Here is a 72,089-nt window from a genome sequence, read left to right on the forward strand (position 1 = left end):
TAATGTTAATGAACGCGTATGCACCTCTTTGCTGACCTGATTTTGTTGACTGGACCCCAACTTTGAGGGAAAAATATAGATTGACTTTAGACTTTAAACTACTGGTGGTTAAGATCAAAGCTTTTAAATTTAAAAGCGAGAGGTGTTTATTAGATATTTATGAACTTTTTTTTTTTTTTTTTTTTTTTTATCTATTCAATGTGTAAATTGTGATGCCAGATAAACTGGTCTGTACAGTGGCGGCTCCAGGATTTTTTTGTTGGGGGTGCAAAGGGGGAGCTTAACTGTTCAGAGAGGGGTGCTAAAAAAACTAATTAAATTGAGAGAAAGTAATGAACGCCTAAACTATAACTATCAGTTTTTTTTATATACAGCAGCTTCGAAAAAGGCATATTTTATTTTTATTTTTTCTGTGGTATTAAACTTCTCATATGCCACTGGTATTAGTAACATACTAATGTCAACTGCCAAATATGACACTTACAAAGTTATATAATTTATGAACGAATATAGAAAAGAGAGAAAGTTGGTATTTTTTCTATTTTCAATTCAATAAAAATGACAATTTTTTTTGTACAATCCATAAAACTATTTCCACACGGGCACACATTGCGGGTCATAACGTCCCCGTGCTGATTTGCATGGTATCATGTGTCGATGATTGCCAGAGATAAGCATAAAAAATTGCCAATAGGCTATTAATAGGATTTAGCATTTCCAATTAATGTAGGCTTGTTACTGTCACGAGTCCGGGCTCTGCAGTTCTTACTTTCTCCACCAGAGGTCACCATCTCCCGTCCTCCCAGACTGCATTTCCCTAACTCCACACACCTGCCGCATATCACACACACCTGTCACAAATTACACTCCCAGCTGTTCCCCACTGTCATGGACTATTTATACACCACACTCCCGCTGCTCTGTCTGGGTGAATTAATTGTAATTTATTGTATTAGTCGTAGTCACTGTTGAAACTCTGGGGATACATGCACTGTGTTGCCGTTGATGTATCCCGTTCCTAATCTGTTTTGTTTTGCCTTGTTGGCCTTTTTGTTTCGTTTCTTCTCGTGTTTTTCACTATACGAGCCACAAAATAAATATTAAGGGAATAATTTAAGACAGTTATATACCGTTATCAGCATATGTTAAAGTAGATTCGTCTCTCGTTGTCTCAGATAGAATATGCGTTGTTAATGCAGTGTCAGAGAGAGTTAAAAAACAGGAAAATTATTTGGAAATCCTTGGCAGGGGGGTGCTAAGTAAGTTTAATATTTCCACACAAACGGCATTTGGGAAAATAATTGCAGCAAGCGCGGAATAGAAGACAGTCTGAAATAAAACAAAAATGTGTCCGGTCAATCGGTGCATCAGTACTCCAGTGTATAAATTAGATTAATCATTGTTAAAGCTACAAAGTTACTTTGACAAAGGTATTTTGACATACTTTTTTGTATGTATTTGCCCGTTCAGGCGGCTCACGCGTGTCAGATACGCAGCTTTCTGTGCGCGCGCTGTTCACACATAACAGAACACAGCGAGTTGTCTTTCACGCAGAAATGCTTTTTAATTGCTCGAATTTTTTAATTAACAAGGCTTTAATTAACACATGAAAATTATACAATTTTGCGACGATGTATAAATATACAAATGTACGATATACAAGAAAAATGCTTTAAATCTTTATTGTCACTACTGAGACCTGTTGTACCGGACCTAAATTATTGTCTAGGGCTGATCTAATAACTCAACTCTACAGGGAGGTTATTTAATGGTGTACTTTGCTGGTCAGCATGAACTTTTCTCCAGTTCATATTCGCTCATTGTGCAGATTTTAGTGAGACACAAATCTACTGGATGACTGGCGACTGCCCCAGGTGCTTTATGGGATGCAGGTGGGATAATCAGGTTTCACGCCTACAAACACACACACACACACACACACACTTGGTGCTTCCCTACCTTCACACAAACACAATGTTTTTTCATAGTTACAAGTCAAAATATTCACAGAAATAAAAAAAATAAAAAATAAACATTTATAATGCTTTCGTTTATGTGTTTTATCTGTTTGAGTTTAATAGAAAAATCACAGAAACCAAGATTAATTTAACATTTATTTTAAATGTATTTATACGTTTATATACTATATAATATTAATAATAATAATAATAATATGAATCTACTAGTATAATAGTATTTTGTACATTTAGTACAAAATGGCAGGAACATGAAGTACATATTTTATGTAAACAGAATTTGTCACTAAACCTGTTGCTACAAGGACTACAATTTGCATTCAAGGAAGCCCTGAGGTCAGCATGTGGCCTGGCGGCAGGTGTTGCACATTCTCTAATGCATTGCATGCTGGCACTTATACAGGTCCTTCTCAAAAAATTAGCATATTGTGATAAAGTTCATTATTTTCTGTAATGTACTGATAAACATTAGACTTTCATATATTTTAGATTCATTACACACAACTGAAGTAGTTCAAGCCTTTTATTGTTTTAATATTGATGATTTTGGCATACAGCTCATGAAAACCCAAAAAATTAGCATATCATGAAAAGGTTCTCTAAACGAGCTATTAACCTAATCATCTGAATCAACTAATTAACTCTAAACACCTGCAAAAGATTCCTGAGGCTTTTAAAAACTCCCAGCCTGGTTCATTACTCAAAACCGCAATCATGGGTAAGACTGCCGACCTGACTGCTGTCCAGAAGGCCATCATTGACACCCTCAAGCAAGAGGGTAAGACACAGAAAGAAATTTCTGAACGAATAGGCTGTTCCCAGAGTGGACTGAGTCTGGAGTAGAAACATCCAGAGCCACCGTGTACAGGCGTGTGCAGGAAATGGGCTACAGGTGCCGCATTCCCCAGGTCAAGCCACTTTTGAACCAGAAACAGCGGCAGAAGCGCCTGACCTGGGCTACAGAGAAGCAGCACTGGACTGTTGCAGTGGTCCAAAGTACTTTTTTCGGATGAAAGCAAATTTTGCATGTCATTCGGAAATCAAGGTGCCAGAGTCTGGAGGAAGACTGGGGAGAGGGAATGCCAAAAAGTCCAGTGTCAAGTACCCACAGTCAGTGATGCTGGTGTTGGTCCACTGTGTTTTATCAAGGGCAGGGTCAATGCAGCTAGCTATCAGGAGATTTTGGAGCACTTCATGCTTCCATCTGCTGAAAAGCTTTATGGAGATGAAGATTTCATTTTTCAGCACGACCTGGCACCTGCTCACAGTGCCAAAACCACTGGTAAATGGTTTACTGACCATGGTATTACTGTGCTCAATTGGCCTGCCAACTCTCCTGACCTGAACCCCATAGAGCATCTGTGGGATATTGTGAAGAGAAAGTTGAGAGACGCAAGACCCAACACTCTGGATGAGCTTAAGGCCGCTATCGAAGCATCCTGGGCCTCCATAACACCTCAGCAGTGCCACAGGCTGATTGCCTCCATGCCACGCCGCATTGAAGCAGTCATTTCTGCAAAAGGATTCTCGACCAAGTATTGAGTGCATAACTGAACATGGCCATTCTTTTATTGGTCGGATGAAATATGCTAATTTTTTGAGATAGGAATTTTGGGTTTTCATGAGCTGTATGCCAAAATCATCAATATTAAAACAATAAAAGGCTTGAACTACTTCAGTTGTGTTGTAATGAATCTAAAATATATGAAAGTCTAATGTTTATCAGTACATTACAGAAAATAATGAACTTTATCACAATATGCTAATTTTTTGAGAAGGACCTGTATGCGGGCAACTCAAGACCTGAGTCTGGTGGGGGTCATTTCCTAATTCCACAACCCCATCTTCACTCTATTGTTTGCTGTCACCTATATCAGACTGTAACTGTCGATTCAAAATGGCATAGTAAAATGTATATATGATGGGTCATTGGACAGCCACACTTTCCCAGCTTTTCTTTTCCATACACTGTTTCCTGGATGTGTCAGGAAAGTGGGATTATTTCCGGCCCGCTCAGAGGGGTGTCTGCATGAAACTCTTCCATCTTTGCCTTTCCCATGTCCTTTTACTCGCATACCTGAAAAAGCAGTTTTCCTCTCTTGTCTATTACATAGAAAACCGCATCACGTTTTTGACAGAAAATAAAAGTGATGGCTGTTTTTGTTGTTGCAAATTTTATTTAAAGTTAAGCCTCCTTTTAATGCCTTTTTTCCCTTCTTTCTTTTTTTTTTTGAAGATAATTAATGCTAGTTTTGATTAGTGCTAAAATGTTGTGCTGCTGGCTGTTTACTTATCTTTATTTTGAAATCACATTGACATTGTGCCTCATTCAAGAAACACAGAATGTATTTTAGTGTAAACTGCTTGTAAAATTACTCTTATGTAAAATATTAAAAACAAACAAAAAACTTGATTAATTTGTGTGAAGCCTAGCCGGTGACCCTAATTAATTAGACAGATTCCCTGGTTGGCATTTCGACAAATCAAGGGTAACAGTGTATACAATCAAATAGAAACCTACTCTATCTATCTATCTATCTATCTATCTATCTATCTATCTATCTATCTATCTATCTATCTATCTATCTATCTATCTATCTATTCTATCTGTCTGTCTGTCTGTCTGTCACGTTCTTAGTCAATGACAAATTGACAATATGTAATTTTTTTAAATATAGCCATTTTTAGCATTATCAATTATTATTAATATTTGAAAACCGTCCTTGTGTGAATCTGACAAGATAGCAGTTTCCAATATGATGCAACTGTGCAGACTGCACTTTAGCTCCATGTTTTTGGTCATATGACGGATGAATAAAGCCCTTTTAAGTAGATGATAATATATTTCTACCTGCTGTCCTGTCGGTCGGACAATGATTAGAGAATGGCTTTGTTTGCGCGCTCATAAAGAAAGAAAAAAAGGGGAGAGAGGGAGAGTTCTAAGAAGATGAGGTTAGAGTTCAAAGCTGCCGGGGGTCAGAGGCAGAAGTTTGCTTCTGTGACAAGATGAGCTGGATTGAGGAGATTTGACCTTCTGTGACCTCGCTGTCACACTGGACGTTTACTAGAGAGGGCGATGACTTTAATGTACTCCAACCTGAGCACATATGTATGTGTGTGTGTGTGTGTGTGTGTGTGTGTGTGTATCGCACTTTCTCCTTTCATGTTACAGCTAAGAGAGAGACACAACAGGGTGACTGTGAGAGTAAAAGTGGACCTGACAAGGCAGGATATTAACAAAAACACGTTTATGATTTCTGACATGTACATATAAAATTCGCACACATACATATGAAAACACACACACAAAGACACATCAAATATAAATCGATTTCATTCATCTGTCTGGTTTTTGGAAAGAGAGAGTGGTGTGTGTGTGTGTGTGTGTGTGTGTGCGTGTGTGTCAGCATTGCTGTTCTGGACTTTGCTGCCCTCTAGTGGAAAAACAGCGTCACACTGTCAGTCTTGATTTGTAACCTGGCCTATAGCTAGCTAGACAGACAGACGAACAGATATATTTTTATTACAATTAACCCATTTAATCTCACTGGTCACAATAGCGACTGTGAAAAAGGTTTTCATTTATAAAGCTCTAAAAACCTTACTGACTGATGTTTTAGTGCACTTCCTGCAAATATGAAAAATAAAATAATAATAATAATAAATGGTCTCAATTAAATATGTGCAGTTTCACATGATTTGTGCAAATTGTCACATGACCAAAGCAGTTTATTTCCTGTTTGCATTTTGAGAAGTTGATGGCTGCATCAACACTTCAAAACTAAAGGTAGTAAAGTATGTTAACATAAAGATATGACAAAGATTTTTGGTACACATTAACTTGTAGGTGTCTAGAATTGAATATGAATTTGTGTGGTCATAGAATGAGTAAACATCTTGATGGTCACAATAGTGACCGGTGGGACACAATATAAATCCAATTGCTAGTTGTTAGTGAAAACTACACTAAAATGTTGCAATAACAAAATATTGCTCTAAATTAAAAGTTCAAATGTTACAAATAAGTTGTAATACTGGTAGCACTAATATAAAAACAAATGATGATATATTTTACAAAAAAGTAACAATTTTGAAATACATTGATGGTTGTATTTTTTGTCTTTTATCTCAGTATTCCTGTCGATGTTGTATATAGGTTTTTTATGCATAATAGTAACCCTAGAATGTGATAAAACAGTTTAAAATAGCTGGGCTAAGATATATAACAATTTTTTTATGACTGCAGAAATATGATAATTCAGTATTCACATTATCCCACCGGTAACAATTCTGACTGACCATAAAACAATTTTTCACACACTTTTACAAAAAAATAAATAAAAAATTCTAAAAAATAATTATTGATTATTTCAAAGGATTACTAATGACATCATTTGGATAATTTCATGTCTGGGAAAAATTTGGGATTAAAGGAGTTAATGCATTTCTGTGCATTATGTCAATACATTTTTGGAGCACATTATTCATCATATATTCATGCTTACTGTACATAGCATATAAACTGATGGGCGTTAGTAAATGTGTGTATTTAGTGAACAGGAGTTTCTCACGCCAGACCTCATAGACATGTCTGTACTCACTAAGGGGTTCCGTTTCCTGCTATTGAAACAACAGCCCTCTTCATTTCTGCTACCTTTTAAAACAAACACTCACCACTGACGATTCACTCTATTAGATTCTTGCCTGTACATTTTCTTTCATACACAAACTAACTCACATAAACTACCATTCAAGAACATTCAAAACTGTTTGTTTTAATTAATTGCAATATTTACAAGCAATTTCTGAGTAAACAAATTGATTCGTTACTCTTTTTTTTAAGTGCAGTAAAAACAGTAATATGGTGAAATATTATTACTGTTTAAAGTAATGTTTTTTATTATTATCATTATTTTAATATATTTTAAAATGTAATTTATTCTGGTAATGGCAAAGCAAGATTACTCCAGTCTTCAGTGTCACATGATCCTTCAGAAATAATTCTAATATACTGATTTGGTACTCATCACTTCATCACTATCATTACTTCTTATTATGTTGAAAAGAGTTGTGCTGCTTAATATTTTTGTGGAAACATGATACTTTTTCATCACTTTTGATCAATGCAATGCATCCTTGTCTATTACATGCATCCTGAATAAAAATGTTTATTATAAAACTTTTGAACGCTAGTGTATTTATTGTATTCACTGCTTTTCAGAATACAAACACTCGACTCTTCAACACAAATCATAATAATGGGTTGCAATGGTGAAATTATAAAATAGTGTACAAATAAGCTCAAAAGGAACAGCTTTCAAACAAGATTTCAGTTTGAGATTTGTGTAAGCAGTTGGACTTCATGCCTTGGTACAATTACCTCATATAAATTCCCATGATTTTACCCTCTTATATGAATTATTAAGACTTGAGGCCTTTATTTTTTTTTATCCCATTCTTCTCTTCTCTATCCCCTCCTCCACTCAATCTCTCTTTCTCTTTGTCTGATCAAAGAGCCCCAGTTCTGTCAATATGAGGTGCTGTTTGGGATTAACACACCTCTGGTTCAGGGTTTAATCTAGACTCAGACATGGGAACCGAGCGCACTGGCCATATGTCCCGGCGGAGACACGGAAAGAGGTCTAACCACGCCACCGGGCCTCAGCCTTAGACCTAAACACCTTTCAAAATATTCATGACGAAAGGTGTTCTCTGAAACCTCTCTCTTCTTATTTGCTCAGGGCTTTGTTTCAAAAGTTGCTTGTTTATCAAAGGGTTTAAAGATCCTGTTCACCTGTCCTCACCGTTAAAAGGGAATGAAAAAGCCTTTGGTCCCTCTTCTCTTCCTCTGTCTCATTTAGCCGTTCGCTCTCTCTAAGATGAAGTGACAGAGCAAACATACATCACACAGCAGTGGAGTTTGAGTGTGACCGGGCCGGCTATTCACCCTGCGTGTTTCATAAACAGTGGATTAACCCCACTCACACACAGCACCTCGCTCACAGGGTGACGCCCCTGCGGCCGTAATACAATCTGACATTGTTTGTGAACTCCAGCACATTCCTGCCTCTAATTCTCTTTCTGTCTATCTGTCCCCCACCTCCTGCACACTGAAACATTAGCTCATGTCCACACTTTCATTCTTTGAAGAGGGAAGGTTTGCCAATATGATTGATACAGGTCTTTACAGGGATTTAGAAAAGGGGACAAAAGGATGAAATAAAATCTTCATTCAGAATGAATGAAATTAGGCAAGCATTATTGTCCATAAATCAGAGGGTTGAGAATAAATGATTACTTATTATTAATTATCAAAGAAAGAAACAAAAGAATTAGAAAGTATGTATGTATTTTAATATGCATAATATTAATTACACATTATTATTAACATCTGTAAAATGAGAGATCTGTAATCTGTAAAATATACATATATTAGTCCTGTTAAATCTGTCTTTTTGAAAATAAAATGAAGACCTGTGGGCTTATAAGCAGCCATTTCCCCCCCTAAAGCAAGGGCTGTCAGCCTTTTTGAAATAAAGTAGTATTTTATATTGGTTTATGTGCTATGCATAATCTGTGCCGCTTATTCATTGGACTGATCAATGCAATAGTACTGCACTATGTTTATAGTATCATATTACCTGCTTAGGCTGCTTTAAGCTCTAAAAAAGACCTTACTGCAATACTTGCATGAGTGAATCTGACAAAGCCTGTCTGGATCATATTTCACCCTGAAGTCGTATCATGAGGAGTCAAATTTTCCATATAGCCAGCTATCATGTAACTTTTCAAAACTCGGAAAGAAAATTCCACTAAGAAGAGCAATTCTTTGATGATCTGATCTTTTCGGTGTGATCTTAACAGTGTGCACGGTTCAGTTTATTGTGGATCGATTTATAAACCTGTAATATAAAAATAATAAAACAAAATAGTCATATTAAATCTAACCAACTAACAAAAAGTAGGCCTGCAAACCATGTACTAAATAGTGGCACGCGTGAGATTCTCATGTTGTGAGTGTTTGTCTCCATCTAGTGGCCGAATTCAAGTACGCTACACAGATGCGTTGTGTATTGTTTTTATTCATTTATTGGTTGTATGTTATGGGTGTATAAATACAGAAAAATCATAATAAAATGTTTTGTTTTCTCTATAAAATGAACTGTGCTCTGCACTCACTATTACATTTAACCTCCTCAGGTCGTTATTGTTTGATTGCAACCCTTTTAATTAAATTATTAATAAACTTATTTGACTTATAAGTTGCTATTAAATAATTACTTTATAATGCAATCATTTTTTTTCTGTTAAAATATACAGAATATTACCTTTATTAAATAGATAATTAAATAATGAACCTAATACTCACCAATAAAGTTTTATTTAGGTCTTCTTCTTCTAATCATCTAGCCCCTAGATATAATTTGGGCCCCTTATTTTAGTTTAGTGCAAAATTAAAAAGGCTAAGAGGGGTGAAAGGCTTCAAACCACATGCTATTATACTATTTCCTGTATGAACTGAGTCAAACGGGGTTATGGTGCACCAAATGTATATTTAACTATACACCCAGCTGAAACAGAAATAATTGCAAGTGAACTGGTTAGACATAAAAAGAAACATGATTACGTTTTAAATTTGCTGTAGTTTTAGGAGAACAATATAATGTGGGCAGTCATCACAGTAATGTGAATATTATGTCAATCATATAGAAATGACTTCCTTCAACCTTAATAGACATTAAAACCAAGTTAATGTTGTCCCCCAAACCTGGCCTAATTTAACCAATCTTCTCCAAAATAAGTGTCAATCTCATCATCATATCTATTTCTGTGGAGATGTCTCAGGCTGAAATGGTTCTGATCTCTTTTCATCTGTTCTTGTGAGCTCCCAGCAGCCATCTTGATTGAAACTGTTGTGACAGGCCTCAGGAAGTGAAGAGTGTGTAATAGCAGAAGCCCCATGTATGCACTAATGCTTGCACATCTTGAGAGACGTAGAGTTTGAGTGTCCCATGTGACTTGTACACTTCCTCCAAACGACACTTTCTTTCTGTTTTTGCTGAAACAGGTTTTGAGCAGTTTTTTTGGAATACGACCGAGAACCAGGTACGAGTGTCCACTTTATTCAATTTTTGTAGCAGCAGCAGCAGTGGGTAATGACAGAAAATATGAGATGATGCGACAAAATAAATGTTTTCTGGGTGGCAGCTGCTTACTGAAAGCTTATTGATGGTTGCTTACATTTTCGCTGCACTAAGTTAGATCTTTATTTCTTACATCTTTACTGCATATCAGGTAAAAAATAAGATATGTAGAGGGACACATGTGCTATTTTACATGCATATCTGTAGCAAATTTGTATGTATATGCATTTAAATGCATGCATATGCCATTATATTATATAATAGTATTACTGACCTTGATATATGACAATATATCAGGTCAGAAATTCAACATATTTTGTTTCTGAAATGTCTGATGAAAAGTATTGACTGTTATGTGAACTACATCGTTTCCCTGAGCTTCCCTGGCAAAATGTCAGAACTGATTATTTGAATGTTTAAAATATGAATATTTTCTTAAACTATAACTTTTATTGGAATTGAATTCCCTTATAGAGATTGCAGACTGTTGCCCACTGTTAAAACCATTGTTAAAAAAGCAACTCGTCATGCACGGCTGAAAGTGGCACTGTTTCCGTAGTGCTTTTTTTTTTTTTTTGAAGATTTATTTATTTCCTGTCATGCTAGCATGTGCTATCATAGAAATGGTGGATTTCATGGTTTACCATTTTAAATATAAATATACACATAATCAGAGTCTTTGTATTGCCGCAGATGGATAAATAATAGTAATCAAATAAAATAAAAAGAACAATATCAATATAATTAGGAAAAATAAGGATAATTAGTTATTAGAATATGCTTAATGTATTGTGATTTTTGCATCGTTCTGTAAATGGCATCTGATCTTGATATCTGTACACTGTGATCATGACATGTTTACTAATTATAGTTCATCTTAAAGAAAATGGAAAAAAAAAAGAAAGAAAGTACACTAGTGGTTGACATAATTGTCACTGTCTAAAACCTGCTAGAGTAATGACAAAAAATGGCTGTTAGTGTGAAATGCACTGTAGAGTTTTGCAAGAGTCGGCTGTTTATTTTGAAGTAAAACATTTGACAAGTGAAGGCAAATTATCAAAATAAGAAAAACTTTTATTCAAGTTTAAGTGTGTGTGTATATATATATATATATATATATGTGTGCATCAAGTTCAGATGCTGTAAAAAAACAAAAAAAGCATGACAGATGAGTTCCTCCACTCTCTACTTGATGGTGCAATAACACTGGTGTTGAAACTTTTGACACAAAAATCTGCTTACAGACAGCAAAACAAATAATGACACAATATTAAAATATGTCAAAGAAAACAACTGAATGTAGTCTATATATCACTATATGTAAACATTTTTTAAAAGCTGAAATTGTTATTGTAGCTTAGATGAAAATGATTCAGGAAGTGAATTTAGTCCATGTCTTGAAAAGACCAGTAGCGTTTTGATATATTGAAAAATTGTAATAATTTTATCAATGTGACTGAACTGCAATGGAATTGCCTGAAATTCAAATTAGATGTCTCCAGTAACAGAGTTTTGTGAACATGGTACATTTAAAATAATTTTACAGAGGCATATGCTACTACAAAACCAATGCTAGTTAAGACTAGCACAGGGAGGTTATCACCAAGCCTACTCATCCGCAAATGTAATATATGCACATTTCCATATATGAAAAAATCATATTGTCATGTGAAGTAAAAACATGCATGAAACATATAGAAATTAGAACTATTTCATGTATTATTCTATATATATATATATATATATATGAAGAGTTCATTTGCAAAAACAGATAACTCAGAAAAAATATAATTCTCAGAAATCATGTTTTTTTTCATTGTGCATTCCAATTCATCTCAATCCAACTGCAGTTGGGTTACTTTGACTAGGTTAAAAAAATACCTTTAAAAACAGCTAACTAACACAATAAAAACATGATAACATAATAAAAAAAAGCAATATTTTGAAAATTGTAAAAAATTGAGTTATGTTTTTGCAAATAAACTCTTCATATCTAGTCCATATAAATACGTAGCCTATATGTTTTTATATAAGGTATAAGGCATTCAATGTAAAACCCATTTCTATATGTTAATATGATATAAGTAAATATAAATGATAGACCAGTATTAATATAAAGAAATAAAAGCACGTTGAAAGTTGCTTTTAAATCCTAGTTCAAAATGATATTCTGTTCTCGACGATAAAATAAGCTGCTGTTTAAACAACTGAACATAAAATCACACTGGAATACATTCAGAAAGTCAAATATAGTCAAATATAATATTAAGGCAATTTTTAACAAGAGGTTGATGTGTGTTCTCAGAACAGGGATATTTTTCATAAATATTAGGTTGGAGCAAATTGTCACATGCTTTTATTTGTTAAATTAAATTTTATGCAATTAATTATTGGATGTAATTAAATGTAAATATTTCTGTGTGTCTGACTCATGTGTAGTTTATATTTTGAGCCATTAAGAATAACAAAGGACAGATTTTGTATTTGTATTTTGCAATTTTTTTTCCCCTCAGTATCAAAGCGATGCAGAAGCAGCCAGCAATGGTGCTTCCTGGAGCCGTTCAGATGAGGATCAAGAGCTCTCAAAGCAGCACTGGAGAGAGACTCAGCCAGACAAAGTCTATGGTCCTACCAGAACCTGACACACTACAGAAACCTGTGAGCATGAGCGCAATCACACAGTCCAGGACCAATTAAATGATTTTTTGCCCCTCTGTCCATTCAGGAAATACATGCTGCACGAGTGTGGGTAACTGTATTTCATGCAACACCTAATTTGCAGCTTCCTGTTGCAATGGCTGTTTTTAGAAACAGACACAGAACAGCAGAGGGCAGGCCAGCACTGCTGCACAGGACCGGCTGCTTTCACTGCTGTGGAAATGTAGCCATTTTCACCAACCGAAAAAAAAACTGCAACCCAAAACATGCACTGTCTCTGTGTTGTTACTCTTACAATAATTTTGTGTCATAGTCACAATATATTTTTATGATACCTAAGAATTACTAAAAAAAACTGCAATTTTAATCAGAATTATAATGGAATATGAAATATGCATGGAATTAAATTAAATATGGGATTACTTACAAATATGTAAAACTTGTAAACATGCATGTAAATTAAATTCTGTGCAGTGACTAACCTGATCAAATCAACCAACCTGAAAAGACATGATCTGTACTGTAGTTAACAGAATGTTGCATATCAATTTATCCAAAAACATCAATAAATAAATACATAAACTATTACATTATATATTACAGGATTTATATTACAAAAAAACAAAATGTGGTCACAACTTAGTCCATAGTTTCAGTATTATTTGGGTGAGAGATATTCATTTAGCAACACATGCTCTTTGTTCAGATCAACCGTCACCGGAGGAACCAGTCTCAGCATAACGTTGATGGTTCTGTTAGGCCACAGGTATGATCTGTCGTACCTCCTCCATTACCACAATTGGGTTTTTAAATGTGTCTGCGAGAAGAGCCTGCAGCGACTGATTTACGCTCACAAAGTTCATAATATAATAATTATTTTAAAGAACGGAAATGTGAGCTGTGTAAACAGAGTTTAGTATTTCATTAAACAATAAATTTAAATCCTGGTTTCAAAACTCTTTATTTTTAACCAGTAAATGAACCAGTAAAATAAATAAAGATGCAGCAGCCAACCAGACTATTTCCAAACCTTTTTTACTGTAGTTTTTAAATTCTGGAAGACTAAATAAGTGTTTGTGTTTGTGCACTGTTTACAGACTATTTTAAAAGGAGAATATTTGAACAAAGCCAAAATTGCTGAAGGAGGAAAGAAATTACGGTTTGTCTGTCTATCATTCAATCAATCAATTTATCTATCAGTTTTTCTCTGTCTGTCTGTTTGCCTACAAGACATTTAAAGATGATTTTCACAGGAAAAACTGGACTTCAACCTGGGTTGTTCTTTGCTCCAATCAACTATTGTTCTATAAAGAAAGCAAACAAGAAGCCGTGGCAAATTTGGTAAGACCACAACACATTTACACACATCAACAAAAAGAGCAACTGCACCTGTATTTAGATTTAAAAAAATGTCAAACAAATAAATCCTACCTTTATAACAAAAAATAAATGCGTAAAAACATGAAACAGAATTGTATGAATAGCTACAGATGTGCATTAAGCAGCATAACTGTTAGCGGCATGGGCGGGGAAGCATAATGATTTCCATATTTGTCTCACTTCTTAACTTTGACTTTGATTCCGACTATTTAAAACACTGCTGAAAAAAATAAAATAAATTACCCGTCATGCACGGGACTCTCCACCCATATTATTATTCTGCTGATTTGAGCAGTATGTCGTGATAGAGACAGGAGGTTCGGATGAGAAGAGGTTTGCTACCTTGTCATGCTTGTAAATGGTATGTCGAGGCCATCGATGGGGTCAACTCATATTAGTTTCAACATCACTCATGGTCAAGTGGCCATAAAGCCCCCGAGCTCTCTGCCATTTCTGTGGGCAATACACACAGAGGTCATCAGGATGAAGTTAAGTATTTTTGCCACCTCATTAAAACTGTAGGACTGCATGAAATGCCCCTTTACTGACGTGGAGCCTTTTTATTATTTCTGCCGCTCCCATACAAAGCATTTTAAATATAAATGTGAAAATCCCCTGACAAATGTGATCTATTATTATATAATATTAGGAGATCTGTCCTGTATCAAAACATTGTGCTCGTCAGTTGTTTATTATTTCACAGAGGCACGTAAGAGACACGAGAAACGTGGTGTTTCTATTTAGTATCTTGGCAAACGTGTTCAAATAATTGTCCTTTCTCCACAGAAACCAGGTGGTAAACCAGATGGTGTGGATCTGTGTGGGGCTGTAATCGGGTGGACAACAGAGAAATCCAGCCGAAAAAACGTGATTCAGGTAGGACAGTGGGACGCGATGAGCCAGTTCATCCTTTCATCTGTTTATCATCCATTAGAGCAAGCAAAAACTATGCAAATGCTAATAATTGCACTTGAATCTTAGTATATAGTGTTGATAGTGAAGATTTGACAGAAGTGCAAATAGCAACTCAGGCTTCCTGCTTCGTCTCTAATAATCTATCTCAAATCTCAAACTTTGTAAGATCACAGTTTAACCAAGTTGCTCAATACATTTATGAAGTCTCAAGGGATTGAAACGTCTACAGAGAAACCCAATTGCTTAGCGTCCAGGGCTTTCACCAGGCCAACGGCGCAAGAACTGTTGGAGCTGGTGTCATACCTCTCAAAAACCTTCAAGAGAAAATATATGCAGTCTTTTATCTGCACACAGTGACTGGATAGATCTTTCAGGGTTCGAAGTTCTTTAAGATCCAAAAGCATTTCCTGACATTTCTGTCCAGTCATTGTTGTCGTGAAGACTTTTCATTAGGATTTACGCAAAGCGAGATAATCTTTCATCTGGTGTTTTGGGTGCTCCAAATGCTTATCAATAAACTGATAGCAGAGTTAGCTCACATAATGAGGCAAAGCGAGGATAAAAAGCCGATTTCATCGCGAAATTATAGTATCTTATCGCTGCCACTGTACTTGCTGTCCAGTTTTTTGCCCAGAAATCTTTTCTTTTTTTTTCTCTCTCTCTCTGCAGGAGAGATTAAAAAGGCATTAAACGGTAATCTTAAATAATCCCAAACTCTCACACAGAAAAAGTGCTTGTAATGACGGTACCAAGCCATTTCGTAGTCTGCCACCGCTGTCAATCAACCTCAACCGGGATTAGAAATTAGTGTGGAGGCTCGTTAATTCAGCAGCGTGGAGAGTTAGATTTGTAATCTGTGAGGCATTCAGCCGAGGTCTCAAAGATCTGCTCGGCTTAGGGCAAGACAAAACACTTGTGTCAGATGAGGGATAGTTGTGATTAAGGAAGTTCACGTTCTTTCATTGGAGGTTTTGATCAGTGTCTTAAGCATCTGGAGTTGACTTTCATTCCTTTTTGTGCTTCTGTCACTGCCGATATTAACCTTAAATGCTGGTGCAGATCCTTATATCTCTACTAATACCAGGATTACAGCATTTATCAGTTGAAACTTAGCAGCCTTGAATCGCAATCACAACGCTGGAGGTGCTGTATTTAGCATTTTTGCAAATGAACATATTTTAAATGGCCATAAATTTGGAAATTGTGAACAAGTGTGCAAAGGGCTAGAATATAACTTTTGCTTAAGACATGAACTGCTGTTCAAAAGTTCTAGGTCTGTTATATTTATTTTCGCCAAGGCGTCATTCATTTGATCACAACTACAATTTAAGCAGCAATGTTGGGAAATATTATTGCAATTTAAAATAGCTGTTTAAATTTATTTTAAAATGTTATTTATTGATGATACATAGCTGAACTTTTTAGCAGTTTCAGCAATTACTCCAGTCTTTGGTGTCACATGATCCATCAGAAATCATTCTAATATGCTGATTTGCTGCTCACATTTCTTATTATCATTCATATTGAAAACAATGATACATTTATTCTCTGATAAATATTATAGTTTCGCCTTTTTTGTGAAACGGAGAATTTTTGAAGCATGTTTTCACTGTCACTTTTGATCAATGTAATATACATTGACTTTCATTTTTCTGTGATGTGTGGCAAAGCACATAGCATTTATGTCAAGTATTGAGTAAAATATGCACTTTTTCTCTTCTTGAACTAAGAATCTCCTTCACTAGAAATTCTCAGCACGCTGTTGTTCAGTGGTTTGACTCACACAGCCTTTCTGGTTCATTTAAAAGGGTTATGGACCCAGGGAGCTATATGCATTTATCACTTTCAAAGCTCCTACAAAACTAAATGTGTTTTCCTACACACAGATGAAACTCTAGAGCTGCTGAGAACACCACATTTCTTTAAAAGAGAGACCACTGAAACAACTGATTCTAGACTGTATGCACTTATACACATTTGTGCAAATCACTTAACACAGAACTAAAATCATGATCCTTGATCCTGCATTTCTAATTTGATCATTTGTATTGTCTTGAAGGAATAGTTCACCCAAAATTGTGAATTCTGCCATCATGTACTTACCTTCATTTCAAACAGTGTAATTTTAGCATTATACTATTGTAGTATATTTTATTTTTAAATTATTCTTTATTTGTATATTTTCAACTTTTATTTTTATTCCTTATGGTTATTTTTTAAATATGTTTCTGTTTAGCTTTAATTACATTTTTCTTTTGAGCATACATTTTTTCGTCTATTATTTATATTATGTTTTATTAAAATGACTGATTTTTTTAACTAAATCAACACTGGTTCCAAACCTGTTTGACTTTCTTTCTGCTATGGAAATCAAAAGAAGATATTTTGAAAAATATGGGTGTTTTTTTGTCCATACATTTAAAGATAATGTGGTTCAATGTTGTTTCCATACAATTAAAGTCTGTGTGGTTCAACATCGTTTTGGGCCCCTTTGACTCGCATTGTATGGACAAAAACAGTTGAAACATTGTTTTTTTTTTTTGCAGCTGAAAGAAAGTTATACATGTTTTGAACTACATAAGGGAGAGAGTAAATGATGACAGAAATCTTACCTGTGAGAAACAAATCAAATACAGATTATTTTTCTTGTACTAAACAACCCACGGAAAAGTATTATCTTCCAAAACATTCATCCTGAAAACCAAAGAACTATCCCGCACAGCCTATCAGTTTTCAATACAGCAGGAAACAAAAAAGTCAGACAATGGAAATCCAAGTCTCATCGTGTCCGCGTTTGCGTCACCTGCGTGAAAAAGACTATCAAATCCAGCAATCCTGTCACACAAAAGCGAGTGCACTAAGACTTTACAACTGTCTCGTATTATTGACAATAGGTGCCTGGCATGCGTGTTTGAGAATCAAGAGGAAACATCTGAGGCTGATTGAAATATCATATGCCGGCATGTGGCGTCAAGCTGGAGAGACAGCAGAGCTAAAACTTAAACTGTTGCATTGTCCTTTCACCTGTAGCTTTACATTTTCCCTTTGTGTATATCATAAACTGCAACAATAAACTATTAGTGGATAATATTATGGTTTTAAAGCATGCAGAGTTAAAGGAGGAATCCTTGACTAAAGTCAGACAGGGTTAAAAAATAAATGAACAAATTAATCCTTCCTCAAAAAGTGGACAGAGAATAAGCAGCAATTACGAACCAATTTGTACCATTTGGAATGAGGCCAGCAGAGGCTATTGTGATGTTTGATAAGCAGCATGTGGTTCATGTCCATACGCCATCTCCTAAACTGTCCATGGAAGTGAAGATCTTTGGCCAGACACTGTCAGCGGCACCTTTCGGGCATGTTTACTGCAGATTATGACAGACTGACAGGCCTACAGTGAGCAGGAGAGATCTGACACTTCGAATGGCTTGCCTAGAAGGACCACTAAGTATCGTGCTCTTGAGAGGACACTTTACAGAATTGAGCTAATGAAGTGATGTATTGTCTAATTACAGGATGTTGTTTAGATTGTCACTCATTGTGGTAGATTTAAACAGCCTTAACCTGACTGTCACAGCAGTGGGACACTCAACGCTGGACTTTGTTGTCATTTCTATCAAAATATATTTGATCCAAATGACATTGCAGGCTAAAGGCGTAGCACATTTAACGATTTGTGAGCAATGTTGGCAATGCACTTGGAAGGATCAGTCTTTAAAAATAACTTTAATGGTTGACATTGTTTCTTTGTCTCCAGATGTTTGAAATGTAAAGAGATATGAATGAATTTTTCAATTAATATTCGAGTCACATCCACTTGTTTAAAACACTTTTCACTTTTTTTTACTATTTATGTATGTATTTATTTCAAAACATTTCCACCACATCTCAAATGATAAAAAATAAAAAAATAAAAACACTTACTACTTAATACTAAATACTTAAGGTCATTGCACACTCAGTTCGGAATTTTCATATGAGTTTTTTTTCTGTATTTGTCATCATTTCCTATTAAAATGCTTGGAAATTTTAAAGACGCAGAAAATTGAACCTGATCTGATTTTTTTATTTTTATGACGGATGAAAGTTTTGGAGGCAGTGTGTTAACGTGATTGACACTACATGAGGTCATATTTAGTTTTTAACGCGCGAGAATTTCGGACTCAGTGTGCTTTACTTTACTAAGCGTAACTGCAGATAGCATTTTATGTACCCTAAATACATATAGTTAAATAATATTTTTGTGCTTTTTGCATAATTTTGACAAAATTACAGATTCATTGGAATTTTTTTTTTTTTATTATTGAAGTCAGTTCAAGATGTTTATTTCGAGTTATTTTAAATTTTTGAGTTATCGCATATTTTAATATTTAGTAATATATTTTTATATAATCTGAGACAATAGTAAAACAATAGACAAAAGACATAAATGACATTTTATTTATTAAAAATAAATGACGCTGAAAAATTTTCCAAGATACAAAATATATTACTGTAGATATGAAATATATTACTGTACCTCTAAGCTTGCGATCAAGCAATCTTTTTCTTAAGACCACTTTGCAAGAGAGTTGAGGGAAAGGTATTTGCTTGTCTTCAAAGCTGCTTACATTGTATTGAGCATTACTTTCAGTATTCATAACAAAACAATATACTTTATATTCGGTAATAATCATGGGGCGAACGGAAGGATTTGAGATTCAGCCAGCAGATTACAAAGGAGATTAGAGCCGCAAAATAACTCTCTCTTAGCAAGAGCATACGATTTACAGTGTCTCAGGACAAATAGTTCTTGCTCAGGAAAAATAAAGAACTCACTTTTTGTTTTTCAATTTAAGAAACGCTCTTTAAGCCAACCTACAAAACCACTGCTAGAGAGAACACATTAAAAGTCCTTGTGACATCTTCCCAGTGGGACAACTAGCCCTGCTTGCTTCTGTATTATGTATTGCTAACTTTAACTTTTAGTTCAGCTGTTCATTTGTGGAAGTTTTTTGTATTTGCATGTTACAACTCACAATTTTAATCAAATCCACTGATGGTTCAATCCTTTACGAGAATAGCTTGCTCATTTAAAATTGAAATCTGGTGAATGTAGGTTACGGAAACAGTTTTTCTCGCTCGTGAAACATTTTACAAAGATTTTGTTTCTGTCATTGTTATTATTAATATTTTTAATCTGGCCTATGCAGTCTGAAGCATTGAATTAAACATTGTGCACGAGAAAGTATCAGGGAAACGCAGTGCATCTTCCTCCATTTCCTCTGATTTTGCTTTTGTTTTCTCTGGGAAGCCGATAGCTCTCTTAGCCAGACCCATCTCAGGAGTTGTGGAAAATTGGAGATAATTAACCCTCCTATCTAAAGCGCTTCAAAGTTGAGTTATGTCTTTATGTAGCTTGCAAATTAATGTTTAATTTAACAGCAAAACACAAATGTTCAGTCACAAATAGCACTCTGGTCTTTGTACCGCTCTGCATAATTAAACATTAATGAAGAGTCAAAGTGAGAGCCCAGATATTCAAATTCCCCCTCATTAAACAGTGTTATTAAAAGCGTAGTGCTTTTATGTTATACGCTTTCTTATTTCCACTCGTGCAACACAAAACTTTCCACCAGTCCCTGCTTTCCAAACAGCTCCTCTGCCAATTTGCCATTTTCCTGACCAATAATATTCTTTCAAAACATTTTTTAAATATGTATTATTATTATTATTTTAACAACATTGATGAGAGATTGTGTAACAGACTATCCAGGCTATCTGCAATAAGAGACACTGAAGGTTAAAGTCACCAATGTTAAATACAGGACTGTAATAGTATGCTGTATATGTAACTTATTTTTAATGCAAAAAGTGTATTATTTCATATACGGAGTGATGCAGAAAGTGAATAGACATTGCATTTCTCTAAAAAAGAAAAACAAATACGTAGCTATTTAATATACAAAATAAATGACAGTTAGGAGATGTTAGAAGAAGATAGATGAAAATCAAAAATTCCATTACAACAGCAGTAAAAATTGCAAGGCTTGTTAAGTTGTTCATAACAGCTTTAACTGTCCATAGAAATATATGTGCATACTACTAACATTGCATTACATCTATGGGCCCTTCTTTTTCATGGACATCACCACATGCAGAGATGAAACATAGCATAAATTATGAGAGCTTGATTCTGGAGAGGTATTGGTGAATATAGCAGTGGGTAGTTGGAAAGATGATTATCGTTTTTTCAGAAGCAGAAAGGACAAAACTCATGACTCATCAGCCAACGCTTTCAGATAATCTTCATGAAATCAAAGACCAATGCAATGTTTTGGTTTTTGAAACCGCTTGATTTACAGGATGAGCTATTCTGAAAGACATAAAATGTGTTTCAGTTTAACTTAATCGAGCTTTGGTGTTGAATTTATTAAGGCTGGTTTGGCTTTGAAATACTATTTGAATTATTTGATACATTGCGTGCTGGGTTGTGAGACATTATCACCGCGCTTTCTTCTGAATCAAAGTGGAACGGCAATGTGTCATACGGTTCATTTTATGTTCAATGTCCAAAAAGAATGAGAAAAAAAGGATGTTGTCACATGCATAAAATATCTGTCGACTCTGCATAAAAGGGGACTGATTTGCACAAGCTTCACGCATTGTACAACAGCAAAACCAGAAAGAGATATGAAACTGCCATTTGAAAGTTTCTGATGACCTGCAGCACAAATATCCTTCATTAAAGTGGATCTGTTTCACCCGTTCAAACCGCCAACAAGGACTCCAACAAGTCCACCCCAATACAAACTATTACTGTCATGTCCGCAGGCACCCTCCAGGAAAGAAGGAGCTTCAGAACAAACATGCTCTCTCGGATGTTCCACTCTGAAGAATAGAGGGATCGCAAACACACTCTGACAAGAATTGTGCCCCTAACCATTCCCTCTATATTCACTCCATCCCCAAAGAGACTGCTTGATTCCCCCTGCCACCCTCTCTCAAAGTCAGAAAAGTCTGTTTTAAACAGGCAAAAACTTTGGACGTCTATGTGGAGTGACTGTATGGGGGGAAGGAGAAATGTATTCTGTGATCCGGCCTGGTATTTTTAGAGACTGACCACTCTAAAATGATTTTAGGTTTTTGAAATATGCAGTGTCAGCTCTCTTTAAAATAACAAGTATCTGTTCTGTGCAACAGTATTTGACAATTCTGACCTTAGCGTTGGTGTTTGCTTGCATTTTGTTTCTGGGAAGGCCACTTATTCTGTGCGACTGTGCCATGTGATGTTATGGCAGTCTCGAGAAATAAGTCTAATGTTTAGTCAGGTATCAAACTAATAGCTTGTCAAAAGGCTTAGTGCATCTGAGATTTCTCACTTTCCATCTTTTTGTATTTTTGTTTGTTTGTGTAATTGTATCCCTGAGATCTGCCGTCTTCACACAATGTTTATTATTGACTTTGCATTTTTAGCTTTTAATGTGGAAAAAAGGGAGTGTTTTTTGTTTTGTTTTTTCTCCTCATACACTACCCTTCAAAAGTTTTGGTTTGGCAATATTTTTAAATGTTTTAAAATAAGTGTTTTTAATGCTTACTAAGGATGCATTTATTTGAAAAAAAAAAATAATAATAATAATACTTGAATATTTGACTATTTTGTATTTGAATATATTTTAAAATGTAATTTATTCCTGTGATGGCAAAGTTGAATTTTCAGCAGTCATTACTCTAGTCTTCAGTGTCACATGATCCTTCAGAAATCATTTTAATATGCTGATTTGGTCCTCGAGAAACATTTCTCATTAAGCAATGTTGCTGCTTATTATTTTTGGGGAGACATACAAAAACTAAAAACATTATAGTTTTAATCCTGACTAATTAATTTTTCTATAATGGATTTTTCAGGGTTCTATAATGAATAAAACGTTTAAAAGAACAGAATTTATTCGAACCTGAAAGAAATCTCTTGTAACATTATATTCTCTTTTGACCAATTTAATATGTCTTTGCTGAATAAAAGTATTAATTTCTTCATAAAATTAACATTTATTTGGTTACAGTTACAGTTAAAAGCAATGTTACAGCAAGCAATAAAAGATTGTACTATTTTGCTATATACAGTTCTAGAGTTGTGATGTAGTACAGTTTATTAATACATAGGTCTGTTATTGGCAGGTGACGCGCCAGCTTGCTTTAGTGCTATGCCACTTTTAAACTTTTATTTCAACTGTCTTTTTCAAACAGATAACCACCTCAAATGGTCATGAGTTTTTGCTGCAGGCAGATCACTTTCCAACCATCTGTAAATGGCATGATGCCATCAAGAAAACAGTGGATAGTGTGGTAAGTTAATTGCTAAAAGACAAAATAGATTTTTATACATTTTTACATTAGCATGTACTCATTGGGGAATTTAATTATGGGTCTTATACTACATATGAAGAACTATATTTTTTAATATATGGGTAAATGGTTAAATACACTAATTCATCAGTAGCTAAACGTCTAAAACTGGGATAAATACTTCAAATAGCAACATTTTTTGGATGTTATTTCTGCGTCTAAGTGATGAATCTTTTATATGATGTTGTGGTGTAGTCGAGTGGAGCTGGAGGCCAGACCTGTGGTAGAGCAGCCCTACACAGGCCCAACAGCATAGAATGCTTGTCCAGACCGACCTGTGAACCCACCAAACCTAAACCGAAAGAGATCAAATCTGAAAACAGACACTCCCTCAGTGAGTAACGTGTGTGTGTGTGTGTGTGTGTGTGTGTGTGTGCGAAAGAGACAGAGGGGAGAGAGGTGATAACTGGCAATCAACACAGAGAGTTCAGAAACAGTGAGTGTGTCGGGTTGCAGCTTCTCTTCACCACTGTTTAATATCCACATTCATGAGTTTAGCAGAACAGATGATACGGTCTGTTCACCAAACCTGTCTAGATAAAGTTTAACCACAAAATCAAAAGAAAAAAAAAGTAATTATATATATATATATATATATATATATATATATATATTAGTTTAGAAAAAAATTATCATTACTATAATATATAAAAAAAATGATGTATTATTTTTTTATTAGTGCTGTCAAATGATTAATTGCGACTAATCACATCCAAGTTTTTGTTTACATAATATGTGTGTGTGTACTGTGTATATTTATTATGTGTATATATAAATACACACACATACAGTATATATTTTGAAATTATTTCCATAACAATGGAAATTCAAAAAACAAACAAACTAACAAAAAACAACATTTTAATTCTGTGAAATGCACTTAATTTGTTATAAATCGATATTTTGTCTTGTTACTTTAAAAATATATAAATATCATAATGGTCCAAAAATTTAATTATTAATCAAATCTATATATACAAAAAAGAGTAGCATATAATTTCAGTTTTTTCTCTTTTGATTTTGGGATGAAATGTGACCTGGACAAGTTTTTGTGCAATTCACTGTTACGACGCACTGTAGATCTTTTTTTTCTGTGCAGTTGTGGTCACATTCTGAACAGGAAGCACAGCAGCACCTTGACCACATGCAGTCTGGTTACTGCGAGACAGCACTACAGCGAGAACATCCGCGTTTAACATGACGATGTAAAATACAGACACATTAGCGCATCTCATTACATCATTTACTATATGAGATAGAGACCAACAGAAGCTGAATTTCAGACATTATATACGGCTGTTCTGAACTCCGTTGAGATGTTGAGTAAGACGGAGTCAGTCTGCTCTCTGTCAATCATTATTATAAATTACAAGATACTTGACACTCTCCAAACGCTTCTGTCATTGGTAATTGCAGCATTTTCTGCCTCGAATGAGTATCAAAGAGAATTAATTTACTACTGTACTGAATACTGGGCAGTAGGCCCGAGCTCTCGCTCGTCACATACTAATCACTGGACTTGTGAAGATGTTGTAATATTGACACTAACATTGGCCGGAATCAATAAATAAATGCTGTAAAATGAGATATTCACGTACACTGGAGAATATTTCAGCAGAATGTTTAGTAATGTAGTGCTTCTGATTTGCTTTTGAGCAGTGTGGAGAAAGGAGACACTCTTATTTGCATGAGCAGGACTTGCACAAAGACAGCCTCAAAAGAATGTGGCGAGTGTTCAGTGACAGCATTGTTCCTGTGTCTCCTCTGATCCCCCGCACAGTGTTCAAGCTGAATTACAGCGCCTCAGACAGCGCAGACAAGAATGGAGTTAAGAACAGACTGAAGAAGTTCATCTCCAGACGGCCCTCCATGAAAACACTACAGGAGAAAGGCCTTATTAAAGGTGAAGCATTCGCCATGTGCGCTCCACACAATACACTGTATAAAAAATTCAGGAAAAAGTACAGTAAAAATGTAAACAACTTTAAAGAACAACCATGAAATTGTACATTTTATATCCAGTATATCCAGTAAATCCAACAGCCCTTTTCTGCCAAATTAGTATAACCCTGCTGCTACTAAACTTGGTTTTGTATCTTTAACATTACTGACAACCACAATAATAACGCAGGTGGTAAAGAGAAAATCACATGATGATTTGAAGTTCATCCCGCGCAGCTTTTCCATTTTTAATATATAGAAAGTGCACTATGTCATACACCAGTAGAAAAACAACAACATCTTGATAACACATTACACTAATGCTATAAATATTTACCAACAGAAGATGTAACTGATAATAAATAATATGAAGAATTATTTCCATAAAAAACAAAAAAACCATCAAATGTCACATTGCAGGTAATTCTGGGAATAAACATTTTTTTCATTGTAACTTATTAGACGACTTTCTTTTTGTTACCAAAAACTGTACATTCAATAATATTTTACTCTATAACATGAATTGTAATGTTAGGTATTTTACAGTTTTTCACTGTATACAGTAAGGGAACGTTAAGATTTCAGGGAACTGTTAAAATTACAATCATCTTTTTACAATGTTAAGCTCATCGTCGACTATCAGATTCAAAAATCTTGTGTTTTTCATTTAACAACTTTGCCCAGTTGTAGCCCAGTTAATAGTCATAATTACATGCTACATAATTACAGGTTACATATTACATGATGACATATGAATGTGCAATCTTAGGACATTAGTTTATTTTGGCTCTGCATGTTTCCATATTAAACACAACTGTGACCCAGTTAAAAAAAAGAAGGAAGCAAGAGATTATTTTTCCTTTACACATTATAACAGTTCAACAAGCAATCCCTGATGCCGATTCTTAAAGACTGTAACTAATTTATTCCATTCATGGCGTACACCAAACATAACATTAAAGGATATTTTAAGCATACTTGGAACCCTCGGATGAAGGTAATGATATCTTTAATTTCCTCTGGTGTCAAAAAAGACCCTTTAATGTAGTATCTGTGGGGGTAAATGGGAGATCAAAGAGGACAATATTGAGGGAATGAATAAAACTACTGTGGGATTAACAGAGTAGCGCAGGTGGCCCCTAACATAGCTATTGCTGGCAGAGCTCCAAGGCCAGCTAGCCCGCTAAACATCCATCGCGAAATTAGGATCGTTCCATATTGTACTGACGCTTTTTAAAAGTAATTTATTTAGAAATGCCCCTCCTGCCTGATATTTCTCTTGGAAACCTTCTGAATGTGCATTTGTATGCAAAGGTGGCTTGCTTGCAGTCATTTATGCATTTAGCACATCGCCACTTCCCCCCAGCTCTTCGCGGGTGCCGAAATGAGAGCAGGACATCTTTGATGTTCCAGAAGCCTCTGGGACAGCTCGCCTGGTCCTATATAAACCCAGAAAGCCAAATGATGAGGACACTTGCACCTCTGCTCTGACAACTGTAGTTTTGCTCATTATGGAGCGTTCTGATCTTTTGTGGGCCGTCTTTGAAATATGACTGCCTGAAAACATTCCACTATGCATTTCAGCTGTGAAATTCCTGGGTCACACGTTACATTATAGTGCTCATAATTATGTGTCCTTAAATAAGCAGGCCTATTGAGCACTTCTTAATCTGTAATTATTTTTTTGAAGCAGCTTGTAATTACTTATTGCTATTATAAGTGCTAATAATAGTAATAAAAAATATAATAATAATTACATGATATGTTGATTAATAATCAGAGATATCTTGCAGATATTTGTTGAAAAAAGCGCCTAAATTTAAGACACTGTTGTGGTAAACGAGTACATTGAATAGACAATACTAAAAGTCAATATATTGTTTATTTCCAACATAAACATGTTTTTCAGTCTTATGCCACTTGTTGCACAAATTTAAAGGGATAGTTCACCCCAAAAAAACCTAACATATTTACTCACCCTCATGTTGTTCCAAACCTGTATGGGTTTCTTTCTTATGTTGAACATAAAAGAAGATATTTTGAAGAATGCTGGTAATCAAACAGTTGTTGGTCCCCATTGTATTTCTTTCCTTACTGTGGAAGTCAATGGGGACCAACAACTGTTTGGTTCTTCAAAGTCCTTCAAAATATCTTCTTTTGTGTTCAACAATAGAAAGAAACTTGTATAGGTTTGGAACAACAACATGTGAGTAAATTATGACAACATTTTTGGTTAAATGCGTTTGTTTATAATTAATTGTACTAAACCTCATTAAATTGACAGCTCTACTATTATTAATCTTTATGCTACTTATTATTAGTATTTTATATTAATATTGTTAATAAATATTATTATATTAGTAATATTATTAATAATAATTTAAGATGCTGTTTCAAGTTAATTTATTATGCTAAATTAAATTTAGAACTCTTTTATTATTTTATTATTATCATTATTGTATTATTAATAATGGTAATCCTTATTTTATTAGTATTGTTAGCAATAAAAAATTGCATTAATGATATTGGTTTAATAATTGCATTTAATGATATATTATTAATTGTTTTTAATCATCATTGATACGTTTAATATGAATAAATTAACACCTATGACATGGACTCTGTAATACGAAGTGTTAGCAAATCCTAATTTAGCTTTATATACTTACTATTCTCAATGTCATGTTTTTTCACAGACCGAGTGTTTGGATGTCACATGCTGACCCTGTGCGAGAGAGAAAGGACCACAGTGCCCAAATTTGTGAAGTTGTGTGTTGAAGAAATAGAAAAACGAGGTATGGTTCAGAAAAGATGGTAATTTTTTTAAATAAATGATTGTGGTAGTGCCTTGCTGACTGACTGACAGATGTCTTTACCCCGTCCTCACAGGCCTGGAGGCTGACGGGATATACAGGGTGAGTGGCAATTTGTCCATTATCCAGAAACTACGCTTCCTAGTTGACCAAGGTAAGTTTAATTCTGTCATTATCTATCATCAGTGGTTGGTTTAAGGCTAGCAGCTGAATCAGTGTTCATCTAAATGACACATTATCAGTTTGGCTCTAAAGGCTTAGCTGAAAGGTATAAAGTGGTTCATTTGTATTAGGCGCCACAAATTGTTTGATAAGGATTTTCAATGTGGTTTGATATGCAGTGAAATGCAAGCAGGACAATGAGTTTGGCTCTCAAGGGTCGTATTAACGTTGACATAATGATTAGCATTTTTTAATTTCCTCATCAAACGACTGTTGTTCTAATTCTCTCTGTTGGCTTCTCTGACTGTGTCTCTCTTTCCCCAGAGGAGGAGCTTGACTTGGGCGACAGCCAATGGGAGGACATCCATGTCATCACCGGAGCGCTAAAGATGTTTTTCCGTGAACTGCCAGAGCCCCTGTTTCCCTTTCGTTTTTTCGACTTGTTTGTGGAAGCCATTAGTAAGTACTGAAATCGATACGAGCAAATCAGTGTTATTGCTACAAATATTTGGGATTAGAACCTTTAAAATGTATTACAAGGAATGATTAATTACCTTTCCCAGCGACGTGAGACTTCAGAATACTCAAACTGTGCTCAAGTATTCCACAGCAACATCAAGTTATTTCCATTCGTGGTTTACAGCTTAGTTTGACCCAGTCCTCCTAACTGTAATTCAAGCCACGGATGGCTCAACCACTCTTTGGTTGAGTCGTGCTATTTGGATTGACCCTCTTAGACGCATTCTTGCAGATCTGTCAGCCAAAAGGGGTCGCTCTTTGACAGGGAGGTGCTGAGATCATTCAAACTCCCTGTTTGGGGAATGGGGGAATTTCTCAGGCCAGAGGGCAAAGTCAGGGCCTGTGGTCCAGACAGAAACTGTCACCAGATCGGCCTTAGTGTCACGTGTAACCTCCCTCAAGCAGCACAGAGCAAACTCTGGGCCTCATCTCAAGCGTCCAGCTGACGCCAGTGTGTTTCTCTTGGGCAATCTACCTTCTGAAAGGCATGTACCTTGTGAAATATATATATATGTACCTTTGTGCTTAAAACAACATTTGTCCGGCACTTTTGTTTTATGACTTGTTCGGTTTCTGAAGCCCTGTTAGTTTAAAAACAAACACTTTCAGATTAGTGGCCGTGTGAACTACATAGTGGCGATAAGCTATGTACTAAGCCGTATACGGGCAAGTAAATAGAGAGTAAGTATAGAGCAAATAGGCAATGCAGAACATTGTAGGCGCAATTGCAGCTTTATGGACTTAAACATTGTGAACAGGAATGACGGAAGATAAGTTCGGAGTAGAAGTTTTCAATCCTTTTTATGCCAAGAACTCCAAGAAATTTTAGAGTCAGTTCCAAACAGTTTTTTTTTAAAGAAATTAATACTTCAACTTTTACTGAGGATGCATTAAATTGAACAGAAATGGCAGACCTCAATAAGACCTCTATTTCAAACAATGCTGTTTTTTTAAACATTGTATTTATCAAAGAATCCTGAAAAAAAAAGGTTAAGACGATTTCAACATTGATAATGATAAGAAATATTTCTTGAGCACCAAATCAGCAGATTAGAATGATTTCAAAGGATCATGTGAAGACTGAAGACTATTTTTATTATAATGAAAACCTTTTTTTTAATCGTAATATTTCACATTAATATTTGTTCTAACTCTTACAGTATTTTGATCAAACAAATGCAGCCTTACTGAGAATGTGAGAGTTCTTTAAAAAACATGAAATCTTTTTTATTGTTTTTAATGGTATAGTATATTTATACAGGGGGAATGCAAGTAAGAATTGTAAAGACAAAACATTTGAATAAATAAATAATTGACCTCAACCATGTCATTTAACTAATGCCTAAATAAATAATTAAAACATATTCTGGAAAATAATTTTTATTAGGCTAGCTGTGGTAAGTCAAGTGTCAAATGATGCATGTTTAAATGCGATTTATACGTTTTTCACAATCATTTTTCATAAATATGTCCTAGCGCCCTCTTGTGGCCTTTTGGGGTCTTGGTTTAGGAAAGTATCACCAATCATAACTGCAGAAATCATGATTGTTTTCACACAGGTTTCCAGAACTTCCCTGTCAATATTTTTATAGTCTGAATATATCTACTATATCTATGCTTTTTAGAGAAAATCAACCTACAAATCCCATACTTGTTTTATTTTATTAATAAAATTATTCAAAGCAACTTTAAGTTGTTTTTTTTCTCTAGTTTGTTTAAATCAATGAATGATTTAATTCTGAGAGTCTTGAGGAATGAACCAAAAGGCCAGCACGCTCACTGTAATAAGTGCAGGGATACCATTATGAATACAGCACCTCAGTATATCCCCACTGGAAGGAGATATGCGCGAGACAGAATGGGAACAGGCCTGGGGTGATCTTGTAAATTGCTAATAAATATTTACTCGCGCTGCATGTAGGCCAGAGTACCGCAAACTGCTTGTATCCAATTAATCAGTATGAGCCCAATCAGTTACAGATAGTGTTTAGACAACTAATTATTACTGTAAAATGCCCCTAATAGCGGGAGGTATAATTAGTTAAACCTGCAACATGTCTCATCAAAATGGAGGGTATGGGTACGTTGGTATAACATACTACTGTACTTCTGTTGTTGTTGTATGCAATATGTAAACAATAAACTCCTAATTTGCTGCTTATTAATAGCAAGTAAGGTAGTTGTTAAGTTTAGGTATGGGATTAGGGCTGTTGAATATGGTCATGCAGAATATGTGCTTTATAAGTGCTAATTAACAGCCAATATATTAATAATAGGCATGCTAATAAGCAGCTACTGTAGTTAATACTGAGAATTGGTCCCTCCCTATACTAATGTGTATCTCTAATTTAATCATACTGATTCAATAATTGCAATATTTTTTGGTTACTTTAGGATTAAACATATTGATGCCTTATTTGAGGCAAGTCTGTAGAGGTCATCTCTAGGTGCTGATCCGGACTGGATCCGGGTGGCTGCAGTGACCATCTGATCTGGATACAGTCTGGATCTGGGTGGCAACGGTGACCTCAGAATAAGAACGAGACAGACTAATATTACTAATATAATATTACAGACTAATAAACAAGTACATCGGGTGTTTTGGGAAGTGTTCCCGGTTCCGGTTGACCTAATTAATGCAGCTTAACAATCCTTTAACGGATTTGAATTATAGAAATGCGATAGTGTATTATGTGTACGCCAGGTTAAAGAGATGGGTCTTTAATCTAGATTTAAACTGACAGAGTGTGTCTGCTTCCCGAACAGCGTTAGGTAGATTGTTCCAGAGTTTGGGCGTTAAATAGGAAAACGATTTCCCGCCCGCAGTTGATTTTGATATTCTAGGCATTATCAAATGGGATAAGTTTTGAGATCGCAGCGGACGTGAAGGACTATAATGTGATAAGAGCACACTGAAATATTGAGGTGCCAAAACATTCAGGGCCTTATAGGTAATTAGCAAGATCTTAAAATGTATACGATGTTTAAAAGGGAGCCAGTGCAGTGTTGAAAAAAATCGGGAAAGCCGATTAGTCACCACAAGAAACGGATGACAGCTCGCGTAAGTGTTTTAAATACTTGGTCGCAGTTCTATTGTTTAAGTTATTTACTTACTGCTAGGAAGGAATAGTTCGTTTCCTACCTATTTCTACTCTGCATTTTCGTTGAGGTTTTTATGTTTGATTGCACTTACTGGTAATTAGAATAATTTGCGCCTCAGCTGAGAACGAGCCTGTGTGATTGTGCAAAGTGTTAGTTCCCGTCGGACCTGAGTAGGTATCAGTCTTTGCTTTCATCTTTCTCTACTGAAGTCCACACTGCCAAATCCTCACACTTCCACAACTTGATCAACAGCGCTCCAGACATGCGCAATCTCTTCAGAACATTTAATTCTCTCCTCTGTCCCCCTCCTCCACCTCCCACCACTTCGATAACCGCTGACGAATTTGCCACTTTTTTCACAGACAAAACTAGAACAATCAGTAACCAGTTCTCAACTCCACAGGACCTCCAATCAACCACATCCACTGCTCTAACTCCCATCTTCTCCTTCTGTCCCCTCACCGAGGCAGAAGTATCCAAACTTCTCCTCTCCAAGTTCAAGTTCAAGTTGAGCTTTATTGTCATTCCGCTACATGTGGGGACATACAGTGGAACGAAATGTCGTGCCTTGCAGGACCACGGTGCTACATAAAAACAGACATACAACAATGAAGTAAAAAAACACTATAAACCTATACACAACTAACCTACTGACAGATTTAACTATAAGTATACTATGCCAAATGATTAAATGTAAATGTAAATGTTGACAGAACCGGGCTAATGTGGTCATACTTCCTGGTTCTAGTAAGAAATCTAGCTGCTGCACTTTGAACCAGCTGGAGTTTGTTTATTAAATGCCCAAAGCAACCACCCAATAAAGCAATACAATAATCTAGCCTCGAGGTCATGAACGCATGAATGAATGTTTCTGCATTTGACATTGAGAGCATAGGTCGTAATTTAGATATACTTTTAAGATGGAAAATGCAGTTTTAAAAATGCTAGAAACATGTTTTTAGAAGGAAAGATTGCTATCAAAAAGTATGCCAAGGTTCCTAACTGATGACGGAGAATTTACAGAGCAGCCATCAAGTATTAGACAGTGATCAAGGTTATTACATGCAAAAGTTTTTGGTCCAATAATTAACACCTCTGTTTTTTCAGAATTTAGCATTAAGAAATTGCTAGTCATCCAGTTTTTGATATCAACTATAGATTCCGTTAGTTTTGCAAATTGTATGTTTCATCGGGTCGCGAAGAAATATAGAGCTGAGTATCATCAGTATAACAGTGAAGGCTAACACCATGTTTCCTAATGATATCTCCCAAGGGTAACATGTAAAGCGTGAAAAGTAAGGGGTCTAGCACTGAGCCTTGAGGTACTCCATACTGCACTTTTGATTGGTATGACACCTCTTCATTTACTGCCACGAATTGATGGCGGTCAGATAAGTACGATTTGAACCATGCCAGTGCATTTCCTCTAATGCCAACATAATTTTCTAGTCTATTTAAAAGAATGTTGTGGTCGATATTGTAAAACGCAGCGCTAAGATCCAGTAACACTTATAGAGAGATCAGATGATAAGAGCAGGTCCTTATTCTACATGACCTTATTCTACATCCCTAATCCTACCTAATACCTAAATTTAACAAATACCTTACTAGCTATTAATAAGCAGCAAATTGAGGGAAAAGTCATAGTGAATAAGTGTTCCCTATTCTAAAGTGTTACCGTCTATTCTATTCTATTCTATTCTATTCTATTCTATTCTACACAGGGCTGGACAGTAATAAGCCATGTCTAATGTGCTGTAGAACAAGATTGTTTGCACTGTAGACTTTTCTACTATGTAGGTTACTAAGCTCCTCCCATCTGTAATATTGGCACGGTTTAATGAACCTTGGAGCTCGTCTTACATTTCATTTACCGAAACTGCCCAACATCCTGTTTCATTGATCTCACTAGACCACTGACAAGCAATTTCAGTGAATCCAGCTGATACTTGAGTGGCCCAGGTCTTCTGTATTGGTCCACCACTGTCAAAAGAGGACAGCTCCTCTAACCATGGCTGCCCTTTAAATGGGTGGTATTAACTAAAGGTCTCTGGAACGGTACTTTGGACAAGGATCCATTCAATTAGGACAGCTGCCCAATCGCACACTGATTCTGGACAATCTTGTGGAACTCTAAGTAATTTAAGCTTAGTGGAAGTTTTGGCAAATTATTAATATGTAATCTTCAGGCTTAAGACTTCGCCCAGCATTTAAACGGCCCCTTCGCTCACGATCTGTGAGATGCGTTTTCATCTTCTCGCTTGCAATCTGTATGTTTATTTAAAATGTACGCACTCCCTCCCGCAAAGCAACATTTGGGCTTCCCAGGGTCCTCAGGTGAACAGTTGGCCTAATTTTCCATTCTTTCACTCGGTGCCTGTTGTGGATGTGGCAGGCACCAGCTCTTGGCTCACGATGGACTAAATCTATTATTCATATTGCCTGGTATCTTAGCGACATTGTCCTGCCACCTGTCCAATAGACAAGCTCGCCTTGTTGTACAAAGCGAAGACATACTTGTTGACAAATGGAGGCTTTGTTCTCCAGGCCCACACACACAATTCGGCATTTGTGTAGTAATCTGGAAAGTTCATTCAGATGGACTGTATCGTTATATCACATTTGAAGATGACCGATTACATATTCTAAATAGCGAGATTGTAAGATTTCCAGCTTGACTTTTTCTGTGAGAAACCACAGTGCCACAATTGTAGTGTACAATGTGCTGAAATAATGCCAGTCAGAGCTGCGTCAGACAGTACATCTGTCATAACATAATTGTTTGTCTATTCTGATGTTATGCTCTTTCAAAGTTCAATCTGTGAATCACAAGCCTTTACATTCTATGCAGCTTTCCTCATTTGTGCAACGTGGCCTCATTGCCATGCAAAGCTAGCATGCAGAAATATTTTCAAATGCATAAATCTCTTCCCAGTCTCTATATTTCATCAAGAAGTTTTTCATGTTTAATAAATTACAGAGCCGATCCTCTAAGACTTTGTTATTCATAAAGCAAAGTATCCAATTGGGATACATTTAAAATCTTAATCATAACCTGCAGGACTATTTGCAGTGTGCTAATATTTGCCTTGACGGGGCTTAAAGAAGCCCGCAGACAGAGCTTGCAGATGGGCTTATCCTCAGAAGCAAAGCTGTACTGCAGTAAAGATGGTCTCATTGTTTGTAATTGGATTATATTCACAGATTTTTGTTACCAAAAGTGCATCTATTCTTTACTGTATATCAGCTCTTTTCACAAAACAATGATTCTCTCAGTTTGATTCATAGTGTGCACTGTAGCAATGGCTCTGCCGCATTTGTGCAGCCGTAGGTACATAAAAATGTTTCATCTGAACTGTAATGTCTGAAAGTAACATCCTGTTATGTCATTTTACCACATTTACTAGGAATTACTAATGATACCTAAAATTACAAAGAAAAAACAAAATCATTTTTAAAATAATAGTCCCCCAAAACGGTGTCTCCCAAAAAAGTGTTTCATAATTACTTAATAAATCAGTATTAATTAATGGTTTTAGTTCTGTATTGTAATAATGTAAAATTGTATGGAAAAAATTTTTTAATTTTTAAATGTTTAACAACAAACAATAAGCAATTTTAAATGTTTAATTAAAATACATATAAACAAACAATTAAATAAATATTAATTCATTTAATGTTAATTTCAACATTTACTTATGCGTTAATAAAATCAAAAGTTGTGCTAAGTTAATGCACTGTGAATTAACATGAACTAACAATGAACAACTGTATTTTCCTTAACTGATATTAATAAAGATGAATAAATACTGTAATAAATGTATTACTAATTTTTCATTCATGTTAGTTAATACATTAACTAACATTAACTAATGGAACCTAATTGTAAACTGTTATATTATATTATATTATATTATATTATATTATTGAAGAGTTTTTAAACAGAGGTTTGTATTCCTGTGTTTTAACAGAAAAAATATATTTTAAATGCACACATTGTGGATTTTTGCCCACTGCATGCCTTTGTCAAAACATTCCCTTTATTTTAAGAGCAATCCCCTTTGAACCGAGTACCGTAAGAACAATGTTTACCATAGTGAATTCATGCTGATTTAGGGTATAGGCATTTTGAACGAGTTTTATATTAATGACACTGTCCCCACCATCTGTCCAAAATACAGGACAAGGGACCATCTCCAATATGCTAGCCACCAAAGGCAAAGTAATTAATGACAGCAATAATGCCAGCAATAATGACTAGATTAAATATTTTACAGGCCGACTGCCATACAGTGTCAAAGCCAAAAGAAAGCTAACGGCCTCCACTGAGATAATGCTTTAAGAGAAAGTCATAAAAAAAGATATTGCTTGAATAAAGTAAATGACAAAATGTTGATGAAAACTGTAGTGAAGAATTTTAGTTCGTAACACATTCTTTCACTAATTATGTGGCCTTGACATTAAAATTGATGTTAACATTCTATTTTGAGTGGTTTAGGGCATCGGATGCACAATTTGAAGCCCCAATGTTATAGCTAACTCCATTAAAAAGCACAAAATATTGTCCCTCTGCTAGTGGTACCTAGAGGAGCGGGTCAGAGATTCACTCTCTGTCCTAGAACATGGTCTCTGTCTGTGCTCAATTGACAGACCTGGCATCTGACAGGGGCATCTGCTCGCAGAGTCTGTGCCAGCGCGGTGTATACACGGAGACATCTGCTCCATTAGTGCCCAGGGGGCATCCTGGGCAGTACAGTAGACTGGGGGCATAACTACTGCCAGCTCCCTTCCATGGCACATCCCATGAATAGCATGGTGTAGCTGTTAGCCAGCCACAGTAGGAATAACCAGTGATGTTTTCTTAGATTAAGGAATACAGACGAGATTTTGCTCTGTTCAGAATGTGCAACAATCTTAATTGATTTACAGCATTGCAAATTTGTGTCAATATGATAGTAAATCAATACAGTTATTCTAGGTATCATTTTATGATGAACCTTTTTGGCCTCCTGAAATGATCTGCATGCTATAAAAGGTCTTTGAACAACATAATAACTCCCATAACTTTTCTCTCCCATATGAAATTGTGAATGTCAACAGTGTAGAGATGGCTGTATGCACATTGTATGACAGTGAGGCAATTTTAGTGGAAATGTGATATGAAATTTGTAAGCAATATATATAAATAATAATATATTAAAAGAATTTGTGAATTGAAATGTATGACAAAATACAATTGTTTGGTCTGCTTGATGTATAAGCAACACAATCAGTGCTGTACACTGATATGCTTATACATATATATACATATACACTCCCCCCACCTACTCGGGCCGGCAGTGATTGTAGGTGGGGGGAGTGAATGTCCAGCGCTCTCTCCACCCTCAATACCACGACTGAGATGCCCTTGAGCAAGGCACCGAATCCCCAACTGCTCCCTGGGCGCCGCAGCATAAATGGCTTCCCACTGCTCCGTGTGTGTGTGTGTGTGTGTGTGTGTGTTCACTGCTGTGTGTGTGCACTTTGGATGGGATAAATGCAGGGCATGAATTCCGAGTATGGGTCACCATACTTGGCCGTATGTCACATCACATATATATATATAAACTTTTCAGCAAGGACACATTAAATTAAAACACATTAAATTGTTACAAAATATTTCTACTTCAGATAAATGCTGTTCTTTTGAACTTTCTGTTCATCAAAGAATGCTAAAAAACACTTAGCATGGCTGAAAAAATGGTCTGGAAAAAAAAATGTATCTTGAGCACCAAATCAGCATATTAAAATGATTTCTGCAGAATTGTGTGACATAGGAGACTGGAATAATGGCTGCTGAAAATTCAGCTTTGACATCACATTGATAAATTACATAGAAAGCAGTTATTTTAAATTGTAAAAAGATATTTGATAATTGTTACATTTCTCATACTGTTTGTATTGTATTTTTAGCAAATAAATTTAGTCCTGGCATGCATAAGAGACTTCTTTCCAAACCATTAAAAAATCTTACTGACCTCAAAATTTTGAATGGTAGTGTATATTTGGCTGGAACTGGTGGCTGTATAATCTTGAAGGTCTGTTAATACTCCTTTAAACAAATCCGTTACGGTGAAATTTGAGCTGAGGGAGTTTGGAGTGCACACAGGTGGCCCTGTGAAAGCTCCATTTCAACATCTGCTCAGGTTCCATAATGATATTGATCAAAAACATTGATTCAATTATTAAAATACACTCTAATCTTCCAAACTAAAGACTTATCAACAATAAATTATCCTTTTACTTAGTTTACCATACAAGCTTCTTTACACTAACAGTGTTTGAAATAATGCAATCAGTTATATTGCTATATCCATCATAATGGGTTCAGGGAACTTCAAAGTGTCAAAGGTCAGGTAGTGGCACTGATGTAGAATAGTCAGTGCACAGGTTGGTGCCTCTTAGGAGTTTGCCATGAGGTCATCAGCCATCTGACATATAAAGAGCAGCGGGGTCAAGAGGTCACCGGTTACAGCTTGTGTTACAGCATAACAGCTTTTAATGGACGTGGACTATTACGGACCATTAGCACCACTCACATGTGCTTTCATGTAGGAAAAAAGTTTAGGGGTGTTTATGCTTTGATTTTACAGGCGGACTGGGTTATTTTTCTACAACATCTTTAATTACATCCATTTAATAGTGGAATGCTTTATAAAGTGATTGCACAGAATCAAAATGATTTTGCTGAGAAGTGTAATGGTGTCAGATAACCATGCAATTGTACTAAATGTGTTTGCATAACTGCATAAAGGTTATTGCTGCATAACACAGCTGCATAAGCACAGACTAAATGCTGCTAATTTTGGCAGCTTAAAAAGGGATTATGTTGTACATAAGTTTTAAAGGAAATTAAAACTATCATAATTAAGAACTAAATGATATCAAAAGTAGGATGGAAATATCAGATAAATAGATTACTCTATTCGATTACATATTGGCATTTTGGTAAGTCAGCAGTTTGGAATGGGACACATACTTCATGTGGCCTTCTCGTGCATGGCTCTATAATTAATAGAGAAAGGGGTAATGGTCCAGCATTAGGGAAAATTTTGATGTTAGATGAGCTATGCTAATGAAAAAGTGATGGAAAAGACATTAGCTTCTCTCTGAACCTAGAGGTTCAAATGAAGGAGCAATACCCAAATCAAAACATTTCATCATCTCTTCCCTGCCAACAGAAATTAAGGAGCCCACAAAGAAGGTTCAAGCCTTCAAGAAACTGATCCATCAACTCCCCAAACCCAACCACAACACCATGAAACTGCTCTTCCACCACCTGAGGAGGTAAGTCTCCATCCATACACACAACCAAATATTGGGTCCCGCACAGGACATTTTGGGGGCCCCTGAATCGTGTAGGTGGGTGGTGGGAGAATAATAATAATTATAATATCAGTGTCCATTTTAGTTATCTGAGCTTCATTGGTATCTGTGAACTTCAGAGGTTTTCACAAACTTCTGTGGACTGAAACCTTGCACTCTGTTCACTAATGATCAACAAAAAGTACTTTGTGTTTGAAAACATGTCTCTTTGTATATGAGCTCTCATTAGACATCTATTTTTTTTAGGGCTGCAACAACTAATCGATAAAATCGATTATTATCGATTATGAAAATCATCGACAACGATTCTCATTATCGATTAATCGGGTCTGCCCACAGTGCACGTCCAACTTCAGCTGGTTAGTCAAATTATGGCACTGAATAATGCATTTCTATGGACAAAATGCATCTAAAAATAGTGGAGGAAACAGAATGAGATTCTGCCGGAGAAGCACGTGATCCAAGCTGCCCAAAACATGATAATTCTTTATTTTAAGCTTTAAGTTAATGCATAAGAGTAATGGCTTGCCCTGTCAGGCGCTTTGACAGATGCGTGTGCGTCCTCAGCGCAAAAACGTTCAGTTTACGGTCATATCCTTATCTATAAATGCCACAATTTCACGAGAGCATTTCCATTTTTGCATAAAGGTCCGTCCTGACAGTCTGTGTTAAGTTTAAAATACCGAATGAGCGCCGGCGCGGCGGGCGCGCCAGACGGACAGAACACAGTAGAGAGGGAGACAATTAATAGGCTTTTCAGCGCAAACATATCCATTGTGAAGAAATTATCTGTTGTTGAAAGTTAATTTAAGGTTTAAAATAAATTAAAATATTTTATGAGAGTAGGAACTTTAAAGGGATAACAGCGTGTAATTGTCTGTCTGAATATAAACATGAGACGCTCCATAACGGCCTTTTACAGGATAAAGAAATGACGAGGTGACTGTGATCAAAGTAGTTCCTGCAGAACATTACTCTTACCTGTTGGTTAACACTGAGTTTGTGTTTTTATTCGTCTTTATTATTATCTTTATTATTTTAATTTTTAATAGAGGTTTAAACTATATTCAATTTTTACAATGCTTAACAAATTTATGTAAGTTTTTTAACAATGTGTTTATGTAAGGTTTGTGCCACTGCTGCTCTAAAGTAACAGTATTGGTGATAACCAAAATCATTTTTCGGCTTTCTGTACTGGTTAGTACTCCAATATGTGTAAGCTCTTTAGTAACAGTAGTAGGCTATTTTTAATGCTATAATATCATTATTGCTGTTATCTATGAAAGAAAACCAGAGCACTTTTTTTTTTTTTTGTATTTTTTATTTGAGTATTTTTTTTTTCGCGATACCCAATTGCAGTCAAAAAGTACATAAACAATACCAGCAAGAATGCAAGCTGTTATGAGGAAATTTTTTATTATTATGTCCAATAAATGACAATAACATTTTTAAATTTAAACAAATTTTTGACAAATTTCTAAAATATGTTTTCTCTTTATTATGATAAGTGGTCTAATAAATTAAGCACTGTATGTTTTCATAGCATTCAGTTGTCACGTTTGTTTGAAGGACATTGGGCAGAATGTGGAATAGTGTTTTTTTTGGTCAATATTTTTTAAATCCGATTAATCGATTAATCGAAAGAATAATCGGCCAACTAATCGATTATCAAAATAATCGTTAGTTGCAGCCCTAATTTTTTTATTTTCGCCTGTCTACTTTGTGAAATTGAACAGAACTGATGTTTTCTTGACTATCTAGCTAATTATATCAACCTAACTAGGCTTTCTAGCTTTTCGTTTAACTGCATATGGCTCAGCTTTTTTTCAGAGACTGGTCAGACATAGTCTGTTTAATACTTTATCCTTTTTTTTTTTTTAAGTCTGTTTTCAGCGTTTCTTGAGCTGCATTGAAGGAAAAACTTCAGTGTAGGTACAAAAACCATATAGGATTGGAATGGCATGTGGGTATGAGGGAACTAATGACAGCATTTTCATTTTTTGGAGGACTATCCCTTTGAGAACCAAGTAACCCATCACACTGCACTTACTGCTAGCTGACCTTGACAGTACAAAACCACACTAGACTATAATGGGAACTTCCCGTTTTTACAAATGGAAAGTTTGTGGCATTTTTACATGTTAGCAGATCAAAGATTGCCATAGATTATTTAGAGTGAGATCAACAAATAGTGCTCAATCTGAAAACCTTTTACACAAAAGTCCTCAATAAACAGGATGCAACATGAACAGAGGACTCAATATGAACCATAATATGTGTGTGTGTGCGCATTTCCGTGTGTCAACGCTCAAGTCCTTGTCCATGATAGCGTTACTGGCACAGCCAGAAGGCCATATGGCTAGTCTCCATCTCCCAGGAGGGGTGTTCTATCCCACTTTACCCTTCTGCACATTTACCACCCTGCACAGGAGGGCCACAGGACTCATCTCAGATTGATGAGCACCCCCTCCTCCCTTCCCCCAATGGAACATGCCCTTTGGCACTAGTGCTAAAGTCTGTTGGGTTGCCCATGCCAGGTCTCCCAATCAGAAAACACTAATGTGTGACTGAGAGAGAGACACTCATTGAACAGTCGATTTCTAGACAGGAACACAATATTCTGAGAGTCTGATGTGCTAAAGGAAACTAGATCTGCATTCCATGATAAAGCTTGACAAGTTTTTTATTTATCTGGTGAACATGCTAGAACACAAACCTGCTGCCTCTGTCCTACAGTATCCATCATGAGAGTTACAAATATTAAATGCAATATTTAATATTATACAGCAGTGCTTTCCAACATTTTGTCTTATTTACTTCCACAACTCCATCGAGTTCCCTTTCATCCATCAATAGGTTATTTAAATTATAATTTTTATGCAATTTAATTTGCATTTGTATTTATTTTTTTAAAGTGTTATTCTGAATATTGTTTAACATTGATTATTATTTAATTACTGACAGTTGATATTATATTATTACATATTGTTTAACATTTAAAATTTATGTTTTGGTTTATAATAATAATAAATCAAAACATCAATGTTAAATGTTAAACAATATAATATAATATAATGTAATATAATATAAATCTTCAGTAATAATAATAATAATAATCAATGTTAAACAATATTCAGAATAACGCTTTGAAAAAAAATTATAAAATAAAAATGTAAATAAAATCGCATACAAATAATAATTTAAATACCATATTAATAGATGAGAGAGTGTTTAAGGAAGTAAATAAGACAAAAAAAAATTGGAAAGCACTGCTGTATAATATTAAATATTGTATTTAATATTTGTAAATCTCATGATGGATGCTGTAGGACAGGAAGCAGCAGGGTTGTGTTCTAGCATGTTCACCAGATAAATAAAAAACTTGTCAAACTTTATAATATAATTGATAACTCATTATTGTAGATTTGTATTGGTTTGTGTTTATTAGATGCATTTTCCTCAGATATTTTTACAGATGACACGTGCACATATATTTCACTGTTATTGTGAATCTACACAACTACCCCTCAAACCTGCTTAAGCACCACCATAGATAGGAATCACTGGCAGCATTTCCAGATCTGTAGTCAAATCTACACACAGGCATGAGGGCAAAGCATTGTCATAAATTCACTGAATGGTGGCATTAGAAAATCCATTCAGCTTTTATTCTGCTTACCAAAAAGCTGTTACAGTGGAACTTGTGGTGGCACTGAAAATCCCTGTAGTGCCACCAAGTCTGTTCCTTCTCCACAGCGATGTTCCCGCTGCTCCTTTCTCTCACTATTAGAGCAATAAACGGGAAGAGAGCTTCGAATCCAAAGCGCAGTTTGCTTTGTGGGCACCACACCCCGGCCAAGTGATGTGGTTCTGTTTATTTTATATTCTCACTTAAGTCATACTTGTTTCTGTCTACTGCTTTCCCTCTCTAAATATCAGGATGGCTTTCCCATGAATAAAGGCAAGGAATGTGCGGTCACAGTGAATTAGGTTAGAGTGTGTGTTGTATTTGTCGAGATGAAGATGAAGACGAGATGAAGAAAGAACAATGAGGTTAGATGCTTTGCAGCTTATGGTGCAGCACAAAAAATAGTATTCATAATAATTCACATATAATTTTCTTGTTTTGTTGACTGGCATCTTTCACACTCAAAGTATCGATATGCGTAAGCTCTATATCTGCTCAAACGTCACTTTTTCGCTTGGACGCTTCCTGTTTTTCTCTTATAACACAGGTATACCTAACTGAAACAGCTCTCTGAACTCCTACTGTCATGCCTTTGTAGGTTATATTTTGCGCTGACTTGGCTCATCTAAAATGGTGAAAGTCAAAAGCTCTTTGTTGTGGGCGCTTTCTGTGCCCGCATGGAACCAATGTTCATTTTTTTCTTTTGGTCCGTGGAGCCTGGATTCAATAACCAGTTGTGTGCTCGCATTGTGATGATGTGGTCAAGGCAACCAGATTTTCTCAACAGTACACTTGCTCAGTAGTGCTATTTATGTCATTTTTTGTGGGAGGTTTTGTCACCACCGCTCATATTTCCCATTTACCACAAGTGATTTAAAAGGCCACAGGTTTTGTTTTTTGTTAGTAATTTAAGGTTCCGTTCGTCTTTGTGCTGGAAAAGAAACCTGGAGAAACCTCTGATCAGGAAAGCCAAGAAAAAAATTTCTTCTCATCTATGTTTGGTGTCTAATTAGATGGAAGAAAACTGCCGTTGTGCGAATTTTGATATCCACCAAAGTATATGCACAGCAGTTTATGACCTTTTATGCCACAGACAGGAAATAATAAACAATAATAAAAAAAGCAGAGTATCCAAACTGCAAATATCATATAAGTGGAAAATCAAAGCTCCTCTGATAAAAGTGAGACTTTCTTTTATAGGTTCAGTCAAGGCCGTCGTCTTATAACATGAAAATGACACAGTTTAAAGCTTGGAGCGATTCTGTAACCCCCACCCCACCTCAATTTATTATTCGTCCCATGATTCTTCAGGAGGCAGTTAGGCTGACCCAATTAGCACTGGCCTCCTAGGCGGGGAATGACGGCATTGTGTGCTATCCTCCATTTCCTGTCATGCCCCGCTTGCAAACGAGATGCTAATTAATAACCATTGGCATCTTGAGCCGTACACGTCGGTTTATGTATGGGATATCAATGATTTGTCAGATTCAACCAAGCGTAACGCAGTCACCTCTGGTCAAGCTGCCCACAGCCTGGCCCTTACCCAGGCACCAGAGCTTCTTCACTGGGCTCCAAATCAGCTGATGATTTAATGAGCGCATTTTGCCATAAATACCCAGATACTGAGGACCAGATTGCATCCTTCCCTTTTCCAAATTAACAAATGTCTTAACTGAAAGTGTTCATTTAGGCAAGGTGTACAAAAATACATTCTCTAAATCTGAGGTATTTTAGATGACAGACAGACATTATTTTAACTCAAGATTTTAAAATGAAAATGGAATATATTTATATAAAATTGATATATACATTTATACAATGTTATCATGTATACCTTTTAATATGCATTATTTTAGGACAAGCATTTGATTAAAAAATTAAAATGCCACCAGGACTGTCACTTTAGATTACATTATTTTAATAAAAAGTTTTGATTTACACTTTTATACAAAACAATATAAATAGATACTGTGTTATAATATATATCATTTTAGGACAAGCATTTGATTTTAAAAATTAAAGGTCTCTTGAAGTATCTTGGAGATGTTGCCACAGTTGTTGGCAAAATGAATGTTTGGAAATGTAAAATGATATTTTCTACTGACACACTACAGCAAAAGATAGAAATAACTGACTTAAAACCATTATTTATATATATATTTTTTTTTTCTTTTATTATTATTATTATTATATATTTTATTATTATTATTATATTTTAGATATAAACTATTTAAATATACCACTGTAATTTATTTTACATGGTTCTCTGTTGATGACAGTGAGTGTACAGCGCAAAAAAAAGTATATATATATATTTTTTTGCCTTCCAGAGAGTGTTTTCATATTGCACTTCTTCCCACTATGTGCTGCTACTGTAATTGAAAATGATAATGACTGTAATTAAGCTTCTATCATGATTTTAATCGATCTGGCATTACTGATAGCGGAGATGAATGTGAAGGTGGGGGGGGGGGGTGTGGGGGTCATGTATATAGTGGTGTCACAGTGGCATAATTACCAAAAAACACTAAAAGGTTCGACAAAAAGCTTCATATTTAATGTTTTGAAAAATCTCTTCGGAAATGAAGTCTCTCTTCTTAAGATCATTAGCAGACCATTAGCAATGGCAGCCGGGATCCTTACATCATAGTGCGCTAATTAGGTTAAAATGCTCATGGCAGGACAAGCGTCTAGCTGTGATGTACAGGGGAAACGAAATGGCTGAGGTTAATTATACACATTAATGGGGAATTATTGAGAGCGCTTGGCCTGCCTCTTAAGCTGTGTTTCTCAACTGAAATGGCTTCCCAAAGTCCCAATTACATTTATGTGGAGGAAGGACACATGTAGCGCGAGCATTACCTCGTTCAGAGCCGAGTGCGTGAGTATTTTGACAACAACGCAGGGATTATAGATTGTTGAGTTGTGTTGCATAATTGTAGACCATTATTTTGATATATATGACCATAAACGTAGATGGCACAGGACGCCGGTTACACTACAGTACAATATACGTGAGTGCAGTAAACCCAACACACTCCTAATCAGTACCTTTCAGAACTGGGCCGCGGTGAAACCATACAAAGTGTGCTTTTAAATGTTAAGCCTGCTTCCCACCTCTTAGTCAGGATCACGTTGACAATTTGGAAGGAAGCCCTCCACCACAATCCCTCCCTCCCTTTCCAGGCCTCAACCCATAACAGAGCCAGAGGGCTCCAATCTGGCTCCTTCTAAGAGTCCTCCAATACCCCAGTATTGATTGTCTCTCCACCACAGCCAAACCTCAGCTCAGAGAGATTCCACTAAAAGTGTGCTTAGATGCCTCCAAAGACCAGGCGCAAGTCCTCAAAAACACCCTGCCAATGGTCCGTCACCGACGATCTGAGTAGGTTTTTATGACAGGAAACGCGCACACTCCATTAGGGATCTTCACAAAACAAAACAAAAAGACGCTCAAAAAAAAAAACCTCTATTCATTGCTATTGTATTGCTTCAATGATCTGGTGTTTTCTGTTTTACAGAGTCTTGATGAAGTCAAAGAAAAACTTGATGTCAACTCAGGGCATCAGCATTGTGTTTGGACCAACTCTCATGTGGCCTGAGTTTGAATCCGGAAACATGGAGGTCAATATGGTGTATCAGAATCAAATAGTGGAGGCCATTCTCATTGAATGTGTGGAGATCTTTGGACCGGAGGGCATGTAAAGTCACTCAAGAGTATTCTGAAAAAAGAGACTGAAAAAAGAGAGTGAGAAATGAAGAAAAAAAAATCTGTGTGTGTGCTGGCTGGATGTTATTATGCTCATGTACAATTGTTTCTTGCTTTAAATTTTTTTCATATTTGCTCCTTGAAAAAAAAGGTTCACATAAAAAATAAGTCACATTTATAATTTATATATAAACTTATATATAATTATATTTTTGCATAATGCAAATTTCACATTGTATCATACCTTAAAACATCATTGAAAAAATTGAAAAGCTGTATATTTGTAATCATATACATGGTCGTTTATGACAGGGAAATTAAGCCATTTTTGTAAATGGGTTTTGTACACTGATATTTTCTAATGGATAATTTTAGTTTGTAATAAATAGGCTGTAAGGGATTTCTAGGAATTTTTTTTTTTTTTTTGTCAAATTTTATTTGGAACAAACCTGAGATAGCAAACTTGGGATTTCTGGTAGAACATACTTGCAGTCTGTTGCAACAAGTATTTTCTTTGTATTTTATTGTGATGTTGTTTTATTAATGGTAGCTGAACATGTATTGGTTGTTTGTTTGTTTTTGTTTTTAAGCAAAATTAGTAAATTTGTTTTTTGAAAAAAGTAAAAAAAAAAAAAAGATGCCTTATTTCATACTGCATCGAGTTTTCTGCTCTTCTTCCTGCAGCCTCCTTCATAAACTCTGTCACTCTATGGGCCCTTTGCATTGTCAGATAACGTACAGCGTGATCACATCGGTTTCTAGTCAAACTGCCAAAGTCCTCTCCAATTCTCGAACAGCAGTCTCTTTTTATTTGCTTCCCGCAGGCCAGTGCTGAGACTGTCTGCATGGAATGTGTTTTTAATTCCATCCCAGAGATAAGAGAGAGTCTGTAATTACGGGAAGAGCCATCCCTCCTTGTTGCTTTTTCCCTGCATCAGATCCCTCATAGTTTGGCATCACGAGCAGTAATGATGAAGGGGTACTGGAGGAACAGGAGGGCGACATAAACCAGATTTGCGGGTTGTGCGTCTCTCTAAATCTCGACTGAAAATAACGCAGTGAAATGAGATGCAGCTTTTAGTGACCTCTCTGGCACAGCTGTGCTTCACTCAGGGACCTTAACAAGTTCGGCAGGCCACCAAAACCTTCATCGCAGAACCTTTGAAAAGATACACACATACTAGGTTTTTTCTCCAACCACAAAAAGTTTACAGAGAGCTTGGATCTTGTATTGAACGCGGTGGCTTAGTTTATCATTAAGTTTTGACACCTAAAAAAGTTTTACATGGCAGACAGGCTCACTTACGTCAATGCTAGACAAAAAAATCCAGATAATAATAATAAAAAAAAGAATTAAGGTAATGAAATGCAGCCCAGAAGTATTACAGGACTAGTGCAGACAGCCATGATTATGATTCTAATGCAGACAAAGCTTTATTTTAATTCCATCCTGTGATGCACACCGCTCTACTGGGATGGAAATTGTCTTTTAAATGTAAAAAAAAAAATAATATACAGGATATATTGCAGCTTTAATTATTATTATTTTTTTTAAAGTTTGATATTTTGTTAGGTGAAGAAAAAAAAAGTTTGTTTGAATAGTATGGGACTAAAATCAAAATGTCTCATCAGAATTGTATTTATGTCATGATAGCTGTACACAGTGTTTTATTTCACACCGTCTTTGTCAAAAGTATAGGCACTGAACATCAGCTGCCCAAGCAGAGCAGAGAAGCCACGCTGTAGAGTTCATTCTTGCATTAAATGCTTCAAATAACAAGAAATCAAAATGTGTGGGTGGATGGACTGAAGTGGTAAGTAACCCAGGGGAGAATATTGGCAGATATTCACCGTGTACATGAAGCGAACGCCCAGATTTATTCTGTGCTAGAGCCCATGGTCGCATTACACTGGGCTTTGTGCAACACAGCTCACACTTTGAGAGCCGTCGTACTGCAGGTGGTGCTTAGCTCATTAATATGTGCAAAATTAACGTCTCCCATCAAATTGGCTTGCGAAAAGGTGTGGTGCATTTTGAATGCTTGGAATGTGGTGTGAAGTGACTGAGTCTAAAAAAATAAATAAAAACCTTAAAAGTAATGGCCAAAGTATTTCTTTCAGTATTTTACAGTTTGTTTGCTTCACAGATTTTGACCATGCCAATAGAAATTTAAAATATATACACACTAACTTTCAGGGTAGATTTTTTAAAATGTCTCTTTTTATTTGATTTTTATTTATTTATTTATTTTAATTAAAATACAGTAAAAATACAGTGATATCGAAGAATATGATTACAATTTAAATGGTTTCTATTTTAATGTATTTTAAAATGTAATTTATTCCTGTGATGGCAAAGCTGAATTTTCTGTCAAATCCAGTCTTCAGTGTCACATGATCCTTCAGAAATCATTCTAATATGCTGATTTGCTGGTCAAGAAATATTCCTGCATAATGCATTCTAGCTAAATAAAAGTAATTTCTTTAAAAAAAGAATCTCACTGACAAAACTTTTGAATGGCAGTGTGTTTATAGAGCATAAATGCACATACTACCATTATATATATATATATATATATATATATGTGTCATCATTATGTTTAGGAACAAATAGCAACAAATTATTGGGTCTGCTAACCATTGTGACCAGTGCGAAGAGCTCCATTGACGCCATGCAGTCGGTGGGCGAGGGGCGCACAAAGCCGTATGAAACTGAGGCCTTCATGTTTTCTCTACGTAAGCCAAGACGTTCCACGTCTAATGATTTCATGTAATAACTGGCGACCACTGCGCTTTTCCGAACCCCGACAAACTCCCACACACCCCACCCCCACACTTTGTTTTCCCATCCTTCTTGGCAGAGCTTCATGGAAACGAGCGTCTTTGTAAGTCCGCAAAAAAAAAAACTGAAAAAGAAATACAAGAAAGGGCCCAAAAGTAAATGAAAGCATAACAATATAGTGTCCCTGTGATATGCCTGCCATGTTCTAACCACCAGGCCCCATTAAAAAGAGTCTGGGCTCCAAAAGAACATGGCAGCATATTGATAGCATATGACTGAGTCACATGAGGACAGCTATGTCTCTCTCTCTCGCTTATCCATTCCTCCGGTCTTCCTTTAAGATCAGGGATCAGGGCAATGTTAAACAAACTCATAGTGAAAAGATGAGACGTATTCTACCTGTTAGTTCAGCCAGTGCCTCTTTCTCATCCTGTCTTCAGAAATAAACAAATTATAAAATCTCACAACCGTACTGTACGACCACAAACAGTAGTACACACTTCCCCCTTGGTAATAGTATAATTGGACAGCGTGCCACAACATGAGCTGGTGTGAAAAAAAAGACTAAAATAAATAAACTGGCATCATGCACCACACAAAGACAAAATAAAAGCTTATTTTATGTACAGTCCACCCCTAACAAATCATTTACAAACCTTTTAAAGTACTTTCCTTGCTTAAAGTAAATCATTTAAAATAATAATAATAATTATTATTATTATTGCTGTTGTTATTAAATGAATATTGATTCTGACAACTATAAAGTAATAATAATAATAAAAATCAAAATCTAAATGATTCAAAAATGGATAATGAATTTAAATCTAGTGTAATGTACTCAATGTAATTTGATAGAGATTAAAAACAAATTTTAAAAGTAAATAAATAAATAAAAAAGTTACCCTCTTGACTTAGGTTGAAATAACATTTTAAAACATTAAAATAAATGCATATGAAAAAATAAATCCTTCCTAATTTTGTGACAACCATGCTCAAACTGTACTGTGACCAGTAAATTTTGCTCAAGTCAGAACTTGAGAGTTCTCATTAAAGTGTCATTTCCATTTTCCATTTCCTAAATCCTTTTGCTGGTTTCAGAGGAGGCTGTGATGATTCTGTGCCGTTTCATTTGCAGTGAGTTGCTGCTCTAAATTCTGTTCTGGTTACAGCAATGAACTTAGAAATGACAGATGGAATAATAAAAGTAATCTTACCTTCACTTCCAAGTATCTAATAATTGAGATACCATTATCTGATAAAGGTCTAAATATCATATTTAAAATCAAAGCTGACCTTACGCAGATGAGTATACCTGAAGTTGTATCAGATCAAATTCACTTTAGTGATTCCCGTCAGATATGAAAATATCTACACATGTAGTCATATAATGTGAATGGCAGCTCTCCAAGCTCTGTGCTACTCCAGTGGGACACCAAACATGAACTGGAGGGGAAAAAAATAAGAGGTCTGCACAAGTCTTAAAACCATTTGTTTTGCCATCGAATTCGGCCAGCATTAAATTAGCTTCATATCCCTAGAACACCATCAGTGAGAAAACAGCATCAGGCCAATGAAATGGTTTAATGTTCACCGAGTTTTATAGAGGTTGCTATTAACTTTTAATATGTGGAATGACATTTTGTGCCGAAACAGCAGGTTATAGGCTTTATGGCGTCATTAGGTCCTGACCTCAGGTCGGCCCGGAGTAGATGGCAAATTCATCTGACATTGCCGTATAAGGTGGAAACCATCCATATGCTCCTTATAAATAACACAAGGATGAACAAAAAGAGGCAAATCATAAGCGATAAGGCTTTGATAACTCACGCTAATTATCATATGGCACACAAAAGTATCTCACTGACCCCCTAAAATATGAAATACATTACATATGGAGGCAGGATATTAGGACTATTTTTCTAAGAGCTGTAAAGGAAGCACTGCTACTTAATGAGGAGTAATGAGACTAATCTTGGACGCGTGCGAGGAGACGGCGATGTGATTATATTTGAGCCTTTAATTTGAATCCTCTGTCCGGCGCACCTGAATAATCGATGCATCTGAAATAATAACGTCAGAAAGTCCGCAGCTTTATTGAGAGAATGTCTGATAATAAAGGAGGAATCCTTCAATAACTCTTGCAATAAAAGTCAGATCTCTTTTAATAACACATATGTTGGCAGGCCTGAAGTGGGCCGTGTGATTGTGGCATTGCTGTGATGTGAAAGCAGACACTTACTTCTTTATGGAAAATCTGACAGGCCATTGTTAGTTTGCCCAGATTTTACATTTTGCAAAAACATATAAATAGCTAGTTACCATGCCCCCTTAATTATGCAGCGGGTTCCCAGCTGCAATGTACAGCCAGATCTCCGACGCAAGGAAAATAAAAGAACCATATTTAGGTTCAACCACAGTCCTGGGGAAGCCTTGCATCAACCTTTACTGAGCCTCGGGGGATTTTGTCACAACCTGGCAACCTCAGGTGGAGCGAGAGCCCACAACGTTTCAAGCCGCAACTTGGCTGCCGCTCTGTCGGAGTGGGAACCGAAGACTCCAGAATTCTAGGCTGGAGTCCTCCGGCACAAAGGATAAAAATGGATATGAACCGAAATATGAGGTGGGCCCGCCTAGGCGCAACACGAAAGCGGTTTCAGGTTTTTTGATTGTTTATTTTTACTTTGTTCTTTTTTTCCATTAACCACAAATATAAAAGTTTATTTTTTCCGGCATGAGAACATTAAAATCACATATACATGTTTTTCTTAAACAACAGCAGAGAGGTAGAGAGGATTTTCCGGGTCATAAACTCTCTTTCACAGTGAGGCTGGAGTTGAAATCATAATGTATTTCTTGGGGCCATGTCATGACGTGCTCCTCTGTTAACATCCTGTCACTGTCGGCTCCCAGGAGAGATCTGAAACTGTACCCCAGAGTGTCCCAGGAGAAAGCGTGGAGGTTCACTTGGGAAAAGGAGAGTCAGAGAGTAAAGGGGAAAGAGATGGAAAAAGCAGAGAACAGTGTAAGTGCATAGCAGAATTGGTATTCTATTGTTTTACTATAAATTGAGCAGTGGCTCTGCTTCAGGATGGAAAGTGTAATAATTTCATATTTTTTCCAAAAAAAGAAAAGAAAAAGAATCAACAACAGCTTTAAATCAAACATTAAATGTATTTATTAAATTAATTAATAATAATTATTATTATTATTAAATGTATTGTGTATGCATAATGTAGCCTGTTTTATATTTTCTGTTTTTTGCATTAAAACTTCTACATGTGGCAAATTTGTGGAAAAATACAGTGGATGTATGATCTTTGACCTCAACAACAATATAATTAGTAAGCATTTTCGGTAACACTTTAGAATAGTTCTTTTTTTTTTTTTTTTTTAGAATAGTTATTCTACTATTCTATTTCTATAGTAAATAGAATAGTTTAGAATAGAATAGTTATTCACTATTAACTACGACTTTTCCCTCAATAAATTCCTAATTTGCTGCTTATTAATAGTTAGTAAGGTTGTTAAGTTTAGGTATTGGGTAGGATTAGGGATGTAGAATAGTGTCATGTAGAATAAGGCATTAATATGTGCTTAATTAATACTACTAAATGGCTAATATTCTAGTAATATGCATGCTAATAAGCAACTAGTTAAGAGACACTAAAATAAAGTGTTACCGCATTTTCTTTTCCAGTGAAAAATAAGACTATTTAACTGACTATTTAGCTAACGTGCATGATTTGTGTGTAGTAGGCTACTGTTTTTTGTTTCTATCAGACTTGTGACGCACCAATTAATGGAACCTCTACAATGGAATAAAGAGCTCAGCTTAACTGATTTGTAGTACATCTTTATAGCACAGAAGAATTTAGGCTACATTTTTAGATTTTTGATTACTAGTCATGTATTAGCATCGTGGATGAATGTTTATTCACAGTATTTTATGACTAAAAAGCATTAAACACATAAGAATTATCCGTAGGAGTCTGCGGTTGATTTGATTCCCAGCTAAATTAACATTGTGTAACATGGTGTCTGACTAATTGCGGACGCTTGCAGAAGTCTTGTAGTTTTTTACACAGCTGTTCAGGTGTTGAATACAGATATGTTGCTACAAGAGGAAAATACATATTTGATAAGTCAGAAACCTCAAAGAGCAGTTGAGATCGCTGGCACTTTCAGCATTAAAAATTCAGCTGACACCATGCTGTGTGATGCTGTACATTATTGAACTGTGGTTATATTTACTTATTTATACACAAATGCCAGAATGGTTAATGGCAAATTCTTCGATTGTGCTTTAAGATGAATAAGTCATTATATACAGAAGTTAAACATAGCAGCTTTGCCTGTGACAGTAAATCTTCTTTTGCATATTAAATTGAGCTAGGCAAATCATGAAAATGAAATAATTTCTTTTTACCAGGGTATATTTCAGGATAGACCAAAGCCTTCGGACACAGAGGGTAACAACCACAATGGACCGCTTCTAACCTGAAAGAGAAGATTTATGTCATTTAAGATTCAATTTAAGTTCCATAGTGCATCAGGACTGTATTGACCAAATGTATTGAAATGACTTGGATGCATTTCCCCAATTAGCAATTTCTAAAATAGCATCATGGAAGTTCAGCGCTATAAAGCTGACTACAAACCAAAAGAGTTGCCATTACTGAGGAGAGCCATCTTAACTGGCTGAAGGAAGGTTATTTTTCCAACCTACCACCCGCCGGATGAAGCGGCACCTTGTACTACACCTTGATCAATATCAACCATTACACACAGCAGATCAAAGCATTTCAAATCATTTTACTAATTCAAATATCTCATGAACTCTTGTTATGCTACCTCATAACTATGGCATAGTTTTACACACTATCTCATGCTTTTAGTTCATCAAATAGTTCAATCTAGGGCAAACTTTGCCCCCAACTGATTCAACTCATTTGAACCCCTATTGCTGGCAGTGGAAATGACCGGCTGTTTAAATATTTTGTAGAATGAGTATTAATATTTAATGAGTCTATCTATCTCTCCCTTCACCATCAGATCCTCATCTCATTTCCCATGCTAAAACCATGCATATTTTAATATCCGATTAGCCCTCTGCCATTCACGGCTGAAATTTCAAAGTTCTGATTGAGCAATGGGACAAATCTCCTCGAACAATCCTATGGATTTGGGAAAACGTCTCAGAATCGCAAAGTTGTGTTTCAAAGTGGTTTGTATTGTTACATATTTAATGGTCGCTCATAGAATGCTAAACCTTCAGATCTGTGACATAAGAAAACAAAGCATAGGCCTACATTGTTTTTTTTTTTAGCGCAATCCTGCAGGAATCATGGATCAAGCAGTTCTGGCTGGACAACATATCTGACCTCACATGCTTTCTTGCATCTGTCTGCACCTTTGTTTAAATGTTTCCTATATATACATGTGATAAATCTTAAAGGGGTTATATTATGCTTTTTCACTTTTTTCACAATTTTAGTCAGTGTGTATGTTTGGGTATAAAAAGATCTACAAAGTTACAAATCTCAAAGTCCACTCCAAAGGGAGATATTTTGTTTAAAAAAAAAAAAAACTTTTCAAGAACTACAGCGAACGGCTTATTTGGACTACAAAGTTGTTTTCCTGTATTTGTGATATCACAAAAATAAATCCCACCTACGGAAATTCGAATGGTTGGCGGGTGGGAAGAAAGCTTGGTTGAGCACTGCACGTTCCAAAATTGAAACCCGGTGCGGGTGTTTTTATATCACTGTATTTCTGTTTTCAGAAAATTATGAATGTAATTTTTATTTCATCTTGCATGTAATGTCTGATAAAGCAGCGTTTGTGAGCGGAGCACTGCTTTGTGTACAGCGTTACCGGGGAAAACCTCGATCTCTACCACTTCTACAGCGACTCCTGTTGGCAGATAATTCATTTGCATATATATTCCGCCACAAATAGTGTAAATCTGTGGGATTATGGAATAAATAAATTCAACTGTATAACAGTTTCAGTGCAATTCATGTTATAATGTTAGAAGTAAAGAGCAATAAACATAATACATATTACCGTTGAACTTATCTGTACATAGTAAATGCAGTTATTTTTAAGCTGTTGTTGAAATCCTATCTAAAATGCGATTTAGCCAAAAAAAACCCAACAACAACAACAAGGGGAACAAGGGGAAGTCGTGGCCTAATGGTTAGAGTCGGACTTGTAATCCAAAGGTTGCGGGTTCGAGTCCCCGGCCGGCAGGAATTGTAGGTGGGGGGAGTGAATGTCCAGCGCTCTCTCCACCCTCAATACCACGACTGAGGTGCCCTTGAGCAAGGCACCGAACCCCCAACTGCTCCCCGGGCGCTGCAGCATAAAATGGCTGCCCACTGCTCTGGGTGTATGCTCACGGTGTGTGTGTGTTCACTGCTGTGCGTGTGCACGTTGGATGGGTTAAATGCAGAGCACGAATTCCGAGTATGGGTCACCATACTTGGCTGAATGTCACTTCACTTCACTTCACAACAATAGCATTACCACTTTAATATGTCTTTCAATATCCATGCGAGCAAAGGTTCTGCGTGATCCTCTTGTTCAATATTCTCGGTGTCTGAGATATTATACATGAATTGATATGGCTTGCTGCTTTGGCAAGGGGCGGGGCAGTGCTGAAACGCCATCTAAATTGTTCGCCAATCACAATGCACTGGGACAGCTAACCAATCAGAACACATTTCGTTTTTCGGAAGGAGGGCCTTCATCAAACCCGGAACTAATCGAGTCAGGATGGGGAGAAAGGTATTGTAATAATGTAAATTATGTGAAAAATCATGGGATTTTCGAAGCATGAGAGTATGTTCTAGTACACCCCCAAAACAAAATCAAAACTTTGTAAAAGAGCATAATAGGACCCCTTTAATTTTTTTAATGCCATGTTAAGTTAAAATTAGTTAAACTTTTTAAAAACAGATCTTGATACCCCTGTATCTTTACTATTTGTGCAAAAGCAATAAAACGTCCACTTTTATTCACATCTCTTTATTCCAACCAATTATAAACCAGTTGGAAGAAAACCAAACAAAAAAAGAACATATCACCTATAATTTCTCTACAAAGGAAAAAGCAAAACAAAAGCACAACAGTCACCGTCCTTGAGCAAACACTAGAAAGTGAAGGTTTAGTGTACTATTACCTACTCTGCAACGTCAACATCCCCTTCCCTGATCAAATTCACAGTGAACACAGTAAATCAAAGTCGCTCGGCTGGAGTCTATGACAGCCCGTCGTATGAAACTGATTAAGGTCAGTTCCATGTCAATGCAGTTAATGTGTGAGCGTGCAAATGCTTATCAGGCTTTTCATCTCAAATATAATTAGGCGATCATTCTGCTTGGCTGCCTTACTGTTTTTCTGGAGGGCACGGATGGGCGTCTGCTGACAATTAATCAGATTAGGCTAATTTCCACAATAACGAGGACAGAACACGGTGGAGAAAAGTCCCCTTGCGTAGTGCAGAGTTGACCAATGAGATGAAAGGACTGATCGGCAAAAGCATTTGAGCAGGTGATTCGAGTTCTGAGGTCTTACGGCCTCTTTCTCATGTCATCAGTCCTTTGTAGCAAAATTGATTTAGAAAGTGGATGTTTCTCCAACTCCAGGCACTTTTATGTCCCAGGGGTTGATTTTTATTAAAACGAACAGATTTTAACTCGTTTTCTTTTTTGTTATATGAAGGCCACATTAAAACATGTCTAAGAAACGTTTTATCATGTCTTCATCAGTTATATTTTATACATTTCAAATGTATTATGTAAAGATTTTATTGTTTTACCCTTGTCCCAGACTTACATTAAAACCTTTCATAAAATTAATCCCATTATTTAACGTAATAAATCTAATATACTATTTCATTGTATACAATTTCAAATCAAGCTGTAACTAAAGCTGTTCAACAATGCAATTGTGAATTCAATTGTATGTATTTATGATATATAATAAACTAATGCTATATGATGCTTTTTTAAAGATCATTATTTTGTGTATTTGGTGTAACAGAATATGTTGACATGCTTTAATGTTCAAAAAACACATTATTTTTCAAATACTGTACATTATTGTAGTTCCTCTATGCCCCGCCTCTCTCAAACGCGTTGTTTTCAACAAAGCCCCTCCTTCCAACAAGTGCAGTCTGCTCTGATTGGCCAACTGATTGGCCGAACATCACAAGCGCGCATTGGAAATGTAACGCCCCTTACCATAATCGTGAGCTTCAGCTTTCAAGTTAGTTTTATCAGTTCAAACCTGAAAGGGGAACAGAGTCGCGTGACAGACACAGTGATGATGCTCGTATGTATTTGCAGTACACAAGCCACGGTTAAGACAATTTCTGATGGGCTGTACACTCCGTTGTGATGTGACCCTGTTCCCCTCTCACACACGACACGTTATGCGCAAAACTCCACATTTGAACAGTCAACAGCAAATACTTAAACTAATAACAAAACATACAGTCGCTGATTCAGAAGCGCCAGATTGTCATAGCAAATTCGGAATTGACCCTTTTTTTTTTTTGAAATAGCTTTCGTGCACAGCCAGGCTTGTACTCTACTAGGTTCCCTGAAACTGTCGTCCATAAAATTTGTTGCACAAATTTGAACATTTGGGTTGTGCTGTTGTGTTGTAAATAAATCTTAACCAATGATTCCTAATTGCATCTACTTTCAGAAGGCCAAATAAAGTGCTTTTGCTTTCGCATAGAAACACACAGCGTCTCCCTGACACGGCTGCAACAACACCACAGCGGTTACTGAAACCACACCTTCTTTCTTTGGGTGAAGATTTGGGCTGCATTACGCAAATGTGACATCGTGACATAGACCTGTTGGGGCATGTTTGAATGAGCCGTTTTAGGGGGCGTGGACGAGTCTTAACTTTTATAAAGAATATCTCTTTGGGTTTGAGACTTTAGTCTTTGCAACTTCAGGGATCTCATCTATGCACGAACAGCTTGTAACACTCCAAAGAGAAAGGAAAGCTTGAAATCGTATCATATGACCCCTTTAAAAAATCATCACATAATGTTAGTAGATACATGAGAATTTTCAGTAACAATTTAGAATAGGGAACGCATTCACTGTTAACTAAGAGTTTTTCCTCAAACTCCTAACTGCTTCTAAATTGATACTAAGTAAGGTAGTTGTTGTAGTTATGTTTGGGTCGGGTTAATGGATCTAGAACAGTCATGCAGTATAAGTGTTTTTTAAGCACAAATAAACAGCCAATATGCTAGTAATATGCATGCTAATAAACAACTAGTTAATAGTGAAAAATGTTTCCTAAGCTAAAGTGTTTTCATTACGTACTGTACATAAAGACAATGTTCTAACTATGATGTGCTCATAATTAAGGAACATCATAGCCTTAATTAGTAAAATTGGATGTTTTTTTGGAAGTTAACCATTATTAAGAAAAGCCGACAGAGGGTGTTTGATCAGTGTTTGAACACACATATCGCCCGAGGACCTAAACGTAAAACACACACAGCTGAGGAGTCTTCTTATTCCTCCTCTCCACTGGACTTTGATCTAATGAAATTGAGAACAACCTCAGCCGTATGTAGTAAGAGTCCCAGAGGGAGCGTGAGTCTAAACCAGGGCTGTCCAAACTCGGTCCTGGAGGGCAGGTGTCCTGCAGAGTTTAGCTCCAACTTGCCTCAACACACCTGCATGGAAGCTTCTAGTATGCCTAGTAAGACCTTGATTAGCTGCTTCAGGTGTGTTTAATTAAGGCTGGAGCTAAACTCTGCAGGACCAAGTTTGGACAGCCCTGGTCTAAACCGTTACCTCGCAAAGCAAAGGATGTTTCCATCCAATCGGTATCACGTCCCAGAAAATTCCTCAATGCTAGTCATCTAATAGGATGCATACATTTAGTGTACAGAACAAAGATGATTGAATTTCCCAGTGTAGAACGAGCCCCTGCTAGTGCACTTCAAGGGATCAGTGCTACCTTGGCCCTGGGCATTATCAAACAAACTCTTCAAAAGTCAAGCACAGGTGACTGAAGATATTGATCCAGGCAATGCTGAACACATCAAGGGTGATGCTTTCAAAGGTCCCTCCAAAACACATGCAGTACCCTCCTGACAGTGAAACACCCCCCAGACAGAGAGGACAGGCCTCTGGGATTGAAATCAACCTTTCAATTAAGCCATAAACTTTTTTTGTGGCCTGTTTGGGCTTTGGAGATTTACATGCTCAAGGTAATCCTCACGTTAAAATGTGACATGATGGAAAATACTTTCTGCATCCACATTACGAAACAAACAGAAGTTACTATGAAATCTGTGGTAATTTACTAATACGAATGAGTAAATTCACCAAAACTGACACGTTTTTTCAAAATTTCATAAAAATAGCAAACGAAACTTCTGCTAATAAACAAGAATAAACCATTGTGGTGCCTTTCTGTTTGAAGAGAACATATTTCTGTGACAAGACAGCAGATGAATCTCATATTACTACTCCGAAAAACTCGTGCTTGGCTGTGGAAACGACGACATCTGCTTGGCACAGCGCTTTGAGGTAATCTTCCTTACTGGGCATGAAACCCCAGTGCTGGATGTGGTCAACCAACTGTTCTTTGGCTTCTGAAAAGATGTCTATAGTGGGAAGGAACGGAGAAAGGGACAGAAGCCTCAATATCGATGTGTAGCAATTAGAGGAGAGAGGGATGTTTAAAGTTTTGGTCATATTTTGCGAGGAGATAAAATAAGCAAGGTCATCATAAATTTGGACATAAAACGGAGAAGGGCACAAATAATCAATAATGTGATTCTATTAGCAAAATCAAAATAGATTAAAACTGTTTCAGTGTGATTGCCTTCCGAGCAATCGTAAACATAATTTCATAACATGAGCAACCTTTACGATCTGTTTATTTCTTTTGGTCCTGCAGCTGTTTATGCAGCGATAAAAGTTTGCATCTCAATATAAGAGATTGTGTTTCCTGTAAGTCTAGCTTTGGCAGCGTTAGACTGTGTGGGCACATCAATGAAATGAACACAACGCCATAAATACTCAAGACTGTCCGAAATATATTAAAACATAATTGTCCACTAATGGGGAGTGTATTTTGCCAATGAAACTGTTGCCTGTGTGCAATAAACAGATGACCTTTGAACCTAAGCAATGTACTTAACAAATTTGTTTCAAAGTTAAACATGTAATTACATTTGTGCATGACATCAGAGGTGTCAAACAACTAAATCATTCTATAAAAAAAGTAGGCACAGAAAGGTAAGTAAAAAAAAATAAAGCAAGCAGATTCTGGTGAAGTATATGGCTAACTAACTGGAACTTTTTGTCGGAAAGAACTGTTGAATAAAAGCAATATCACATTATAATTGTTTAAATTTATCCCGTCTCTAATCCCCACAGCACATGATGTACCTGGAATGTCAGCGAAGGTCTCTCCCAGGAAAGAAACTTCAAAGCTCAGCTGTCGTTCTTTGAGTTTCAGTAAGGTCTGGATTCTGGAAAAACAGCTGTGGGTCTTTGTCATGTTCCCTTTAGCCAGAGAGAAAGACAGCAGAAACAAAACACTATTTCACATTTGGAAACAATAACTTAATTACAAAGTAATTAGCAGCAGGAAAGTAACAAAAACATTACCAAAAGAGAGTTCAAAAATAAAGTGTAGAAAATAAAAATCACTACCCATCATATTTAACATTTAATTATAATAAATAAAATAAAATAAAAAGCGAGAAGATATTTTTTTTTTCTTTTACATACTGTAAGACGTCTAGATTTAGGTTTATGATTAATTTAAGTGTAAATGGAAGCCTCCTCAGCTGTTTGTTGAAGGTTGTCTTGAAGGATCTCAACAAATAAAACACAATTTTACTGTGAAGCTGAATATATATAGAGATATTTGTTAAGTAAGCAGTGTTGCAAGTCTGCGTTTTCCCGTGGAATTGGGCTACTTTTACACTGTTGATGCAGGCAGTTTGAGGGTTAAAGGTATCTCTGCCTCCTCAGAAAGCAATTTTAATGTTGGGGATCCCGGATGGAGAGGAAAACCATGGGGAAAAAAAGGCTAGTTTTGTTTCACAGACCTGTCAACACTGTTAATAAGTGCATTTTAGCTTTGCCAAAAAGTAAAACAAGTATCTTTATTTAACTGTTTTTATTTTTGCAACCAAAAAATATCCACACAGATTTTGTAGCCAGAAGTCCACTTCCACTTGCATTGATTATTTTTTTTTTTTTTAAATGACCTTCAACTTTTGTATGTTTACCCATATGTTCAGATGTTATTGTGGAAATAATACAAAACATACTGAGAAAAGGTAAAAATCTGTGATGTAATAAAACAAACTCTGATGAAATTTCAATGTTTGACATTTTCAATTTTGATTTCTCAGAAACGTTTATACAAATGGAAACGCTAATACAATTATTTAGATTTGAGGTGCGTGGTAAGAGTTCTGAAAGTTCCTCTTCGAATCCCAGCTCGTATACCTTAATTACACATCTGAAGCTGAGGCCACATGTTCTGTCACTGTGATCCAGCCAGGCCGCTGATTGCTGGTGTGCTTCCATTAAAGTTCTGAGCCTAGCCAAGAGATCTGGTGTGCAGCTTCACAGCGATCACTGGCAATGCATCATTACCTCAAAAATAGTTCACTCTGAAGTGTGCCTTTAAATCCAAATCACACTTTACAGGTTGAGATTAAATTAGGAGTACAAACCCGCTTCCAAAAAAGTTGGGACACTGTACAAATTACGAATAAAAAAGGAATGCAATAATTTACAAATCTCATAAACTTATATTTTATTCACAATAGAATATAGATAACATATCAAATGTTGAAAGTGAGACATTTTGAAATGTCATGCCAAATATTGGCTCATTTTGGATTTCATGAGAGCTACACATTCCAAAAAAGTTGGGACAGGTAGCAATAAGAGGCCGGAAAAGTTAAATGTACATATAAGGAACAGCTGGAGGACCAATTTGCAACTTATTAGGTCAATTGGCAACATGATTGGGTATAAAAAGGGCCTCTCAGGGTGGCAGTGTCTCTCAGAAGTCAAGATGGCAAGAGGATCACCAATTCCCCCAATGCTGCGGCGAAAAATAGTGGAGCAATATCAGAAAGGAGTTTCTCAGAGAAAAATTGCAAAGAGTTTGAAGTTATCATCATCTACAGTGCATAATATCATCCAAAGATTCAGAGAATCTGGAACAATCTCTGTGCGTAAGGGTCAAGGCCGGAAAACCATACTGGATGCCCGTGATTTTCGGGCCCTTAGACGGCACTGCATCACATACAGGAATGCTACTGTAATGGAAATCACAACATGGACTCAGGAATACTTCCAGAAAACATTGTCGGTGAACACAATCCACCGTGCCATTCGCCGTTGCCGGCTAAAACTCTATAGGTCAAAAAAGAAGCCATATCTAAACATGATCCAGAAGCGCAGGCGTTTTCTCTGGGCCAAGGCTTATTTAAAATGGACTGTGGCAAAGTGGAAAACTGTTCTGTGGTCAGACGAATCAAAATTTTAAGTTTTTGGAAAATTGGGACGCCATGTCATCCGGACTAAAGAGGACAAGGACAACCCAAGTTGTTATCAGCGCTCAGTTCAGAAGCCTGCATCTCTGATGGTATGGGGTTGCATGAGTGCTTGTGGCATTGGCAGCTTACACATCTGGAAAGGCACCATCAATGCTGAAAGGTATATCCAAGTTCTAGAACATATGCTCCCATCCAGACGTTGTCTCTTTCAGGGAAGACCTTGCATTTTCCAACATGACAATGCCAGACCACATACTGCATCAATTACAACATCATGGCTGCGTAGAAGGAGGATCCGGGTACTGAAATGGCCAGCCTGCAGTCAAGATCTTTCACCCATAGAAAACATTTGGCGCATCATAAAGAGGAAGATGCGACAAAGAAGACCTAAGACAGTTGAGCAACTAGAAGCCTGTATTAGACAAGAACGGGACAACATTCCTATTCCTAAACTTGAGCAACTTGTCTCCTCAGTCCCCAGACGTTTGCAGACTGTTATAAAAAGAAGAGGGGATGCCACACAGTGGTAAACATGGCCTTGTCCCAACTTTTTTGAGATGTGTTGATACCATGAAATTTAAAATAAACTTATTTTTCCCTTAAAATGATAAATTTTCTCAGTTTAAACATTTGATATGTCATCTATGTTGTATTCTGAATAAAATATTGAAATTTGAAACTTCCACATCATTGCATTCTGTTTTTATTCACAATTTGTACAGTGTCCCAACTTTTTTGGAATCGGGTTTGTACTTCAAAGAATGTTTTATTAAATGCTATTTCAATTTTATTTTACACTATGAGAAGCTCAAAGAATATTCTTTCCCAGTCATATGTATAAAATAAAATAAAATAAAAATGTATGGTTGATTGTTAATTGAGTTTCATGATTATTTTAGGTTTTGATAAAGTGTGCCTAAAATGTTATGGCAGAAATAACACACTTTCCATCAACTGACCACAATCTTTCTATTAAAAAAAAAGTAGTTGCACAAACCCCTTTCATCCACTGTGAGACACAGCCCCAATTTTATTCTGCAGTCGAAAAGACTAGTATAGCTAACCTACATGCTAACAACACATCTGATGAAAAAGCTTCCCTCTGAATACAACGACCCTCAACGCACAGGTTTGAAATCCTTCTCTTTGGTCCAAACTGCGTGCCTGAAGTCCTTTCAAAACCCTGACAGTCGAGTGGTGATCCATGCGGCTCATCCTCTTGATAAAGCGGAGGTATGTTACCGAACAACGGCCTTACAGAGCTCATACACGTCGCACAAAAGAGGCTTTGACAAATCTCTGAGCTCGTCAGCACTGCCGTTCTGTATACTGTCTGAGAAAGAGCTCTCTTCACAAAAATGACGATGTTGAAGGTCAAAAACAATTACCGGGGCAGAAGCGCTTTGACAAAAGACACCTCCCACTTGGGTGGAATCTCCTTAGATGAGGTATTAGTGAGGGCTTATTTCCTCTCATTTCCGGTTCTTTTATGTTGCCTTTTCCCCCATGGCTTGACGTTGATTCCCTCATTAATTTTGCAGCCTCTTTGATTCGCTACATTGTGGATGTGATTGCTACCTCCTCTGGACTAAGACTGGTTGACCTGCGGGGAGGTGACATGGCGACTGCAGGGATGCCTATTACCCGGCCTGTCAGTCTAGTAACTATAACAGCCTTCATGTGGCCGTGATGCCTTATTTCCTACTGACAGCATAGCGGAGGATTAATTAATATGTCAGTTATGTTATGCAGGGATTGCTGGGGCTCATCGTGCCTCTCAAGCTAAAACTGGAAGAGAGGAGACCTGAACAGATGCACGTAAACATGAGTTCACTGACATGCACTCGCAGCACTCGGCATTAATGCAGATTAATAAACATACAACACAAACATATTAGTGATTAATTATTAGATGCTTTCTAGGAGCTACACTTAAGGGGCACTTTAAATGCAGATGTTAATGATAGATGGCAAACTTACGGATGACCCAGATAAAGTTTGGGGAGATGATACTGCTAGTATGGGGAAAACAATCAGACAAACAATTCAGATGTAACTTTCCAAGCAGCATACATAATAAAATAAATAAATGTATTTACTTTATAATAAAATGTGTTAAATATATTATACAGTTATTTAAAACTTTTAATGAATTCAATGAAGTTGTACACACACCATTCAGAAGTTTTAGGGTCTGTAAAAGCAGGTTCACAGTGATCACTGGCAATGCTTCATTTAGAAAGAAGTCCCTTAAGACTGCATTTATTTGATCAAAAATACAGTAAAACAGTAATATTGTGAAATATTTAAAATTACATTTCTGTTTTAATATATTATAAAATTGTATTCCTGTAATGGCAAAAAAAGCTGCTGATTTGGTGCTCAAGCTGTGATACTTTTTTCAGGATTATTTGATGAATAGAAAGTTCAAAAGTTTGAAATATAATTTTGTAACATTATACATTTCTAGTCACATTTGATTTCTGACAATTTAATGCATCCTATTAAAAATAATTTATTTCCAAAAAAATACAAATAAATGAATAAATCAAATCAAATCTTACTTATCCTAAACTTTTGATCGGTAGTGTAAATGTTTTTTTTTTTTTTTTAAGCCATAAATATGTCTTACTTCCCAACACTAAAATGGGGGTTTTTCTTACCCTTTGACCTCCAAGTGCAATGAGACAGAAACCAAATAAAACAAATATGAAAAAAAGGGTTCTGCAGGGACCCTGCGAATCCTCATTAGCAGTCATCCGGTACCACTTAAAAGAATATGATCCTCTCATTTAGACAGCTATGATTAAATATTCCCCTTTAAGTCCCACCCATGAGGTGCATGTTTTAAAATTCAAACTCTATTTACTGCAAAAGCATGACGTTAAAGTATTCAAATCAGAAGGAAGCGAAAGGGCTAATTAATGGGGCTCTTGAAAGCCCAGGATTTGGTTATCTGGGGATTGATTAGGGTCAGCTGAAAATAGCAGAGGCAAAGCCTCCGGTAAAACAAGGCAAAACAAACCATGACTGTGTTGATCGTTCTCGCCGCTCCACCACAGGGAGGGGTGCATGCTGGGATCCTAATAAGGGACTACCTATACATGAATGGATGTGAAAATGTATGGGCTGATGTCTTTGGTTACATTCTGACTGTCTGTAAACGACTTGTTTTCCACTTCTCTACTCTAACATGACCTTGATTCATTAGTTTTAATTGTGTGCAAACATCAAAAGTCAAATATTTTCTGGAATTCTGTCTTCGCTCGCAAGTCAGGTTTAAATCCTTTGTGCCGTTTTCAAGATTCCAACATATCATGTCCTTCCAAGCGCCGTCCCTCTCTAATGGGGGTCTCGGCGGCACGGCTCTGGCGATGAGCAGGGCGCAGGAGGAGTTGTGGAACCAGTCACGATGCTTGCCAGCACAGCGTGGTGATGCGTCAGTGTCTGCGTCTTTTTTACTTGGTCATTAGTGCCCGCTGCACAGTCTGCGAGGAACGAGAGATGCACAAATATGTCTGGATTTCAAGAGAAGCCACAGAAGTTAAAAAAAAAAAAAAAAAACCTTGCGTAATTGCAGAGAATGATCGCCTGAAAGACAAAGGTCCAGCATAGAGAAAGCCCATGCCAGGCGATGTGACTGATGGTGCACTATAGTCACTGTCTTCTCTGCATTTGTTTTTTTTTTGTTTTTTTGGAAAGAACAAGGTTGAAAAACAAGGTTGCCCTCTTAGGTAAATGGGCTTTTCGGAAGCAAATTTAAGCCCTCATCACATGCACCTGCAAACAGCTGCCCTCTCTGACCATACGCCCCGGTCAACGCCTGCAATAAGACAGTCCTGTAATCCAACGGATGAAGACCTATCCAGGCCACATGGAGATTAACAATCTGCAACCAGTGATGATGACACAAAGAGAGGCTGGAAAAAAAGGAAAAAGGATGAAATGTGACACACTATCAGAGATAATCCAAACCCCTTCTTATTTTTCCAGCAGCTCTCGCCCTGTGTAAATCCCAATTTAACTCGGACCAAAGCCAACGTTTACGAGGCACGGATGTTAACAGCGCTAATCCATCTGTGTTTTGCTCAGTTTTGAAGAGATTACACAATGGCTGCTTTTGCTACTGATACAAGAGTAGGTGAATGACAGATACATAACACAAACAAACATCACAAAATCCCTGTGTCAGCATCAAACTTCGACACCGGTGGTCTTTTCGGTTGTTAATCTGATTTATGGGTGTTTTTTGGTAAGGAAATATGTTGTCGCTGCCAAGAGATGAGCAAAGAGTCATGGGAGAAATATGTGGCTTGAGCAACAGTTACTTTTTTTCCTTTTTTCTCAGCCCATGGCAGATGAGGTAGAGATACAATGCTGTTTGGTTTCCACTCATGCCAAGAGGAGGTCTAAAATATGGGGAGTGGAAGATATTTAAACTTCAACAAAAACCACAGAGCAATCCTGTGGGCAATAAAATATTTTCTCATCCCTCCCCCATTGGTCCCTGTGAACAAAAGTCAGTGACACAGACATTTTCTCCTGTTGCTGCCTCTGCAGTTGAGGTTCTGTTCGTTCAAACTTGTAAAACCTTTTTTGAAATGAATCAAGCACCAATGTCACAATATTCTAACAGTGGCTTTTGCCAAGATTGAATTTGGGAAACAATGAGATGATGCTGAAATATTACACAAGCATCCAGGGGGTCAGTGGACACGTTATACGCTTAGGACTGCTTCAAACCAGTGGTCTAACTATGCATGTTGTACCAAAACAAGCATGCTATCCATTTTCCATGCCTTTGCCGTACTGTCAAACAATTCCCTGGACAGTCCAAAGCAAATAACTCACAGAATGGTAGTTGTATACAGGTTGATGTTTGAGGTGCTTTCATGGTGCACATGTTTAAAGTCTGCAGAGAAACAAGGTCCTAAAATTAAATTTCTGTGAGAGTACATTGTTTAGTGGGAACAGTAAAAGTAAAAAATAAAAAATAAAAAACTATGGATCAACAATTATTTCTGCATGAAAATGATCAACAGATTTTTTTCTAGAATTCTGCTGATTTATTTTTCAACATGCAAAAATTTCGGACTCAGTGTGCAATGACCTTGAGACCGAAATTTTCACACGTTAAAAAACAAATACGACCTCACGTTGAGTCAATCACGTTTACACACTGCCTCCGAAACTCGTAAAAAAATTGGATCAGGTTCGATTTTTTGTGTTTTCGCATCCGTAGCATGCATTTTGATAGGAAAGGATGAGGAATACGAAAAAACGGAAAAACGTACGCAAATATTTCTGCATGAAAATGATCAACAGATTTTTTTCTAGAATTCCGCTGATTTATTTTTCAACATGCGAAAATTCCGGACTCAGTGTGCAATGACCTTAAGCCATTTATTTTTTGCAACTTTTCAGATGCATTTTAATTGTTATACCTTTATCTCAGATTTTCAGTCTTACAAAAGTTAATGGGAAAATAATATTTTAACTCTGTGATTTATAAACAAAGAGAGAAATAATTATAAACAAGTTAAATATTTACTGTGTGAAAATGCATTTTTAAACAAATTAATAAAAGTCTGAAATGTATGTGTATTCAAGTATGAAAAAATGCAAGAGATGAAATTAGCCTTAGCATAACAAAAAGTCATCCAGTTTATGCCAAAAAAGTTCTGTCATTCAACCACAGAATGTTATCAAACTTAAATGGTGTGGGAGTGTTTGTTTTAACAAATTATATATATATATATATATATATATATATATATATATCTGCAAATTTTGTACGTTTGCCCACTGACAAAGAAATGAACAGTCTATAATTTTAATGGAAGGTTTATTTGAACAGTGAGAGACAGAATAACAACAACAAAATCCAGAAAAATGCATTTCAAAAACGTTATAAATTGATTTACATTTTAATGAGTCAAATAATTATTTGATCTCTTATCAATCAGCAAGATTTCTGGCTCCCAGGTGTCTTACAGGTAAGGAGCTGAGATTAGGAGCACTCTCTTAAAGGGAATGCTCCTAATCTCAGTTTGTTACCTGTATAAATGACATCTGTCCACAGAAGCAATCAATCAATCAGATTCCAAACTCTCCACCATGGCCAAGACCAAAGAGCTGTCCAACGATGTCAGGGACAAGATTGTAGACCTACACAAGGCTGGAATGGGCTAAAAGACCATCACCAAGCAGCTTGGTGAGAAGGTGACAACAGTTGGTGCGATTATTTGCAAATGGAAGAAACACAAAATAACTGTCAATCTCCCTCGGACTGGGGCTCCATGCAAGATCTCACCTCGTGGAGTTTCAATGATCATGAGAACGGTGAGGAATCAGCCCAGAACTACACGGGAGGATCTTGTCAATTATCTCAAGGCAGCTGGGACCATAGTCACTAAGAAAACAATTGGTAACACACTACGCCGTGAAGGACTGAAATCCTGCAGTGCCCGCAAGGTCCCCCTGCTCAAGAAAGCACATGTACAGGCCCGTCTGAAGTTTGCCAATGATTCAGAGGAGAACTGGGTGAAAGTGTTGTGGTCAGATGAGACCAAAATCGAGCTCTTTGGCATCAACTCAACTCGCCGTGTTTTTGGAGGAGGAATGTTGCCTATGACCCCAAGAACACCATCAAACATGGAGTTGGAAACATTATGCTTTGGGGGTGTTTTTTCGGCTAAGGGGACAGGACAACTACACCGCATCAAAGGGACGATGGACGGGACCATGTACCGTCAGGGCCAGGGCATTGAAGCATTGAAAATGGGTCGTGGATGGGTATTCCAGCATGACAATGACCCAAAACATACGGCCAAGGCAACAAAGGAGTGGCTCAAGAAGAAGCACATTAAGATCCTGGAGTGGCTAGCCAGTCCCTCCAAAATCTGTGGAGAGAGCTGAAGGTTCGAGTTGCCAAATGTCAGCCTCGAAACCTTAATGACTTGGAAAGGATCTGCAAAGAGGAGTGGGACAAAATCCCTCCTGAGATGTGTGCAAACCCGATGGCCAACTACAAGAAATGTCTGACCTCTGTGATTGCCAACAAGGGTTTTGCCACCAAGTACTAAGTCATGTTTTGCGAAGGGGTCAAATACTTATTTGACTCATTAAAATACAAATCAATTTATAACTTTTTTGAAATGTGTTTTTCTGTATTTTTGTTGTTGTTATTCTGTCTCTCACTGTTAAAATAAACCTACCATTAAAATTATAGACTGATCATTTCTTTGTCAGTGGGCAAACGTACAAAATCAGCAGGGGATCAAATAACTTTTTTTCCCACTGTATATATATTGCAAGTCCACAAGATCTAAAGTTTCCAAAGTTGAAGAAACTGAAATTCCTTATAATTATAAATGAAGAATCGGTCAGTTAAAAAAAAAAAAAAAAAAAAAATATATATATATATATATATATATATATATATATATATATATATACATATATAATCAAAATAACAAGTGAAATGTTAAAAGTATTTTGTTAAATCAAAATTTCCATAAATAAATGCATGTTAACTCTTGATGAATATATGTTTCTAATGTTATCATGAAGGTCCTACCAGCGATGTGGCCAGACTATACGGAGTGGCTGAAGATTCCCTCTCTTATCGCCACACGGCTGAATCTGCAACGCCTCCTGACGTGGTGTGACACTCACGGGCTCCAGGGACTGCTGCGGTCCTGCCACATTGAGAATCTTCTCAGGTGGCTTCGAGTCTATTGTGAGCTCTGGACAACTGCAGGGGTTTATTATAAGGTCATTAGTTAAGCCTCCATCATGAACTCATGGTCACTTTTTGTCATAATTTCTCAAGAAGCAATCTTGGCCATTTTGTTGCATACATAGTCTTCAGTGCCACAATGCATTACCTTGGAGCTGATGTTTGAACGTGGCTTTGAGTAGCCGGAGCGTGGATATCATCACACCGCACTGAATGCCTGAGACGCTTGTGTGCAGGGAGGAATCTGAGGACGAAAGGGAAAAAGCTCTATAAAACAACATCAGAGAAACTATGGAAAAACTATTTAAAAAAATTTAAAAACACACTATGACTGTAAACACATTCCTAATTCAAAGATGTTTGTTTCCTCTAACCTTCGCTGATCTCTATAATGAAAAACAACATAAGGAGCAAATAATTCATAGGCAACACCAGTCAGAACATTACATGTCTGAGCAAAATAAACAAAAAAGGTAACTAAAACCACATTTTAAAAAAAGAAAAAAAGGGGCCTCATGTGGCATTTCTCTCTCCTTGGTCTTAAAATATGTCGAGCACACAACCGGACTGATGTATTCTGCAACCACGACGATTATTACAAGTTAAAGAAGTTAAAACAAGTCACATTTTTACATAATTCACTGCCAAAAGCAATCCATAAAATGCAGAAAGCACTTTCTCCGTTCTCTGCGACTGCAGAGCCCATGCGCTGCGTCCACGGCACTGCGAGTCCTAATTGTAGGTTGTGTGATGGACGCGAGCCAATTAGCTGCTTGAGAGCGAGATTCCTCCATGCTTACTGACGCGCTATTATTTTTTGCAGTGGAGCAGAAGCAAAGGCACTGCTAAAATTTAAAATAACCTACCTTGCACTCCCTTAAGTGAGCATTATAAAATGACAGATACTGTATATGAGACTACCTTTAGTATGGTATGAACAAGTCAAAAAAAGTCAAAACATTTACAAAAGCAGTTCACGATACAATATAATTGTCCAAAGATTAATGAGCAGATCCTTAACAGCGAACACTAGGGTGCTGATGCAAGCTTCCATTACAGAAAGATCTTCATTTATTTACAGACTTTTGTAAACATATCATTTTACATTGTTACGCTGTAACAAGGTACATTTGGAAAAAAATCTAATAAAATAGTAGAAATGATTAAACTGACTTGAATAAAGTGGATGTTCTAAGTGGCACTCATATGTGTATTTCGGTGAGCCAA

General features: G+C 36.4%; 1 protein-coding gene across 1 annotated transcript; it reads left to right on the top strand.

Annotated features, from left to right (window-relative positions):
* Positions 1–9,927: 9,927 nt before the first annotated feature.
* On the top strand, positions 9,928–47,374 carry LOC306877406 (rho GTPase-activating protein 15-like). Its single transcript, XM_079429179.1, has 14 exons — positions 9,928–10,082; positions 12,634–12,778; positions 13,485–13,544; positions 13,876–13,937; positions 14,032–14,119; positions 14,945–15,034; positions 23,303–23,401; positions 23,657–23,795; positions 25,242–25,364; positions 28,099–28,197; positions 28,292–28,369; positions 28,702–28,836; positions 39,219–39,324; positions 46,573–47,374. The coding sequence occupies exons 2-14, from the start codon at positions 12,644–12,646 to the stop codon at positions 46,754–46,756; spliced, it is 1,398 nt and encodes a 465-aa protein (XP_079285305.1). The 5' UTR covers positions 9,928–10,082; positions 12,634–12,643; the 3' UTR covers positions 46,757–47,374.
* Positions 47,375–72,089: the final 24,715 nt, after the last annotated feature.

Source organism: Barbus barbus (assembly GCF_936440315.1).
Source record: "Barbus barbus genome assembly, chromosome: 11".
Taxonomy (NCBI): domain Eukaryota; kingdom Metazoa; phylum Chordata; class Actinopteri; order Cypriniformes; family Cyprinidae; genus Barbus; species Barbus barbus.

Bases quoted from the DNA above. Each gene is read 5' to 3' on its own strand.
- LOC306877406 (XM_079429179.1), top strand. From the start codon at position 12,644: ATGCAGAAGCAGCCAGCAATGGTGCTTCCTGGAGCCGTTCAGATGAGG. The intron at 23,402-23,656 runs GTAAGTTAATTG...GTTGTGGTGTAG, and splicing joins AGAAAACAGTGGATAGTGTG to TCGAGTGGAGCTGGAGGCCA. The intron at 28,370-28,701 runs GTAAGTTTAATT...CTCTTTCCCCAG, and splicing joins ACGCTTCCTAGTTGACCAAG to AGGAGGAGCTTGACTTGGGC.